The sequence below is a fragment of the Photinus pyralis genome, unplaced genomic scaffold (genome assembly GCF_008802855.1).
Source record: "Photinus pyralis isolate 1611_PpyrPB1 unplaced genomic scaffold, Ppyr1.3 Ppyr1.4_LG5, whole genome shotgun sequence".
Classification (NCBI taxonomy): Eukaryota; Metazoa; Arthropoda; class Insecta; order Coleoptera; family Lampyridae; genus Photinus; species Photinus pyralis.
Genome location: NW_022170596.1, coordinates 12158731 through 12230819, shown reverse-complemented (window position 1 = coordinate 12230819; position 72089 = coordinate 12158731). Strand labels below are relative to the sequence as shown.

General features: G+C 36.3%; 1 protein-coding gene across 1 annotated transcript; it reads left to right on the top strand.

The window, feature by feature from the left end:
- The first annotated feature begins 25315 nt into the window (after positions 1–25315).
- LOC116170179 lies at positions 25316–57104 on the top strand. Its single transcript, XM_031486406.1, has 2 exons — positions 25316–25332; positions 56479–57104. The coding sequence occupies exon 2, from the start codon at positions 56535–56537 to the stop codon at positions 57102–57104; it is 570 nt and encodes a 189-aa protein (XP_031342266.1). The 5' UTR covers positions 25316–25332; positions 56479–56534.
- Positions 57105–72089: the final 14985 nt, after the last annotated feature.

Here is a 72089-nt window from a genome sequence, read left to right as displayed (position 1 = left end):
CGCGAAACATTCTTACAAAAAATTACAGTTTTGTAATAAGTTCTTCAATTTTTCGCAGAGTAATTAAAAATGCCGTTTGAGAACTTAGAGCGAGAAAAACAATTAAAAATTTAAATTAATTCTCTTTTAAAGTAGTTTCCTTTGTTGCAAATTATAATTTGCATATTACAAAGCGCACAAACTTTAAACGAAAAAGAGACGAAACAGAGCACAATGCATTAGTGTGCTGTTGAAACGTAAAATCATTCACTTGTTCCTCTGAAAGTGGATTTTGTAACCAAATACTAAAATTCAAAGCATGGCAGTATCCACAAATCCTTAGATACTTGGGTGGAGGTAGATGTGTCTGGTTCCAAATAGCGTCAGGGCTTTTAGGTAGACACTCATTAATCGCTAAAGGGAAAACAAAAACCACATAAATTAATTGGACGCGCAGGGAAATTGTTATCGGAGGGCTACGGTGGCTTATCTAAAATTGCTACTACCTCAAGAAATTGCGAAATTTTCCCTTTTCCCGTTTGGATGTTTACTTATCAATTTAATTATATTTTGCTGGTGCGATAAGGTGCTTTTGTGAAAAATGGGATACAAAGAACATGCGAACTTGGATCACATGATACAATGTATAAGAGGATTTGATAAACAGCCCTTAGGGTTTCTATATAATGTACTGTCATTCATTATAAGACTGGCAATGAAAATCATCTTAATTATTAGGGGATTACGTTTGGCTTACGAAATTGTGAACACCTAATCCTATTAATTATGTCAACCACTATTACCGCATGTACATATTTAGTTGGGACGCAGTAACTAAAGGAGACGTAGGCAATAATTAAAGTGGCTAGCAAGGGGCATAATTGTTGGGGTTAAATATTACATTGCTGTGCGCTTTATATTAACGCTTTTACATATTATGTAGTCGCCACAACGACCTCGAGCACGACGCATACATGTAATTTATATTAACTTTCAAAGGAGTTTTATCTATTTGTATATGTGATGGCGATGATTCATCCGCCAATGTTTTAGGCGGCACGTGTAATCAAATTTTAAATTTATGGACAAGATTCAGAAATTTGCCTCGTCTCCAATAAATATATACATCATATCACACGTGTGATTTTTTGTTCGGTACCATTTACTTCATCGGTAATCCCTGCCTGTCGTAAAAGACGACTAAAAGGAACCCTGTACAGGTTCACTAATGTTGTCGCGAGACGATACTCTCGAAGGTCTCGTCTCGTCTCGTGACCTCGAGTCGAGACCAACTCAAAGTCTCGTCTCGCCCTGGTTCAGTCTCGTCTCGTCTCGTCTCGTCTGGTCTCGTTTGGTTTCGCGTGGTCTCTCCATACTATCAAAAAATGGTGTAGAGCATATAAAAGGCACAACGAAGGCATGACAAATAATAATGACCTTTCTTATCTATCTGCTAATCACGAAACATAATTATGCGTATTTTAAGGATTTTATTTACCATTCTGTAGCTAAAAATATGTCATATGTCCACAATATACATTTTTAAAAAAGTGTAAACTCATACTAAAGCACCTGTAGTATTTTAGCCCCAATATGGCGACCAGAACGAACTGTCAATCAAAAGCTGTCGAAGGCTTCCTGGAAGTAAGAAAAATTACACTTGTATAACACCTATAATAATTAAGTCCTAAATCAGTAAGTTCAGGAACGGTTTATGGAAACAATTGGAATTCGTGCCACTTCAATGGATTTTCTTGATTAAAATTTAAAAAAAACAGTACAAATAAATACAAAAAAAAACTTCGAGACCAAACGAGAGTCTCGCCGAGACTGATGGTTAGTCTCGTCTCGTCGAGTCGAGACGAGACGACACTGAACCTTAGTCTCGTCTCGAAAATACGAGACGAGACGAGACGGTCTCGTCTCGGCGGCATCACTAAGGTTCACAGCACATGCACACATATTTCTTATCTCAAAGGAACAAAAATAAATAATGGGTAGTACAACCAAAACGGTTTTTGCACCCCATTAGGATCAGCTCTAAATCACGCCCCGGTTATGATAATAAGATAATCTTATAATTAGAGAAAAAATTTAAAAAGGACACACCGTTAAGTCATTGTTATATCCGTAGAAAGTTCGTGAAAAACCGACTAAGAATATTGTTTTTTTACGGAGTTATCAAATGTTCGCGATTTTTTTAAATATTTTTTTAAGAGCTATTAGCAACGTTTTCATTTGGTACATAAAATCCATTTGGTGTAAAAATGCAGAATAAGAAAGAGATGACTATTTCAATTTAAATTTACTGTAAAGGTTTATAATAAAAAAGTATACGTATTTGTAAAAATTCATTGTGGAAATATTTGAACTTTGAATTATTTTCAATGTACATTTACATGGCCATTTAGTGTTGCGCTGGCCAGGTGGGAAAGATTTAAAACATTTTGTAGTAAAACTTAGAGAACTATTGAAAAAGATAAAAAATTAGTAAAGATTTACGCTAGCCGATGGCAAATCACAATTCAATTGATTTTTGTATAAGTTTTAGTTCAAAATTTCAAACCTTTGTTAAACAAAGGGGAGTTTCGACCTTTTAGCCCATTACAAGTTACAACAACCATCTCTTATTTGGAATATACAACGAAAAATACCCAGTGTAGTAATTTCCCAAAATTCCACCAGGAACATGGATTGCAACCATAATATTTTGTCACGTGTTAATCAGTTTGCTGTACGACATCATGAAATATGCAGATGGTTGGTATACAAAAAATGGATAAATTCGTTTGTATTTATCTAATTAGTTATGTTTAGTGGAAAATGTGGAATGGAAATATTGTCCCAGAGTGCTTTTTTATGCACATCAACAATTGATCATCGAATAAAAACAATTACTGATATTGTTTATAAAACAGTTTCCATTCAAATTGAAGACTGAATGTACGTCTTGCATTCTACACATATTAACAAAATGAATTTGGTTTGCGTCTCTCGTATATCGTTTCGCGTAAGACTTTGGGGTAAATTATAATTTAATTTTTTAGAACATTCTGAAATTGTGTATTGATTTAAAATAGATTTTGCAGTTACGAAACTTACGTGCAATTGCTTATATTGTTTATATTGTAACTTATAACGTTTGCATCATACATAAATCAGACGATGCATTTGATAGTATTTATTGATTTAAAAGAATAATTCAGGTAACGTGACGATTTTGTACTTGATGGGACATCAAATTTCGCGCTTTGTCTAAGCACAATGTTCCCAAATTCGTCATAAATTTACCTAAATTAAGTTTTGGAAATACGTCGTGAAATATTACAAAAGTTCAATGACAATCTAGCTATTAGTGCCAGGAGAACAATCAATCCGTAAAGTTATTTCTCGGTATTATTTACTGTAGTAATAGTTATTTACATAAAAGTCAGGAAAATAACATATTGGCGAGGAAACACTGAAGTACGAGGCGCCTTTGGGGCCGAGTATTTTAATATAACATTTCAATTTTTATATAGAACTTTTGATTAATGTCAATCTGTCAGTGATGACAGGAGTCATTGTTAACATTTAGCAATGTCACAAATGCAACCAGTAAAGTGACGGTGCGACCAGTAAAGTGACAAGCGGCAGGAAACGTAGTCTGCTCTGCCTCCGTCATGGAAATTAAAATTTCCTGACAGAAAGTAGACATGAAAATGAATGTTTCAGAACGATTTTGAGTAAAAAATTAGCTACTCATTTGTAACAGGTGAAAAACTATTTGTTTCCCCAAAAAATCGCTCTACTTCAAGAGATTACTTGAGTTACTTCCTTGTAGCTACATAAATCATGAAGGTACGATCATATGTCCAAAATCATAAATGGTTGAGGACCAAATTAAGAGCCCTCAATTTGGTGAGTAAGATTGACTAGACAGAAAATATTTCCTTTTTTGCAATAGAAATCAAACTGAAATAGTGCTTAATTATTCTATAAAACAAACTAATTAGCTGCATGTCACAGGAATGGGGAAGAAACCTTAGATGAAGGTAGCATTTCCAGCAATGCTTATGGCAGAATGTATACAAAAACGGGGTGGTTTTTGGTATCAATTACATCGAGATTGTCACTTCGAAGATTATGTTTCAGGTAGTGTAACGGGAGCCCGCTATGGATTAAAATTGTTCTCAGTTTTAGATTTTGAACATTCGAGAGATACAAGGTGGTACCATTGGCGGGCTGTTAATTACATTTTATTGTTTTCAAATTTTTAAAGTCCATGGACTCTTTTCTTAACGAATTTGGCGATATAGGCGAGGATGTAGGTATATTTTGTTAGTCAATGATTACCGGACCGATTAACCGCATGGAAAAGTGCTTGGCAACCATCTGGCGGTTGTTAACGTTAACTAAATTAAAAGCATTTATGTGTCGTTTTCTGATGATGTGAATTTGCTCATACCCAAATCGTTCGAACCGCTGAGTTTGCACTTCGCTACTGCCGAAGCTTCTAGTAGATAATGATTTATGGAATGGGAAAAAGTTGATTGGGTAAATGATTAAAGATGGCAGGGGTAACTTATTAGCACCATTTTGTGGTAGGTTTTTGTAAAATTGAAAAAAGTAGGAACTGAGTGGAAATAGTCTGTTTTTCGGGCATTAAGCGTGAAACGAGGAAGTCAGGTTTTATTTTTGTTGTAATTAATCGCGAACCTGGAATTTTTATGCGGGTGAAGTATTACGTTTAAAAAAAAGGTCAACACTAAGTTAACCGAGAGCGAATTTATAAACGGATTAATTGGGAATTAATCACGGGCGCAGGCGGTCAGGATGCACGTTATGGATTACGTAAAATTTGTGTTCAAGCGCAAAACTATGTATATTCAACTTTCATGAGCTTCACTACAAGAGGTATTAATCAAATTTCAAATTCGCATTGCATGTTGAATCTGGGCTGCGATAATTCGTGTATTTCACCTCCCAAATTCAACAACAGAAAAACGTTATCCTTGATTCGTTTAACAACTGTAATACTTATTTTCCAAACTCTGCACACATTTCATATGTCACAGCACAACCAAAATTGTATGTTGCACTATCCTCTGTTAACTTATTAAATTGAACGGGACGTGTACTGTTAACGGTAGGTTTTATCCTTAGAAATCGATGGTTTTGTGGATTGCACTGGCTGTACAATTTGCGTTGAATGCAACCGCTAAGCAATCATTAAAAATTTAATCCAACTTTTGGACAAGTTTTACAACAAAAGTAAACCGCGACATTCTTTTAATAATTTAACTGACAAACAATCCAAAACTTTTTTCATAAAGTTTAAACGAAATTGGTATTATTGAAATTGAAATTGCGTAAATGTTGGTCGATTCTCCCCCACAATAAAAACGAAGTTTTTCACGGATGAAAAACCGTATCCATCTGTTGAATCTACTGCTTCTAATTTAATTGCTAGAATTTATCTGTTAGCTCTTTCCTAATTAATCCCATTTACGCTTGGTTGGTTTTATACGCGTCCGTCAAACAATAACACTTTTCACCCACTGTATGATACCTTTTTTCTCTTTCTATTGCGAATACAAGTTCAGCAATCCCATTTTCTCGAGAAACCTATTCCGTTTTCGCTTGTTTGTAAAATGCAGCGCATTTTCACCAATTTATTTTTGTTGTCGCTCGCCTACATACGAACTTTTAGTTCTTTATCACCTTCGAAGCGACATACAGTGACAACAGTAACACCTGCCTTTTATTTTTATAGACAGCGTCAACGCACTACCCCCTACCCCAGAAATCTCAGTCGACCTATTGTCACCACTTGATTTTGTCACTCAGCTACTACGTTTAATTTCATGAACTGCTCGTTCTAGTAAAGCATATTGTAATAGACTCCTAATCGGGGTTGCTCATTTTTTGACTATCAATTCCAGGGGATGTTTTAATTATTAGACGATTTCAGCAGTTTATAACCTATCCAGAAGACCAAGTATTATTGTCAGTCACCAGAATGGCTACCTATAACTTTTTATGTAATTCCATAGCAGTAAGGTTATATGGTACGGCAGTATCCCCGGCAGCTATTTACTATCGTTAATTCCGAAATAAACTACTAAAGAAACTCTTTAGGGTGGCGAATTATGCCCGCATCCACCATCAAATATTGTGGCCGACCACTGCACGTGTTAGAAATGCGGTTGTGCCTGTGAAGTTACGTTGAACGTCTACTTAACATGTAAATTATAAGGGTGAAAATTTATCTGCGGAACCGACTTGACGATCCTCCGCTTCCGTGACCGGTGCATTAACAGTTACAACAGGGATAAATAAAATTTCACAATACTTTCAAAGGGCGCCTTTGGGATTCGGCGACTCATGCGCCCCTTTCAAGTTCAAGTGATCCAAAGGAGCACATGATTATCGCAAAAGGGTAGTTTGCTCTTGTAGCATTGTAGTTAAATTATTTACGTGAACTAATTTATTTATGTATTTATTTTTCCTCTCTGGTTCTGGACCCGATCGAATCCATATCTGCAGGTATTGTTTTCTTCACAACGGAAAACAAGAGAATAGGTGATACTGGCATCCGAAAAGAACAAAAAGGTACGGACCTTTATCTTTATTCCTTTCATCATATTCGAGTTAAATTTATTCAATTAATGATTTGAGTTTGTTTATTTAGATTAATTGTTACATTGTTTACTACGATAGGTTAAATTATCTGGCCAGTAGGAATATTTTTACTTCAGTTTAGGAATTAGGTTTTTGTAATTTTTGAGTGCCTGTAGAAATTTGTATAATTTTCGTGATTCCTCATAATAAAGGTATTCTTTATTATCTTTTGATATTCTAAGACTAAAACGACAAATAAACTGGTGGATAAAAGTTCCAGAAGTACATTAAATGTTAAATTTTGACATCTACATAAAGCACATTAGGTACATCAAGTTTTTTTTAAACAGACCTCGTATTAACCGTCTAATCCAATACTTTGACTAATGTACCAATTCTATTTGTGAATTGCAGCATGAACACAAATGCAGCGCTGTGGAAATTGTAATGGAATATTCATCCAAGGAATGTGTTTCCGCAATAAGCTTTTAGTAATTTATAAACGGTGTTATTAATTTTAATGTACCCTAGTAAAGTTATGTCCCCATTAACAAAAATATCTCCCTGGGGAGGAATAAATTGGTTTCCCTAGAAACATTGGGCATCCGTAATATAAAAGAGGAAAGACCTACTTTCTGTTAGAACATTGAAAAATGACTCGCCGAGGTGTCAAAAGTGAATTTCGTCTCTATAAATGGCCATGAAATATTTTAAACGTTAAACTCAGTGTTCGAGTACCTACCCTTGCCATTCTCATCCATTGAAGTAAATGCGCATGAATACACTTTCCACGCCTATGCAATTTTTAGGTAATGAACGTTATTTTGCATCAGCATATCAAAGCATTTTTCATTTTATACGTTACGTGAGTACATTTTTTTCCATCTAGGTAAAAATTCCATTTTTGCATCATGGGGATCAAATATGACGAGAATATAAATGAGATAAGGGATGAAAAGCATCGAAGCTAATTTTTGTGTTTGAAATAAATTTCTTAGGTGCGCCAGCGTGGCAAGTATAACAGAACGAAACTGTCTCTAAACTTAATATAAACGAATGGCCTGGAGGATGTTTAAAGTAAATTCGTCGCTTTCCTCCAACTGTTTCTGTCTTTAATATTTAATGATAGATTACTATTGACTCGTGTTTATTTGAGAACAAAGCTCGCTTTATTGTCAATTTAACGTCCTATTTAACTTTAATATCGCCGTTAGAGTTGTAATCTTCGACATTTATATGAAGTTGGGCTAACAGCATTTAAAATTGGCTTTGCAGTACCTATGCGGCAAATGTATAAAAAGCTTTACTATATCACTAGGAACAAAGTAATCATAGCAACAAAAGTGCCAATGAGTGTTTCCTAATAACAAAAATGAATGACCGGCGGGACCACCTCTTGTGCCTAAATCACTTTGGGCTGCTTGGCAATTTCCTCCGATTCTCATATATTTACGTGTTCCAAACATTTATTTTAGTACAGCCTTGGGAATACCTAAAAGCGAATTGTGCTGCATGTGGTAAATATTAAGGTAATACGCTTTTCGTTAAGGTTAAGGCCACACGTCAATCTTAAAATTGTAAATAAATAACAATTTTATCAGTTTTTCTGTGAATTTATTTATTTAGTTATTTATTACCCTATCTTGTTCTGGGCCCTCAACAGGCTTGCCCAATTACAGAGTAACCCGCATAATGCTTTAGAGGTACCTCTGCTTCTGCAGAAGGTCTTATACGTTGTTCTAGACAACTCCGGTATTTACCTTACTGCAGGAAAACCTAATTCGGAGTAGCCGGCAGGTTGCTCGAAACTGGTATAAAGAAATTCCCAATTCCCATATCTGTCACAGATGAAAAATTCTTACCTCAGCCCAGATTCGAACACCCGACCTCCGGCTTTATAGCCCAACGCTCTACCATTGAACCACAAAGTCGGTAAAAAGGTGAAGAGGTCTTAAAACGGCCCTACATTATCAGTTCCGGCCAGCTCCGCAACTGTCAAGTGAACTGCCATACCTGAACTGAGAGTAACGTCTACCCCATACACTAATCAAAAAACATCATTGTACGCGCCAAGCCATTTCTTCTTGTTAATGTACATTAATGTACATGTGGAAATGGGACCTCTGGGAATTAAACAACTAAAATAACAAACAAGATCACGACTGACAGTTTGGATTGTTTTACCCTATTATTAACGCCTTCAATGGTGCTATCTTTATTTTGGCGCGGCTCGACGAGTGGAGACGCACTACAGATATACACTATACAGTTATATGCTTATAACATTTTTTGCGCGATCGAAATTAAAATTATGCAACCAATATAGGTAAATATGCACTAAGAAATTAACGAGCAGAATAAACCGAAATGATCGAAGTGGTATGGTGTACATCACTAGGTAACAAGTTTATTTGTCAAAATTGAAATTAATAATTTCATAAAAATGTGCATGTGTCTGATGTAGTTTACTAGCTTTGCACTTCCTTTATGACTTTATGAGTGTCTTGCTATAGGAAACAACAGCACAAATTGTACGTTTAATGTACCTAACAATAATAGATTAAATGTAATGTAAGACTGTTGATTTTTAAAAAGGCGTCGGTAAGTATTTTTGCTGTTCTGTTTTTAGATCGGTAAGTAATTTTGACGTCGTCGTAATCATAGCAACTGGTAAATTCTACGTACTGTCATGGAAACACCCATGGTAAATAGTCAGAAATGACCGATCGCGCAAAAAGGTTATAACAGCAAAATCGCTAAAGTGACGGGTATAATATTTTACATTAAAAAAATAAGTAGGTACTTTTCGAGTACGTTCGCCAGATATGCAATGAAATATGGTGTGCTGCAATAAAAAAAAGTAAATTTGATACGCACTGGAATACAGCACGCCACTAGTGATCAGAACTATTTTAGAAACATGGTAATATAGTGCACAATTTTCCTCCAAGAGTTTTTCGCTATCTTACATGATTATTTGCTTATGCGCAAGTATCGCTAATTAATTAGCTCACCTGAGGGCGTTACGCTCTTATAGATGTGGGGAGATTGCGTGTCAACATGCGCAATAGTCAGATTATGAATGTCGCCATCTTCTAAGTATATGCTACGGGGGCTAGTTAAAAACTGCATACAATGTGCTTTCAAAAAGTTCCTGTGCGGTTCCTTACACGTTGAACAAGTATATTGTGTTGCCTATCTCACAATGCATCGATACATTCCCTAGTTGTGAAACTACGTACAATGCTAATAATTAGCCCAAGAACTGAAGCGTCAAGACCACAAACAACGTCATACGTTCGCTAATTGGGTTCTTGAGAAGTTGGAAACTGGTTTAAATTTTAGCGATAAAACAATTTTCATTGACAACACATTTTTGGCCCAACGGCTTCGTAAAGGAGCACAATTGTCGAATTTGGAACGAGAATTATCCATGAGTCCGCATTCCAGCCAGAGAACTCACCATTTGATGTGGGTTTTTGTCGGGAGGTGAGAATAGTCAGAAGGTGACTGTCAATGGCAAGCAGTATTGGGTAACGGTTTTTTTTGTGGTCTGAATTACATATGGACCTTGATGAAATGGATTGGTCGCAAAGGTCTTGCAATTTTACGCCCCTACTTTTTTTACTGGGGGTACGTCAAATCGAAAGTTTACTGCAATAAGCCAACAATTGCTCAATTAGAGACTCGAACCATAAACAAAAATCCAGAGTAACTTGTGTCGAGTTATGCAAAACTGGATCTCAAGGATTGAGCCCTGTAGGAGTGGTAGAGGCCATTTGAATGATGTTATTTTCTAAGCTGCAATAAATATTTTTCTTCACACGGCTTCTTATTTTTATTTTAAAGGATCAAACACTTAATGAAAGACCGACCCTTTGAAAATTATACTTTATTGGTGGTTAAACAGTATCAATTTGTTTAGTTCTCTTCGAACTGCAGAACCTTGTATTTTAAATTCTGTGTACTTTTTCGCCAAATTAAAAAACCTTATTCTACAATATGAAAAAATAATATTTTTGATAAGCAAAAACCCGTGATTCTCGTCACAAATATTAAATTCTAAAAAATGCTCATGCAAACTAGGAAATAACATGTACAGTTCTTGGTAAAATTTTTGTGCAATGGCGGTGACAAAATATTCCATGAAACCTTTTTCATTTGGAATTTTGTTTCCAGTTGAATGCATGATATTTCTAATTGCCACCTCTACTTTTGTGCAAATTTTCACCACTGCAATTGATGGTACATATAAGCCTCCTGCAATTTAAAGAAATATTAGTTAAATTAGGGCTTTTCAAACATCTGACTATACCTCTGTTTTTAAAGGAAATTAAAGAATAGGAACCTTCTCTAATGTCTTCCTGCGATTCACATGCCAGCACACATTCTTCACATTTATGTCGACTTTGTAACATCTTACCCACTTGACAAGCAATGTTAAAAAAACGTTTGGTACGTTAAACGAATGTTGCATTTTGAAACAACTCAATTAAACAAAACATCAACGTTATACCAACGATACTTGAATGGCTTTTCTTTCTACGACGTTTTTGTAATGTTAAAAATTGTAACCTTTTGGACTTGCGTCGCTGGAACGGGACATTATTACGTTAAAATAACATTCAGAAGGCTAACGTTATACCAATATTACTTTGACAACGTTTTTATGCAAAACCTTGTTGCGATGTCATTATAATGTTAAGTAATGTGATGTTATTAGCGTATGTTGACGGAACCATACATAACTACGTTAGTTCAACTTTTAAAAGCTTAACATTACAACAACGACATTTTGGTACTGTTAAGTTGCACAGTTACAGTAACGTTCTTGTGATATTAAAAATGTGCCTTTGGGCATTGCGCAACGAAAAAATAGCTGGTCGGTGACTCATCAGTCAGTTGATCTTCATTTGCAGTTTAACATGTTTGTTGAATGTTGGTTTTCTGTGAATTGAGTGATGTGATTCAAAATAAGTGGATGATAGTTTGAATTAAGTGCTTAAAAATTGTGGAGTTTTTTGGGTTAGACATTGGCGATTGTGGTTTTTTCATCAAGGATGAACGACAATGACTTCAACAAATAAACTGAATAAGCTATCCATTTACGGCGATTTTTACGTGTTGAATTTCTCTTTGTATTTTCCACCTTGTACGCTCATCTTTTTATTTTAAATCAAACAGTTCTACCAGGGTTCCTCCTAGGCGTTAGCAGTATGGAAAAGTAAGTAAAAGACGTAAATTATTTTATGGATGTATAACCTTACTTTTTTAGAATCTTCCACAATGTCATTTTCACCAAAACATGACGCGTTCGTCTTAAAGGAACATTATCGAAGTGCAAGTCTACAAGATGGAACATGGACGTATTCCATTCAGTCCTGTCGCCAGCAATTCTATCAAGAATTTCCTGATATCCAACGTTTTCCTACAAGGTATTTTCCATTTACAAATACTCCATGATGCCGAACAACAGTTTTACGATGATCGATTAATTAGCAAAGGATTGTAGTCACCACGTTCTCCAGATGTAAGCCCGTTAGATTTTTTTTCTGATTTTGAAATACAATATTTTTCGAAATCGTCTGCACATCACTGAGGAACTTCAAAATGCAATCGAAGAGGAACTAATTATGAACATTACACCAGTAATGGTAGAATGAGTTTTCGATGATATGAATATATGTGTGTAACTGTGCATTCTTTATAATGGTGGAACATTTTTAACAATTTTGTGAAGTGATTGATGTGAATGAAATAATTTTTTATACATTAAATTTCTGGTAAAAAATTATTTGAATTATTTTGAATTTGAATTTTTTACATTGTGCACTTTAGTATCAAAGTGCAAAAATGTTTATTAACGTACACAATCTGTGACAATACTAAATTACGTTTGTCATCCTTGTACATTGACGGCCGGTATTATAAAGCCAGACTTAACTTTGTTGTCAGCTAACGGTGTTGTTAAGACATTCCTTAACAACACTGTTAGCTTACAACATAGTAAATATGACTTTAATAATACCAACCGTCAATGTATAAGGATGATATAAACGTAATTTAGTATTGTTTACTAAACATTTTTGTACCACGTTTATACAACATAAGAGAGTTACATCGCATTGGCGTTTGTTTCAAACGTTCAATTAACGTTAAATGCTGATGTTATAAAGTGTTATATGATGTAACGTTTGCTAAACGTAGGTATTTAGACGTTACAGAGAAACGTTCTTGAAGGCGGACATTAGCAGTCGCGGTGACGTTAATAGTAAGTTAATGGTACTTATACGCTAACGTTACAAGTCACCATTAAACGTTTATTAAACGCTAATGTTGCACAATTTTGTCATGTGGGTAAATACATATCCACTTATATAAGTTACAACATTTGATATGATTTCACTTAATTCAATTGTTTCACTGCACACATCGGAAATGGTCAACATCAATTTATTTTTTAATGTGAATAATCTGAAAATATTTGTTACTTCAAATTAAGATACCGCAATTAGTTTGTTCTAAAATAACATTAAAAAAATATTACATGCATTTTTAAACAATAGTTAGGTATTTACATGAAAGTCAAGAAAATGATACATTACTGTCGAGGAAGTATTGAAGTGCGAGGTCCCTTTGGGGCCGAGTACTTTAATTTCCGAGTCAGGTAATGTCATTCTACTGACGAGGTTTGTATTAAATTTTACCCGAAATCGTATTTTAATATCAAATTTCAATTTTTATATAGAACTTTTAATTAATGTCAATCTCAGTGATGACAGGAGTGTTTATAGACATTTGGAAATGTCACAAATGCGCCGGTAATTGGTAAAGTGACGGTGCGGCCGGTAAAGTGACAAACGGCAGGAAACGTAGTCTGCTCTACCTCTGTCATGGAAACTAAGATTTCCTGACAGAAAGTAAGCATGAAAATGAAGGTTCAGGACGCTTTTTTAGGTAATAGAAAACTATTTAAAATACGTTTTTTAGCTGTACCTATACAAGGACTTAATATTTGACACAAATTAAAAAAGGGTGGAATTTACGTTTCACTGAGACTCATTGGGTTTTGTTTAGAGAAAATGCAATAGTGTACCTTAAAGTTAAAAAAAACACTCACTATACAACAATATTAGCATTGCAACACCGCGCCGCCGGGCCCACCTCGACGGAACCCGCCACGACTGGGTACGCATTCTGCATTACACCGGCTGAATCTCGCAGGCTCTTCAACAAAGTAAGTACTATTTCATATCATTTTAAAGGTAATAATGGGAGCTACAACTTTTGTAGGGAACATTTTTTGATAAAATGTCGGCGTGAAAATTTCTGCGACAAAAAGTAAAATTACGTGCCGAAAAATATACCACTTTTTACGTTTTCATACGAATTACAAACAAATGGTAAAAGTTCCGACGAAAGTCAACTGAAACTTATTTGTAGACAATGTTATAGCAAAGAGAATAAAAGAAATTGCAATCCGATATGTTGTTTAGTAATCGAGAGAGACGCGATTTACGAAACCCCTACACTTTTCATGTTTAGGGTGGTACAGTGGGGGAAGCACGGGGGGTAGGGGCGAGGACTTTTGGCTAAACACTTGTCTAAATGGTAGTAGTCGATGGAGAAAAAATTAGCTTTATACTATTTTTTTCCTTCAACTGGTGTTTTACGACACAGGTTGGCTGGACTATTAGTAATAAATCGATTTACACACTCATTCAATATAAGTTAAAGATGTAAGTATATTTATACCGTCAAAATATGCCTAACTCGTACTAGAAATGAAACTTTAACCGTTCATAGGTTTAGCAGAGACCGCATTTTAATTAACTCGGAAGTAAATGAGGATACAATTGTGGTAAAAGCAAACGTGGCCCGAGAAATTACAAAAGACTTGCCTTTAACTTAAAGCAAACAGATAACGGCCGCTTAATTATAATTAAGCAAGCCATGTAAGTTCCTTTTAGAGGCAGCCGCTTTCCTTTCTTCTATAAAAATATTTACCTTTCCAAAACTCACATAAAACTACATAAAACTTTCAACCGAATTCACGGAATTCGAGCAAACGTGGTGTTTTGCGGGATTTTTGGAACCTGTTGACTACCTTTATATAGCAATCGTCTCCTTTGCGAAATAAATGTTGGAATAGGTGATGGTAACACCGAAAATGTTCGAATCTGTTTAATTCTTTACCCTGCGTGATTCTAAAGAATAGTCTCGAATGACAACGATTATAGTTACTGCTGATTTGTGTGCTAAATTCCACGTTTTGTGCACAAAAATGCATTTTTACGCTAACAACGAAGGTTTGCATCGCGACCAAAAATTAGCAAACCGAATTATGCGTGTCTTTTGCTGATTTGTACGTCAATTTTCACATTTTAATCCATCAATAGGTATTAAAGGAGTTACGACATTCTCCTGGTTTTGTGTGCGATTGGTGCGGAGTACAGAATTTTAAGTGTGGCGTTGCATTTCCATTCTAAGAACAAACATTTCCAATTGCCTCCAAATTTGGCACCCGAAATCTATTTTTTAATGCACTACATTGAGGGATTAAAGATTTTAGATCCAATTTTGGGGAACTTTGGTCGTTCTGGTCTCGCTGATATCGTTCTTTCAGAAAATGGAGTCCTGTGGGTGGGGGCTTTGGTTACCTACATTAATTGTTAAGCATGCACAACGTGTACTAGAAAATGCTGTACTTTGTTTTTAAACAGGACGCAAACGGTCCACACATTCTAGTGTCATTAGACCACATCAGTGTGCGGTTATTTGCAAACAACGGCACTACATACCTCAATTCAAACGAAGATTAAAACGCTACTGCGGTGCGTATATGAGTTCTTGCTTTAGCTTCCAAATGGCAAAGTCTCTGGAACAAAAAGGTAGTTACCAAACAGTAGTACGTCATTTATTACCTAACAATTGCTTTTAATGAAGATTGAAATGGGGATAAAGTGCAAGCATACATAAAATAATTAACAAACCGTCGGAGTATCAATTTAGGTTTCAGAATCCGCGGGATATACGCCTGGATTTACAATAGACCTGGATAATGGAGTATTTCGAGTAGACAATTAATGAGTTCCTATTCAGAGAAGACGACCAACGGTATTAGTGAATGTTAAACAACTAATTCCTGTTAGGCTGATGAATCTGAACTCATTCCCGACCAAGTTAAAGAAGGGTACTGATTTTGATTCGTGTGCCCCGTATTATTTTTTGGGAGTTATTACTAAGATATAAACTAGATGGAGTAAGTGTGGCTTTATTAATGTTAATACAATTTGAATGCGAAGAGTGGGGCAAAAAAGGAAAAATTTCCCACATTCGAAAGGCTGCATCGAATCGTGTTTGTTTTGTGAAGTTTGAAAATCAATCCATTTTTTTGTTTTTTTTTGTAAACTCGGTAGTACTTGTAACCCTTGATCTCCTTATTCCCCCCCCCCCCCCCTCCGTGCATTGTAAGTGGGCGCCCAGCACCGACTGAATTGTAAGTAGATTTATATTTTTTCCATATATTTTGTGCTTTGAATTTATCAAAAAAATAAACATTGGTCCAAATCAAGCCGGATTATGCACGCTTGTTATAGTACATAAATAATAGAGTTATAGATAACACGTTTCGGTGCAGGTTGATAAGCGCTTTTATAGTATAGAATTCAAGTTGTAGATATCAAAACTTTGATAAAACCGCCACACATATTCCATTATTGTCAATTTAGCGCGATATTTAGCGGTTCTGAACGATGGACACAAAAGCGGAACATCGTCTTAAGATTTTAAACGCCAAAAAAGAACAATATTTTGCTAACATTCAACGGGTATATGATTTTAGTAGGGATGTTTCAACCCCAGAGAAATTGAGTTATTTTAAGATGAGGTACACTAATTACGAGGCAACCAAAGTTAAATTGGTAGAACCAATAGAAGATATAAACTTATTAGAGTGCGAATTAGACGAACACTTTGTTCCAAGCTTTAAAATCATCGAGACGATTGAGGAAATAGTATGTTACATTGAACATGTTGCTCAAAAGATTAAAATTCATAGTAGTTCTATTAGTAGTAAGTTATAAATTCAATGGTAGTAGTAGTAGTATAGTAGTGTCCCCTCTACAAGAAGTGAAGAGCGGACTAACAGGATTCGCAAACTACCGGATATTCCACTCCCAAAATTCAGTGGAGATTTAAAAGAGTGGCCTTTATTTATTTAATGCTTCAATAGTCTGATTCACAACAACCCTGAATTAAACGACGTTAATCGGGCGCATTATTTACTCGGCTGTTTAAGTGATACTGCACTATCGGTATGTTCTGGAATAGCTCCTACAGGAGACAGTTACAGAATCATTCTTGCTGCGCTTGTTGACAAATATGAGGACAAACGTGCCATACTAATTCCTTATTAGAACAATTGTTTATGTTTAAACAAAGTCCAACTGAAAATGTTCATACGTTAATCGCGTTCGTAGATAAATTCGATCCTGCCGTTACAGCTTTGCGAAAATTAGATATACCAGATTTAGCCGACTACATTTTAGCATACTTAGCTTTTCAAAAACTAAATCCCGAGACTCAACGTCTATTCGAAAACACTAGGAGAAAAACGGATATGCCTTCCTATAAGGACATCATTACTTTCATAAAAGAACAAGCCAAAATTTGTGCACGCACTAGCACCGTAGTAAATAAATTGGCAAGTAGTAGTAGTTCAAAAAGTTATCCCGTTCCAAGTAGTAACAGTAATAGCAAATTAGTACTAGCGGTATAACGGAAATTCTTGAAAGATACTGCATTTTTTTATACCAAGGTGCCACTTGGTACAGTTGTTCCTCAGACCCATTTAAACGATTTGACCCGAAGAACACTTGACATTTTCCGTGTGGGTAGATTTAAGAGGGGTAGGGGGTGATTTATTGTAACATTTTTAAAAAAACTAAATATGGCCTAGAGACGAGATCTGGGTGTCGATTTCGTATAATTTTAACCCGATTAATCCAATGGTAGCGCCAGAAATGTAATCCGGATACCGGAAGTCCGTGAAAAGCCGCCATTTTTAGAAAATGACAGACTTTTGATCGAATTATATTTTAAAGGCACACCGGGTCGTGTAAGGTGTCTAGACTTATGTTTTTGGGGTCAGGGAATTCATTTATGATAACAAATATAACCTACTGTCATCGGAACTGCATGAGAGGCTTCCCTACTGCACTTTTTGAAGACGTCGCACGCGATGAAACCCAAGATATTCCAAAGTTTTAATATATAAACATATTATTTTATTTAATAAAAATACACATTAACAAAACATAAGATATATTAAAACATGGGGTAAAAAATGTATAAGCCTATGAAGAATCACCAAGTACATCGCTGACCTCCTCTGAGATTGCGTTATCACCACTGAAAAGGAATTTTACATATAAATATTAAAGGTTCGGTAGTAAATTATATTTAAAGTATACAATATCCTTACCCTTTGTTTGAGCAATCTCCCATACATTTTTGGCATGCAGGGGAACATGGCAATCCGTGTCGCCGCAGCAAGAGGTGGAGGAGCACATAAGGAGGGCGGCGTATGTCGCTGGCCATATCTGGGGATGTGCAAACCACGTGATGAGAAGCTCTACAAGTCCAGAGGGATGGGGATGGACTCTTGAAGCCAAAGGCTGGAAGATTCTGTAGTCCAAGCTGCCACAAGTATGGAAGGCAGTCCGTGCTCTGGACAGGTGTAGCTGCGAGACCCTTCAGTGCAACTGCCGGCGACACCGATTGCCATGTTCCCCTGCATGCCAAAAATGTATGGGAGATTGCTCAAACAAAGGGGAATATTGTATACTTTCGGATATACCTAATTTACTACCGAACCTTTAATATTTATACCGGGTGAATCTTCCCAAAACGAACATAGGGAATTAACATGGGAAAAGGGGGTTTTGTAGATAGTTGCTCCCCATGTTAACTTAGAGGGTTGATCATGACACCAATCGAAAGAAGATTTTTTCCTCGTCTAATGATATACGAATTAGTTCATTTTCAGGTGTATTTCTCACTGTATTATCAAAAACTCGAGAAATCCACTTACCAAAATCATGTTTAGCCATGACTAAGACGAAAAGCAGATTCAAACGTCGAAATCAATATCAGTTTATGACACCTGGCATTAATTTTTTTGTAAAATGCGGTTCACTGAGGAAAAAGTATTTATAATAAACAACGTTTACAGCGGAAATATTTACTCTAGTACGCGATATTTGTTTTCCGTGCATGTGAAAACCTATTTCAATTCGTTAGAAAATTTCCATGGTTTAACATGATTTTGCTAATTGGATTTATTGCCGAATTTTTGATAAAATAATGAGAAATACACCTGAAAATAAGCTAATTCGTATATCATTAGATGAGAAAAAAAATCTTCTTTTGATTGGTGTCATTACAAACCCTCTAAGTTAACATGGGGAGCAACGATCGGCAAAAAACGTTTTTCGCATGTTAATTTCCTACGTTCGGTTTTAACAATATTCGCCCGGTATGTGAAATTCCTTTTCAGTGGTGATAACGCAATCTCAGAGGAGGTCAGCGATGTACTTGGTGATCCTTCATAGGCTTATAAATTTTTTACCCCATGTTTTAATATATTTTATGTTTTGTTAATGTGTATTTTTATTAAATAAAATATTACAAATTTGTATAGGTATTAAAACTTTGGAATATCTTGGGTTTCACCGCGTGCGACGTCTTCAAAAAGGGCAGTAGAGAAGCCTCTCATGCAGTTCCGATGCCAGTAGGTTATTTTTGTTATCATAAATGAATTCCCTGACCCCAAAAACATAACTCTAGACACCTTACACGACCCGGTGTGCCTTAGAAATATAATTCGATCAAAAGTCTGTCATTTTCTAAAAATGGCGGCTTTTCACGGACTTCCTGTATCCGGATTACATTTCTGGCGCTACCATTGGATTCCTCGGGTTAAAATCATACGAAATCGACACCCAGATCTCGTCTCTAGGCCATATTTAGTTTTTAAAAAAATGTTACAATAAATCACCCCCACCCCCTCTAAAATCTACCCACACGGAAAATGTCAAGTGTTCTTCGGGCCAAATCGTCTAAATGGCTCTAAGGAACAACTGTACCAAGTGGCACCTTGGTATAAGAAAATGCAGTATCTTTTGGTATACCGCTAGTACTAAATCAAAATCTACCCATGTGTTTCTTGCGCAGAAGCCTACACCGGCTAAATGTGCATGTTGTAAAGGTACTCATTACATTTCCGCTTGCCCGCAGTTTTTGGAGATTACGGTACCAAATCGTGCGCGCAAACAGTAAGAGCATGTGTTACGTAGCGGAAACATTAAAAACCGGCGTTGAAATGGTCAAATGCCCGTCGCTGTAGACAGGGTATTTTTCAAGATACGTAGCTCAAATTTGGAATAGAGTACCTTCAAATCTTGAGGTACAATATGTCTGAATTAGAATATTAAAAATCGCGAGCGTTTTAGTCAATGTTTGACATATTTTTAGAGGGTTAGAATAATAAAAGTGGAAAAACAATTCAGTCATAATGGAGTTTAAACTGTTATTTACCTTTAAAAAGAAATTGCGAGTCATTACAGTTGATAATAAAATAGTTCTGGGATCGGGTAAAAAGTATGTTTTCGTCATAATTTTCCCGTGATCCAGTATTAGTTTCTCCCACCTTACATTTGCAACAGATTGGTGTGTAATCATTCGGTTATACCCGCGATCGTACGGTTATTATGGGCAGTTATAATTACCTAATATTAAAAGCGACACAACGACTGACAATCCAAAAAGGTAGGAAATATCACGAAGGATTTAGTGTACTACTGTACTGTAATTATTCTTCATCTTATTACTTATTATCATTACATTTTTGCGTTACGAGGTACGTACGGGGCGGTGACTTGACGAAAGCGCCATAGGAATTTCAATAGTAATTTGTTAATTTCCGAATTTGCTTCCCTAATTATTTTAGAAATAAAGTCTATTTAGGTTTTTTGTAGAGAAAAAAATTACGAATCCGTACATACAATTGTTTCCTATTTTATAAATTCAGAATCAGTAAAAATTTAAAAATCAAAAACCCTCGCGTTTATAAAGTCGGTAATGCCAATGGAATTATGAAATCAAACAAAAACACCTGCACTTGCCATTAGTTATTGTGTTTACGGAAAAATATAAAAAAAGGAATCCCGAAAATTAACAATCTGTTTTTAGTAGCAAAATTCATCTGATCATTTGAAAATCCGTATTTGGTCACTTCTTTTGATGACAAAACAATAAGACAAACCCGATCACCGTAGGTACCATAGTCACTGATTATTAACGAGGTCCTAGTGAGTTTATAATTTTGCGGTGTCTGTCCGTCTGTCCGTCCGTTAGCACGATTTCTCGATAACGAATGGACCGATTACAATGAAATTTTGTAGGTAGATTCTTTATCAAATTTGTAGATCGGAGTTTGTGAATTGGTAATGTAGGTAAAAAAATAAGGAAGTCCCTTTTGATATCACTGTTAGTTATGAACCGAATTGCATGAAATTTAATATGGACATGGCTCTTACATACAATACGCAATTTCAAAAGTTGAGTCTCTTCGATTCAACATTCAAAGTTCCCTTTTCATATCTCGACCATTTATGAAACGAATTGCAAACTTTTTTATTTATGAAGGTATTTATGTATATGGAATTTGATACATATAGGCACTCGGAATAAAAGCAAATCTAACGCCGGTTTCAAAATTCGGTTTTACGCATGCGCAGTGCCAATTCTCTTATTTATCAAAGCATTTAAATGAAGTGTGATACTTGACACTTGGAATAAAAGGAAATGTAGCTCCAACACTTTAAAAATTTGGTTTTGCGCATGCTTATAGTCCTACCCAGGAGCTCGTTTGCTATATGTATTTGTTTACACGTTTATTTAAATAAACAAATTAAAACAACGATGCTTTGTCTTTCACACTGGGCGACTCTCAAAGCGTTCTCAATTTTTTTACAGTAAGTGAACCTCAAAACCTCAATCGACGGAGTGTGGAATTTTTTTTCAGAATCCGAAGAATGTTGTTAAATGGAATAATTTCGAAAATACTACACGAAATGTAAATCTTAAGCGAATGGAAAGCTCTCGGAGAGCTACATTTAAAAAAATTACGGCCAAATCCGATTATAGTTAACAAGAAATCAGATTTTGATTTTGGGCTTGTTTTCGAGACAACCAAAAATGATTTTTTCTATTTCGGTGTCACAATGATGATTTTGTACAACTGTTTTCGGCCGAAAACAGTTGTACAAAGGCAGTGATTATAGTCATTTTTTTTTGGTAACTCATCTCTTAAGTTGGCAGTTACTAGTTAATACAAGTAGGTACTTCGTTGGGTACTTCCATGTTTGAACTTCAAAATGTCAGTCTTACTACGCTGCCAACCTAAAACTTAACGGAATAAAAAGTGTTCCCAACATAAAACATGTTAGTTGTAATGTTCCCTATAGTTTCTGATAATGATTTTTTTAATTAATTTAAAGCACCGAAATAGAAAAAATAGTATGAAAAACGCGTGTTACAATGCTTTATTGTAATACTCCTATCTTGCGGACCCTCGTGGCTACGCTTCGCGTCGCCACTCGTGCCACAAGATAGTCGTATTACAATAGGTCGCATTGTAACACTTGTCTTTCAATATACTATTTTCTATTTCGGTGTCACAATGATGATTTTGTACAACTGTTTTCGGCCGAAAACAGTTGTACAAAGACAGTGATTATAGTCGTTTTTTTTTGGTAACTCATATCTTAAGTTGGCAGTTACTAGTTAGTACAGGTAGGTACTTCGTTGGGCACTTCCATGATTGAACTTCAAAATGTCAGTATTACTACGCTGCCAACCTAAAACTTAACGGCATAAAAAGTGTTCCCAACATAAAACATGTTAGTTCTAATGTTCCCTATAATTTCTGATAATGATTTTTTTAAATTAAATTAAAGCACCGAAATAGAAAAAATAGTATGAAAAACGCGTGTTACAATGCTTTATTGTAATACTTCTATCTTGCGGACACTCGTGGCTACGCTTCGCGTCGCCACTCGTGCCACAAGATAGTCGTATTACAATAGGTCGCATTGTAACACTTGTCTTTCAATATACTATTTTCTATTTCGGTGTTACAATGATGATTTTGTACAACTGTTTTCGGCCGAAAACAGTTGCACAAAGACAGTGATTATAGTCGTTTTTTTTTGGTAACTCATCTCTTAAGTTGGCAGTTACTAGTTAGTACAAGTAGGTACTTCGTTGGGTACTTCCATGTTTGAACTTCAAAATGTCAGTCTTACTACGCTGCCAACCTAAAACTTAACGGCATAAAAAGTGTTCCCAACATAAAACATGTTAGTTCTAATGTTCCCTATAGTTTCTGATAATGATTTTTTTAATTAAATTAAAGCACCGAAATAGAAAAAATAGTATGAAAAACGCGTGTTACAATGCTTTATTGTAATACTCCTATCTTGCGGACACTCGTGGCTACGCTTCGCGTCGCCACTCGTGCCACAAGATAGTCGTATTACAATAGGTCGCATTGTAACACTTGTCTTTCAATATACTATTGTAAATCGGGTTGCATCAAGCGATTCTTTAAAGCGTGAACTTTTGTCATTCTTCTATTGGAGCAAAATGTATGATTTGTATTAACGAGAGTGCCAAGGGCCTATTATAGAGTTACCGTTCTTGTTATATTTTTAAAAAATTCCACAGCCTGTCGATTTGCAAGAATCATCGGGACAACTTTTGTAAATGGTTGTTTTAGGGTTCCACCATCTGTAACTTCATTTTAGGCCCGGTTGCATAAAAGTACGGTTGAACCGCCGGTTAGTGAAACTCCGGTTTGGGGTCAACCGTCGGTTGGAATGAAACGCGTTGCATAAACACTAATTCTCTGTCGGTTGAGGAACCAACGGTTGGTTTTAGATTTCTACGGTTGACTACACTGACGATTCGGTACTAGCCAATCCGCTATTTTTTATCATCTCCAGTTTGAGTGGACGTTTTGAAATTTGGCGTACTGGTACTTTGGACATTAAAGTAAGAGCTAAGTTAAGATTAACAAAATTTGAATAAATAAAAAATCATGGCACTTTTTCCTGAGCGCTGTGTAAGTAAAACGGGTTTACTTTAATACGAATTATTATCTTATGTGATTGTAGCTTGATTTGAATTTTTCACAGAGAAAAGTAAATCAGATATTCCCCATACAAATATTGATCTTGGTTTGATGTAAAAGAATTATTTGGGTGATTTCAGCGAAGAAATAATTGTACGATTTTTTTATCTGTGAAAGGCTTTGTTCGTTGATCTGCTCAGGAAGTTCCAGAGCTATAAAGTTTGGATTTTGTGTCAAGTTTCATCTTTTTAAGGTGCAACGTACGGTTTCTTTTCTGAGCGAGTGATGGTTTAAAAAGCGGCAAGCTCAGCAGGCACAAAGAAGGCGTGGGAATGATTAACGATCCTATCTAAAATCTGATTGGCGGGGAAGAGTCTGAATTAACAACTAAAGAATGCAAAGTCCATTTCGTCTAATTTTTGGGAGTGTTTAATTAATCACAATCATGTCTGGAGAAGTTTTTTTTAGAGAAAAATTGGACTTTTAGGATTTCAAGTCAACTTTTGGTCCTTGGGGTGAATTATTATTATTATTCACGATGATCGTTTTAAAATCCCATTTCAAAATGTTAAATCATCTTGGGTAGGAATAGTAATTTCTGATAGTGGTGATAGAGAAGAATAGAGAAGAAACCAGTGCACAATAAAAACGTAGCATCGATCTAACCATACCAAATTAATTAGAAATCTCGTCCCACCACAATTACTGATAATCCGCAGTTGTACAGTTCTGTGCAATTAATAATTATCATTCGTTTCGAATTTCTGTTATTGTTACTTATATGGAAATCTATATTCCCTGGAAAACGTTCAAATCAGTTCTTTAGTACACTTAAAAAGGGGATTGTACAAATTAGATTTTAGATTAAAAGAATTAAGATAGCTTTTCAAGTAGGTATATAGCTGGCAAATTTAAATTCGCTTTTAACCCTTTTTCCAGCGCAAAGAAGTAATTAGGTTTTTCCATTCATGCCATAAATTAAGAGATATCGTTTGCGTGGAGCGAAAAATTGGAATCCGGTACTCTATTTGCATTGGGCGTAACGAGTTAATTATTAATACATGCAAGGTAAAATTATCGCACCCGTCAAATTATAATGGATCCAATGTAATTTTGATGAAGGTATTTACGCTTTAATGCGAAAACAATTAAGCAATGAATTTGTTATGAACCAAATCGTAAATCCATTAAAACCCAGACCATGCTTAAGTGCTATTATTAGTACCTCTTTATGTATTATGGATGAGCCTAAATTTAAACCCATTACACTTAGTTGCAATTTCTACACGCGCAGAAAATCGCGATAGACACCTATATTGTATGGCAGATTCAGTGTCATCATTGATACTATAACTTCGTTATAAAGGTAATCGACTGCTAGAAAGTACTGGTTCCGTTCAATTTATCGCTACTACCATAGAGCTTTACATGCTGACGATGGTGCATTAATTGTAATTTGTACACATGGCACTGTTAACCATTATAACAGCATTTTTAACTTTCAGTAGCAACTCGATTCCCGGACTCGAAACCCGAAATCCAACGTGGTACAGGTATGGAGGTTTTCCACTGTTACATCACCTCCTTATGATCTGAATCAAATTTGGTACGAAGGATTTTTTAAATAAAATTTGCAGGTGTTCATTTGGATAAAATTAAGTAGCCAACCTTTCATAACTGAACTGTTCACAATTTGTGTGGTATGTCATAAAAAAATAATTCATAACTCTTTCCAATTTGCATCTAACCTATTTTATTTAAATTTTTTTGCGCTATTCTTTTTCCACCAAGGAGGTGCAACGAACCTACAAAATAACTACAGTGATCAACCAAAAATAAACAGCGTTGAGTTCTCTACACCAGTTAGTAAGCGAAGCTTCAATCCATCTTCTTGCACAAGTAATACAAGTTTTCGACTAAGGCGGTGAAGGGTAAACAATGAACTTTTAATAGACGTCAATATATTTCTTTGTCATATCGTATTTAAACACAAGCCAAATTTTTGAAAACAGTAACACGGGTTGTTCGAATTGTTTACATTAGATACTGTTTACTTTGAAATAACAAGGAATCGATTGCACAGAAGGTGCGTCCATTACTGTTTTCGTACTAAATTTCACATCATTATTTCGAAAATGAATACGTACAATGTGCAAAAACTACACGTCTACCTAATTAAAATAGGTATTGTCTAACTGATAACGAGGATTCGTTGTGGCAGGCCATCAAATTATTACCGCTGTAAGTGAAACGAGGAAATGTACCGCCGTTCTGATGTATAAATATTTTATCGCCCTTCCATCTGGAAACAACAATACAGATTTTCAGGGAAGGCAAACAGTGCTTTTGAGTTTAATTGATACATGAAATGGGTGTACATCCTTGACTGCGTCTCCTTTTGAGCAATATACGTCAATCACTGCCACATTTAGCATTTTGTGATAAGATAGCGTTTCGCTTTGGCATGTAAAGGAAATTCATTTTAGTTCACCAAACGTTCTCTATCTAGGTAAATAAGAAATAGAGATCCGTGGTGGCGCACGTGTTAGGGAATCGAATTAAATAGTAAAACGTCATCATCTATACGCATATGTTAATTGATTTAAAAGGGGGGACAAGAGCATTCTGCTTGTATCCAATGTATCCTCAACTAGAAGCACACAGAGCACGAACGGAGAATTGCAAGAGATGAGGAATGAAATTTAAAGAGATTTACGAGCCAAAAACAAGTACAGAAAATGGAGCGAGCACCAGGGAAAAACTTTCAACGTTTGGTCGGTCAAAATGGTAAGCTCCATGAATAAAACTAATTTCAAAGTGCAGATTGGAGTGTAGTGGTGAAGGAATTAGTGGCAAACCAAAGACCAAAGAAATGACAAAAAACATGTAGGCTGCTAAGACAAGATTTAAGTAAGAAACGTGACAAGATCGAAGTGGAAAAAGAGGAAACCAAACCTATCACGCCAGTGAAGGACCATAAAGTGAGATGTATAGAGCAGCCAGTTCTAGGAGGTTCGGTCTGCAGTCTGCGGCGCATAGGCACCATACACCCAAAAGAATGCCAATTAATAAAGAAGAGGTTGGAGTTTTAGAAGGAGGTCTACATTATTACCTGTCATGAGTCGTTCTATATTGATCAATGAAAAAAATAATAGCGTTTGGCTCAAAAGATTGCGAAGAGCTCGGCGAAGAGTATCCAAAAACTAATTAGAAAAACGTGAACCAGAGTAGAAATGGATCTATCCAAGTGAGTGAAGGAGATGCAGGAAGTTATGGAAAAGAAAACGATAGACGATGAAGAAAAGCGGATGAAGTTACTGTACGAAGAAGTACAACGGTCGGAGGAATGTAGGGGGAATTATCAAAAAGCAAAACCGTTGAAGATGCTAGTGCTTCATCAGATAATAAAACAACAAATGGTCGAATAATTGAAATGAATTGAAAAAGAACCATAGATTAGTACCGTAATGGGAGCACTTTTAAGGGTTAGAAATTGTTTACTACTTTCATTTCAAGGTACGCGAAAATGTTACAAGGATATTAGAAGGAAGGAATTCGTTGACGTCTATGTCGACGTATTTCACAGGGGAATTCGTGGCTTACCATGGAATAGTAAAAAGGGCATAATTCAAAATTAAGCCAGAGGGGTTACTTTGCAAAACGGCAGAGAGTTAGCTACCGCCAGAACGTGGATTATGCAATCTAATAAAAGAAAGAGTACGGTAGTCTCGAGCGCCACCCAGGAATTTCTTCCTGGATTTCAAACGGTTACCGGAGATAAATCAATCAGTGATACGATCACTCCAGTGATCATACAGGTAAATGGCAGTCGGTCACTGATAAATAGTATAAAACACAACTGAGACAAACGGAAACACTATCAATTTCCCAAAACGAGAACGACACCAAAATAAAATTAATCATCGGTATCTACTGGGAAGCAAAACAAAGGAAAGCGAATAGGTACCCCCATTATAACTAACGGAATGGAAAATGTTACACTTACTTTGAAAATCAAACGCTGCGGTAGATAAAGATTAAATTTGACCTAAAAATGTATACACGATGCAATACGATGTATTATTAAAAGATCTCCTCGAAACCAAGCTCTTACCTTTTCTAAAATTCTCGAAATGTGGAAAGGGAAGGCTGGAAAATCCAGCTCACCCAACAAACTACTATGAAAGCGCTCTAAAATTACAACTTCTTTAGTTAATGCGTGATAAAAAATTAGCGTACATCCAATGGCTAAATACAACCCAATCAGACGCTGTTCGCTGCAACATATCTAATTAGTTACTCATTACCTACACCCGTGCGTAATCAAAAAATTAGAATAGATCATATACGTTTGAAAATGATAATTATCTACAAATGTCAAAACTGTAAACAGACGTCGTTTTGAGTTTCGCCTTATTTTCATTTCGAAATTCACGGAGCTCGTAGAAAAAGTATCGTACGTAATTCGGTTATAATTTACGTTTGATAGATTCGTAACCTGTAATACGCACCATTACAACCTTATGACTATTTTTCTCGTCTTCCAAATGACGAGAGCTTTTTGATGCTGCAAAAATAATTTCAATATCCCCACTGTCCCTATTGTCACCTCCTTGAATATAAATAATTAGGTCTAGAAGTTATGGTTTTTAGCAATGAAGCGCCCGGTTGATTTCATCTCCATACCGTACGTTAATTTATTACAGTACAGGAGCATGATAATAATTCAATTACCTTGTACTTTGTACTTCGGTCTCGGTACTAGAGAGAGGATCACGGGAAACGGCATCAGCAACCTGGCTTTGATTTTGAAGTCATATTGTTGCAGCAAAACACTCCATCTTGCTAATGGTCGGTCGGACACTTGATCAAATGCATCCAACGCAGAGAATGATGATCGAACAGTACAGGGTGGTTCAAATTAGTGGCTCGGTACTGGGATCTCCGCATCGATGAAAGTTGCACCTTTCTGTAACTAAAAAACGCATTTGAAATTTTTGAATAATCTTTTTTTCAGAGAATCTGAATCTGTTTACAGTTTTTCCATATCACGGTAGATGTAGAAGCGGATCCCGGAGTCCGATTTCATGTTCAATTAAATCGGTGCATTCATTGAGATTTTCAAACGTTTGTTAACTCGCTATGGAGACAAGGAATAGATTGCTGAGAAGCATGACTAACACTATGAACAAGGAAATTGCATATTAAAATGCAGGTTGTTTCGGTAAAAAAAACCTATGCCAAGAAGTACTTCGTAACGGAGACTGGGGCCATGATGCACCAGGTGAATTTCAGTTTACAGAATGATGATCGGTGCCATATACGCACAAGTAGCTGCATATTAATAAATTGATGCGAACCGTGATAAACGGACGCGGGTTTGTACTTCGTATTGAAACAGCACAGGGAGAAATCAGCCTTACGGAAGGAACGCTTAGGCTTTGATTACACTCTCGAGACATTTCTCCTCGTCTAACACAACGGGAACAAAATGATGCTCGGTTGGCTGTGACCTCCAATAACCAGTACATCCACACGTCTACAAACTGAAGAATCATCGATATTATAATGTTGGTTTGTTGCAGGCGGTATGAGAGATGCGCTCACATGTACATAGTGGGGTTTCGAGGGGGAAACGATGTGGGTTGCTTAGAGGAACTGCGAGATGGAGTCCAATTGCGGCTATTAGGATTTGGTTGCATAGAAATAGTCTGTAGTGTATTCCAATGCCTTCATTGTTTGGGTGGCGATAGGTTCGGGGCTCTAATGGTCCTATTGGGATGGTGTGCGGATTTGGTCACGATGCGGTTGCTCATAATTACAAAACGGAACGGCGAACTGCGACGGTAGAGCCTGACGGGCTTCTCGGTACAAATTCTGGCAGTTTTAATGGCTTGAATGAACTCAGTTACGGAACGGTCATAGGTATTGGGGTAGCAAGCTATGGTTAACGAATAAAGCTCTTGGTCTTGGTCGGATATACGAATTACGACCATGTCAGCGGATTAAACTTTGTAATTCGGTAATATAATGAATTATTGTGGATTCATTGACCCTTTGGACACGGCGGCTAATCTATGCTGCAAGGTTAATATGATAGTCAAGGGAAAAATAAACGTTTTGCAAATCGGTGACAAAATCCTTTCAAGTCTGCCTTTTTAGGAGCCAAGTCAGTAAACAGCCCTGGTGACACTATAAATCTGACTATATATCCAGCGGTCGTTGAAATGTTTCGGCAGTGGTTGGCCTCTTCAGAGGATGAACGGTGGTGAACCCTTCAAGATCCCTGCTCGGGCGCCAAATTTAGGGCGAAGAACTTGAGTAGTAGTCGTAGTAGTAGGCTTGCTTTAAAGGCCAAGGCCAAAGTTATTAGTAGTAGCCGAATTTTGTCATACACAAGGCGATCATTAATGAATTCGCCGCTTCAATGAATCATGACATTAGTAATCATTTGCCGCAACAAGCGTTATAGAGCCTGGACTGCGCGTGTCAATGATAAGCGCGGATACTGCAGGTGAGAGAGAAGGAAAAACTAAGAGGGCAAGCTGTCTCTTATGGTTACGCATCTGATTGGTTCTTTCAAGTTAATTTGAATGCGATGGCGATTTCGTATTCTTTTTATTCCTTGAGGAGAAGAAATTTCAATAAGAGCTAGCCTGGGTATCCAAATACATGAATCAAACCCATGAAATATAAAAAGCAATTACCGTTGAGGGGCGACTCCAAGGATGAGTATTGTATGGAACCACTTTATCTTAATAGTGATATTCGAATGAAGCGAAATTGAATGAGCTGAGGGCGTATGTTTTAACCTACTTCTCAAATGTAAAACATCAATATTCAATATTAAAAAACGTATTCATCTTGCTATGTAAGAACTTCGACTACATTAATCCGATTTACGTCAATACTTACCAATTAAGTGCCTGTGCCATTAGTGTCTGTAACAGTAAGGCTCACATTACGTCATAGACACTTCAGTATATACTGTACGAACTTTGTCAAAGGAAACGCAATTTATAAATACGTACTAATAACATAGAATTACAGCTACAAATTTCTCATAAATTTGTTTACTGTAAACTGCATATTTATAAGACCTTATTTACTTTGTACGTTTATCATTTCAAAATGAAATGATTCTCATTAAGCTTTTTATAGCTTTTACACATAAACCACGATCATACACAAACTCCGTTACATTTCGCTTTAATTAAGACCCCATTCAAAAAATTAGGTCGAAAAATCATCATATTATATACCATTAACATACAGTTAAAAAAATTACACTACAAAATGATCGATTTCTTTGCAAAGAGGAAGACACCAAATTGCTGAGCTCTAGAACTTTACAATTTCAGATTTCGTCCTTTCTCCTTTTTCTGATATTGATAATTGAATTACGATCTTGATGGAGGTTCCGTTAACTTTTATTGATGCGAGTTCAGAACTCCTTGATGGGTGTCAATTACAGCTCTTTAATCACAACTTTTAGCGCCATTCCGATAGAACTTGACGTCGCGAAGGGTAAAATCTTTCGTGGGTTACACGGCGACGAGGCAACACATTTTGTGTTACGTGGTTGAAACAGAAATCGGTTTCTAAGTTGATTTAGCGAATGGAATTAGGGAAACATTGTGTTTTATTTGGTGAAGGCGTGGATGGAATTTACAATGCCGACATTTTGCAGCTTTCAATGGAAACGTGTTCCAAAAAAGTAATGTTTGTATTATTTGGCGAAAGTTTCTTACAGAAGTGATTTTGTTGGTTGTATTTGCTACGACGACCTCTACGGCTTTTGCAAGGTTAAAAGAAATAACGGATTTAGACGCATCTATAACCACTCTAAAAAGTAAAATTCGTTTATGTTTATAATCAAACGATTTGGTATCATAAGAAATTAATACAAGTAAAACGTTTATTTTTTTGTAATGCAGAAACATATCGATATATAATATAATAATATAAATAATTCTGAAAAATATCTAAACACGCTTTGACAGAAAAAATATTAGATACCTCATACTTTCTTTCCCTCTTCTTGCACGAACAAATTCTATACATTTAAATGCTTATACATAATATAAGGATAAACAGAAGATCACCCTTGACCTTACAAATGGCATTTTTATCCAAGTAATATGTACTAAATGGTTAAATATTTATTGTTTTACATTATAGCAGTTTCTAACCGCCTTATGATGAAATTTTAAATTTACTTGGAATCCTGAGGGCTCTGTAGCGTAATCAAAAGAGAAGCTAGTTTATAATAATCTGGACCTAATTATTTTGAAATTTTAATAATCTTACTCCTACGGCGCTAATACATTGGCTAACTTAAATGGGAATATGTTGATAAACTGCAACTCGAATCTGATAATAATAAATAATTCGATCAATTGAAAAACTAAAGAACTTGACCTAATTAAGCTTCGTTAAAATACACATATGAAATGGGAATCTTAATTATTACTACTTGAAATTTTCTACACATCACCGTAATCATTTACGGTTTTTTGAGTACACAAAAAATCACAATAGCTTTTGCGCCCGAATTATTTGGTAATGTCGTAGAGATTCGCAACTTCCGTCGCAGTGGAAGATTCCTTTGGTGTAAGGTCAGCGTTCTTTGGTGGTTATTTAAAATTTTACTATTAGTGGTACAAGAGATCAACAGATCATAAAGTTATCGAGTAGATTTGACAAAATGCATAAATACGACTAACCTTTTTATTTACAACCTTTTTTCGACGTGGAAGATTTGGAATTCTTGCGGCTAACTTTTTGACTCGTTTATATGGAGTAGATATCAAATGGTTTAAAAGGGCTGCATTTGAGGATTGATGGTGCAATACAGGTTCGCTCTCAATGTTGATTCTTTTGCTAGTCAGTATAATCTACTCTCAAACGATTTTTTCTAAGCTTGGTTAATCCAAACGCTAATCTTCTGGACCATACTCTGACCCAACGCTAATCTCCAAACTTTTTCGCATTGACTCCCAAAGCACCAATGCTTAATTTCGTGCAAAACTAATCCCCTCTCTGAACTCTAGGTAATTTTTTAACGTCTACGTAATGGCGGCGATTGTTACACGTGTTGCCGGCTCCCATTGCCGATACGGAACAAACGCAATTTTGTCCTCACCTCCACTATCGCAAAACCCCCGCATTCTAAACGCTCCTGTTTATCACTAATAAACCAACTCGCGCCTTCGATTCGTGAAGCGATACATATGATATTTTACACATATATAAAATTAGAAAATTTTAAACTGCTTTGGAGGGCTCCCGTTACATAGTGTAATAACACCTTTTTCATATAAATTTTGTGTCGAAATTCTCTAGAAAGAACGCGGCTTGTTTTGCCGGCGAGTTTGATCTAATGGTTAGAGCATATTGCAATATTATAATGTCCCAAGTTGGTAATGGAAAGAATATTTAATCATCCCTTGAGAAATCTATCAAAATATCTCAATTTTTTTGAGAACTTCCAAGACCCACTTGCTCTAAAAAACATTGTGAATCGCCTAAACTACATGTGAGGGATTTCTGCAGAACCTCCCAGGAATTCCTCCAGTAAACTGCAATTAGACTTTCAAGAGTATCTGAAAAATGTTTGAGGAAAGCCCAAAACAAATGTGATGAATGAGATTCGTTAGAAGAATGTTTGTAGAATCTGTTAAGCATCCCCAAAAATCTGTCTGTCATTTTCGGAAGCAAATCGCTGAAGAAGAAGATCGTTACAGAATATTGCAAAAACCTTCACAGAATCTTTGAAAAATATCATCAAGAGCATATACAGAATCTCTGAAAAACCCTTCTAGAGTCGCTCTCTGAGAAAAAGTATCCAGACTCTCCGCAGAATTCTTCAATAAATTCACTTTATTTTTTAAAAAATCAAGTTTTATTATTATATTGTTGTGTGAACTACCTTAGGCGGACGTTTTATTGGACTTAGGCATCTGCAGTAAAGATGAGTTACCCTGTATGTTTAATTTCAATTTTTATTAGCGCTAGATGTGGTCATGGGTTGGACGCAATGTCGGTCGTGTCGTTTGAATTTGAGGTCTATTTTGTATCACAATTATTAGTTGTTGATTTTCTTTAAATAATTACTTTATTTAGTTTGTTTATTTTTTTGCAAGTTATTTTGTTTTACTAGGATGAGTGACATTTGGAAATTGTTTGCATAGTTTTTCCAAAACTTTCTCTCCGGTCTGCGATAAGAACTGTTATCGCTGCGTACGCTAATTAGTTTTCGAGATAAGGACGTGTTATCACGGTTTAAAAACGAAGGTGCAGTTTGTTTTTTTGAAGGTTATAAATTTATAACATGATTGTATACTAACCATACTTTGGCTATCAGGAAGTTTATATTGTTACATGCGTAATATCGAACGACGGCAATATGAATTTTTCACATCTGAAAAACTAAATAAACTGCACCAATATAGACAACGAGCGACAAGGTCAGTTCCGATTGTCGAGTATTGACCAAAACTTAATCAGTTAGTTAGTGCGTTAACCATTGTCTACCTAATACTGAAAACAGAATTGGAAAATTCGAAACCGTTCGTGAGTTATCATGTATACAGGCGGATGGAAGGACGGGCGGACAGACGGACGGACATAATGTCCAAAATCGTAAGCTATTTTTTCGTCACTTGTTAATAAATAGTTGGAGCTCTATTATTAAAAAAGTTAAAGAACTTATACGCATAAGAGCACTAAATGTTGTGTAAATAACCACAGGGAGTTTCATAAACAAAAAAATTAAATGTCTAAGAATCACGTAGAATTCAGAATAACAAATGAAGCAAATGGAATTGTCACCACATTTTTCGGTCCTAAAATGAAATCAAGGGACAAGACAAACACATAATTTACTTGTTTTACTTCACATAATTTTATTACATTGCCGGTTCCGCCCATACAATCGTGAACCTAAAACTACCCCTGCTATAATTTACATCAACACGTGCTGCACGTACACTAAATTATTATCTATTGTTTGTTTATCAAGTGAAGAAAAACCTATGCAAAATATCGAAGCTTGTTGTTCTGTATTTATTTGTTTTAATTAAAATTAAATAAAAGGCAAAACTATCCGTAGCTCAAATTCTCCCATTTAGTGCAAACAGTAAATTCTGCGCATCTCTCATAGCATTTTACTCCTTCACGTTTTATATAACAAATGTTGGCTTAAAACAAACAATTTTTATTTAAAATTATGATACCTTTGAGAAAACTCCCCCAATTCGATGAATTATTCATCATCATAATACTAATATAATAGGTATTTCAACTCTCCCCTTGTTTTGTCTGAATCTTTCACATTCAACTCGTACGTAGCCCCAAACCTTACCTTTACTATTAAAATAAATTCCAATGTGCCCATATTTTAAAGGAAAAAATCTGATAATGCCGCGTTTACACGAGGCTCCAGTGAATGGACTCCATTAAGTGTAAACACCAGTGGAGGTCAGGTAAGGGTCAGTCCAGTCGACAAATGTCACACCAGTCCACTGGCTTCGGGCCAGTCGCAGACACCCCCACCACTCAAAGGAGGATTGACGGCAGGCGAATGCGTCGTGTAAACTGAACTTGCCCGTACTCGGCGCGATTCTACCAGTTGGATGCCGGGTGATAAGCTAATCCAGCTTCACTTTAGAGGAAATTTGTTCTCTCATAACCTCTCATATTCAGATCCCATATACTAAACCGATGAAGAGTGAATTAGAGGGCTGTCATTCTCGTATTGCTTACACACCGTTCGGTAGCGGGCACGAGATAAGAGAGCAACATATACAGCGAAGAATCTGACTGTATGGGGTATACTCCCTTCACCGAAGAAATGATTAGTTGAATCGTACAGAGGAATATCACACTGATAATAACACTTCCACATAAATGTATGATTCACGTGACTCAAAACAAAAGCTTGGAGCACGCCGCGCTCTCAATAAACAGATAAGGTGTGTTTCCTAACTGTAACGGTATGTCACCTCACCACACTACTGAATTACTGTCCTTATTTACATTCCCGCATCTCCCATACTATTGTTCCCTACTTCCACAAGCTCGCAGATACGAATAAACATAACTAAAATGGCGCCCAGTTTATTGAAAATCCTGGAGTAGCCTCTTTCTTTAATACTTGTGTCACGTCTTTTAAGTGCTAACTTTTATTCCCCGCCCCATAATTGAGTTCTTATCTTACCCTCTGTTATCTTGATTATTTCTTTCATAGAGGTTTTACCTACCCATCTCGTGTATGTAACGAAAGCTACAATTATTGATAAATACTTCAGGTTCGTGGTTCCATTCATCAAATTCTTTTGAAACTCTTCAATGCTGAATCCCTCGTCGACTCGGATTTTAGGTGCTGGTTATCTACGACTTGCAAATCAGGTTCTTTAGTGGTCACAATTTTTTGGCGACTGTGACAGGACTATTTTTGATGGTGTTTTCCAAACTAACTGTAGGAAAAGAAAAAGTGCTATTGAGCTTATGGGCGGATAGAATATCGATTTTTTTATTGTTATAGTTGGATACCCTGAAAAAGAAACGCGGATTCTACGTGAAAGTTTTACCAGATTTGCAAATTATCTGGAAAACCAGTCGAGGTGGATCTCCAAACGGTAAACGTAGTTTCGAAGATGTTGCAACAGAAGATGGAAACATTGGAGACAGCTGACCTTCGACTGTAGGATATTGCAGTTACAGAAGAGAAACTTTCCGACTGAAAAGGAGATCATCGACGAGTATTGTAAACGGTTCACCAGGGTGAGGTTGATGTGTGAAGGCGGTTGAGAGACTACAGAAGTAAGGTCACTACATGCAGTTAGTCAAGGAGAAAGGAACCATGTTCGGTTGTGGGTAGCAGTCAGGCAAGTAAGTGAAAATTTAAACTTCCCCGACTCTATAGGAAGCAATTTAGTGGGGACATTCTGATTTTCAAGAATTAGCGTCGCGCCGAGGATTGATATCTCGGTTTTCTATGATCAGCAGCTTTAGAAACATTAGGAATTACTTCCGATAAATGTTCCGCGATGTTGACTCTAATCGAGTCATGTCTGCCAGAAGGTTTGCTACGAGTTTGGAAAAGATCGGTTGAATTTACGTGCGGGCAAGGTTCGACAGAGACCACGGATGACACAGCGATTGAAATGGTTGATGCGCTTTTTAAATAACGAAGCAGAGAATGAGCAGCGCATTAGCTTGGACTCGGAAGCTTTAGGTTGGTTTCTATAAATTCGAATGCGATTAGAAGACAAACGAAAGACATTGATCGACAAGGGCGCTGCTTTAGGTGCTTGAAAACGGGACATCAGACGCGTAAATGTCGTTTTCAAGTACGATGCACCACTTGCAATAAAGGAATCAAGGAACAGACATTAACCTTGAGGCTGCTAATATTGACAAAGCTGTCACGCAATATTAACGCACGTGTTTTTCTGCAAACGATCTACGTGAACTTGATGAATGGCACCGAGACCAACAGAGGTTGTGTGTGCTGATTGATAGTGGGCCAGAGACTCTGTTGCAGTCTTTCGTACAATTTCCGTTTTATCACTTAAACTTGTCATGAATCCTATGTTTTTTCTTAATTTTGCCACACACTCTTGCTTGCAGCCACACTGTAAGTTGTAATTTCTAGGAATACGTCCTTCATTTGCCCCAACCCGTACTTACCTTTGAAATCTTGTAATGTTATTTTCTTACCGATTGATATTCTTAATTTAGTATCCTTTGATTTGTGATCTCTTGAATGTTTAGGTATTTCATTATTCTTACGCCATTTATGTATGTCCTTTGTAATCCACTAGTTTAGGTGTAAGTAGTTCCTGTAGTAAATTTCTTCGAAGTATTATAGATTTCTTATTATAATAGTTCTTTATTTTCGCGTTATAGGTTTCTTTCACCTAGTTCTTTGTGTCGCCGACGGAGGTCTAGTAGAGTTTGCTTTAATTTCTTTTGGCGCACGCACTTCTTTCTACAAAACTTGATTCAGCCATTAGTTGTAGAACATACACGCCATTATTGTTACCCGACAATTGTTGTCTGCCTTTTGGGATTTATTGGTGCTATATAAGTTTAGTGTTATTTTGCTTTCAACACTTCGCTGACACGTTTGCTGATATATTTCTTCTTCTTCTTCTAAGTCCGTTTTCGGTATGTACCATAAATTACGCATAACCTTTTGACTTTGAATAATCATTTTTTGCGTTTCTTACTCCTTACTTCTGGCTTACTGTTTTCTTCATTATTACCAACTTTATTGTTGGTTTCTACGTCGATATTAATTAAAATTAAAATGACTGCTTTGCCAATTGTGATTTGAATGTACCCGCGACTCCGCTGAATTGTGGATTAAATGGCAAAGTTAGCCACCACTGGGTGGTAACCCGTAGGTCCAAATCTAATATACTGTGCTTGACGGCAGATAGTAAACGTAGACGGTCCCGTGTCCGAGGAATTACACCAGCAAAAGATGCCTGAATACGAGATCCCGGTTTCGTTACCTATTGTCTAATTTAAAGGTACCTTCTCTACAAGAAGCGATTTATATTATAGGCAAACTATCGGTTCTAGTGAACGCTACATTTAAGGTACTGTAATTTTTTCGTGATTTGTATAAAAATAACAATCGGTTCTCTTTAAGAACGTGTGTAAAAAATATCATTGAAAATGGCAATAAAAAAAATCTTAAAGGTTTCGTAAATTTTCGTAAATTTTCTGTTTGGAGACGCCCTGTATTTTATAAAATTATTACTGTGAACTTAAGAAAAATGTAAGTAAGTTAGAATTTGGATCGATTTTATTCAATTTGATAATTGCAGAAGAATTCATTTCAGAGCTAGCAGTTGGTATCATTGAAAAAGTTGAGTTTTGCAGTAGAAAGTTCGTTTTAACTAGCCCGACTAACTCCAACCCCTAAATGCAACAAATAGTTACAAAGTTCGCCTTCAGCCAACTTATTGTTTTAAACTTCTTTCACAAATATAAATTTGAAACACTAAAATTTAGTTGTTGATACACAGTTCTAACTCCGGGTTAAAAACTCTATGCCTCTCTATATAAAACGTATGAGTTGACGCACTTATTAGCTCAAACCAGACAAAAATTAATATGTTTTTTCGATTTTTGAATGTGCGGGAAGAAGTTCTTCCCTGTATACGCTTTTTGCATTACGTTGAATCATAACTTCATCGAAGAAAAATTGTTGAGTAGTAGTACTGCTAAAAAAAGGTACATTGAGATTTTAATAAATTGACTTGCTTTGAACAGAAACGAAAGCGTAATAGCTTTGAACTCTCACAGCCTAAACCGCCTTCGCACCCCCTTTGTTGGTCGTTTTATGTGCGTTTGATTTTTAACGAAACTTGCCAACGCATTCAACATTTGAGTACCTCCTTGTGCCCTTATCCTTTCACAAGCTTAATTACAAGAAAGACCATGGTATTTTCTCAAACCTTTGAATTCGATTGAAGTCGATTTTTCCATTTAAAATAATTAACCCTCAAAAATGAGGCACGGGTATTCGTCAAAAGCGTCACTGGAAATTACGACGTTTAATCTAAATATCCAAAGTTTTAAAACTCGCTTTCGTTCTTAATTTAAATTTCCTTTGTTGTGAAAAATGAAAATCTTTGCAGTAGTTATAAGAATTACGAAATTCAACGGGAAAAAAGCGTTTGATTAATTCCCATTACAAGTTTAAATTTAAAGCAAACGTTTTGACGAGTCAAGTTCGGTTTTATGATAAAATGTGAACCGAGGCGCTTAATGGGATGCCACTGAAACTGTCTGGCACATCAAGCACGGGCTTTGTATAGTGCTCTCTGAATTAGAAAATGTTCCAGTCTCATGTAGCGGTATTGTAATGTACTACATTCGAAGGATGTCTCGTTCGAATTTGGATTAAAAAGGCAGTTGAACGGTTTTGTTAGTATTAAATCTCATGAAATCGTAGGCGTATCTATACACCGGCAATAAATGTTGGATTTTACTGTGCCTCTGATGAGCGTATTTTATTTCACATTTCACCACTTTTTTGCGTTGCTAATGTTTAACTACAACTAAGTAGGAGTGTAGCGTTTTCGTACTAAATTAGTATATACAATGGGACTCAGCCAAAAGTAACCGAAGGCGGATTTGATGAATATGTAATCATGGACATTATGGAACTAGAAATTTATATTAAATACAGATTTCAAGTGAACGCATGAATTACTACTAAAATTACAGCAACGTTTTCAAAAGAGTGGGTTTCCATTTACAATTGAAATGTATTGTGTCTTTCATTTTTGTGGGTAGAAAAGTAACGGAAAAAGTAGACGAATACAAAGCGGCAACTTTACTCCCAAAACGCAAAATATGTGGAAATTGTGTATTACAAGGAAGTTTGAATATTTATTTTCGAGTAAACTTTGTTTGGAATTTAAGCTTTGGGCTGCTGTGGCCAAACAATATTTTTATATCTGTTAAACATCAAAGGTTATACCTAACGAGGACCATTGTAACAGCAAAATGTTTCGTGGTACATACAGAGGTTACATTATTGCAAACGGCTTGTTCACATTTATCTCTGGCATTCCATTATCTGCCCCAAATCCAATGACACATGCAGGTTAAAGTTCACATAAGAAGCGTGGAATGACGGATAGAACGAGTGGGTTTTTGTTTTTACCTACATAGAAGGAAACTATCCAACTACGTTGGTTTTTCGAATTTGTTTTCATGTTCCCTCGTTGGTACGTTTGGACCTACCTTCCGTACCTTCACATTGACCGAACTGACTTCCCCGTACTTCAATTCTACTTCTTGACCCATTTCATAGAAAAATGACCGCTTGTTATCAGCAGGTGGAAAGATAAGCCAAGGGCCTCGACACCCGCAGACAAGGGTGAGCTTAATTTAAGGTTACAAAACTTGTACGTCGAGAATCGTATGTAATGTAAAACGTATCCGGCATATCCTCACCATGAGTACATGTGAAATCTGCCTAAACTAATTACTACGGAATCTCCAAACTGTGAATCCGATCGCCGGAGAACAATATATATAGTCCAGTCAAATAAGAAAAAATAAAAACATTAATCGGTAAAGATCTGAATTTTGGTACACATGTTCATTAGTGTTCCCTATTGGACATACTAAAAGTCCCCGTCAAAATCTGTTGCGCTCGAGGCGCCATCCTGGAAAAGAGGAGCACTTCTTCAGTTTATTGCCTATATATCGGCAACAATTATTGATACGGAAAAATAGTTCAGATAAAAAATATAGTTTATTAAATTGCCCATAAAAAAGCATATTAACATTTTTTTGTATGTCCAATACTTTAGCTATAATCCGATATCGAATAGGGAATCAAGTAGCCTGAGCTCTCGAAACAGTCGCGCAGATATTTTTTTACAACTTTTTACAAATCATTAAATTCATTGAAAATTCTACCCGTATTTCTTATATATGCGAAGTCGTCGCACCCAAGCTTGGTATGAGACACGTTTAATAAGGTTTCTCATAAAACTCTCTCTCAATAGAACTTCATCTTCAATGTGAGCACTGAGTGTGGACTGGGAGCCTTCAGTGTCCGAACAGAGTTAAGGTAATTCTGAAGGTCTGATAACGATGTCGGTTTTAATATCTCTTACTAGCAGGCACGTTATACTTATGCAGATAAGGGCGTTCTTCAGCTTCAGAAATCATTTCGTTGCTCCAACACTTTTACACATTTTCGCTTATCTTTTTGAAAAAAAATGTTATGTCATTGCTAGAATGCTGTATCGCACGACGATTCTGTTCATTATTTGGCTCTGTTACAGCTATCGGTGTAGTCATAAAAAAGACGGCCTCCTTCTAAAACTACGATACGGGGCCTAAACGCGTTCTGACATATTCAACGTGAGATTACAGCTAATGTACTGGAGATACAAAAAAATGTAAATACTCTTTTTTATAGGGAATTTAGTAAACTATATTTTTCATGTAAACTATTTATTCGTATCAGTAATAATTGCCGAGACATGGGCAAAAAACTGGAAAAGTGTACTGTTTTTCCAAGATGGCGTCTCGAGCGCAACAGATTTTGACAGGGACTTTTAGTATGTTCAATAGAAAGTCCCAATAAATGTGTATACCAAAATTCAGATCTTTACCAATTAATGTTTTTATTTGTCCAAAATTGCACTAATTTTACTGGACTAATACGGAAGATGGCAATTAAAATTCCATGCGTTCTACCTTACGCTTTCAGCTGTTTTATTAAGCGACTGGTGGTACCTCAATACGGCGTATGAAGGAAAGAAAGGTGACAATCGACAACCACTGTTCGGTAAAATTACGTTGTTAAATCCCAACAATATGTGAAGCCATCTAGCAACATCGCTTCTTTTAACAAGTAGTAAACCGTACACATATAATAATGCTTTGTAATGGAGAAAATAAATCGTTACAAGATAGGTATCCTGTACGTTAAGTTTTACGCTTTTGACGCATCACAGGGCTGAATGTGTCAAATAACGGACGCGGTTAAATAGCTTTCACTCCATCCTTGAGTTTAAAAGTGCTTCCAAAAAAACAGAGAGAATAGAAGGGACCATCTGATCTGTTCCAATTAGAAACCATCACTTGCGAGGTAGCGACTAGTGTTGTAAGCTTGACCCGGTATGTCTTTTTTTTTATTATAGTACCTATACCAGCTGCAGGTGTAACAACCCTCAACCTCTCAACTTCTTCAGTCCTACCTCTCGAACGGGAATCAAACCACAATGCGTTCAAAAAGTTGCGATCCATTTCTTGAAAGCAAAGCACAGTCTTGCGCTGTGGGGGCAGCAGGTTCATCATAAACAACCACTATATGTCTCCTTTGGTTTATATTTGACTGTTCTTATCGATGTTTTACATTTTACTTTGGGGAAAAGTAACAAAATTACCTTGAGATAAGTACATGGTAAGTTCAGGCAAAGTAGAGGTCGGTCGAGGGGTTCTGGTACACTAGCAAAAATAAATAAAAGTAAAGTAAAATTGCGGGGTCATTGACGTACTGTGTAGGTAGTAAATAATCTCCAGGTAGATCATAACGTAAAAGGTAATCCATAAGAAAAACGATGAGAAAACTATTTTGAGGGAAGCTCTAAAAAATATACATATTTAAAAAAACGCTGCGTAATCATCTAACATACCTCGTACTGTTTATATGCAAATACACATCCGTAAAACGTTTCAATGGAGCCCACAAACATCAAAGAAAAAAAAAGTGAAAACACTCCATAGATATATCGTGACAGCCAAAACAATACTCCCTTATGCAGGTAGAACAAAGTCAGTAAAAGCAATGGCGTACCGAAGAAAAATTTACATGTGAACAACACGAAGGCAGAAACTTGACTGAGCGGAAAAGGAATACAGCTTATACGCAAGAAAAAAAACAAGTGATAGCAACGACCTCCGTCGGCGAAACAGGGAACTATAGTAATAAGAAATCAAATAGTTAAAATAAATTTTTTATCAACACAACGTTTGAACATTAGTTCAAAAAGGCGTTTTGAAAATTAGATTTTCTAAATGAAAACCCGTGTTTTCTAATCGCGAATAAATTCTGCACAAAAATGCGGGCACTTTGTAATTTCTCTACATCTAAAATGAGTGGCCTTTGTACAGAGCGGAACGAAACGAAAATTTGTGCGACTATTATAACCAATTTAATTAGTTGTTGAATTTGATTTAATAAAATCATCGTATACCGCTAGATATTGATTTCAGAGCGCTTAGGTTGTCGTATCTCCGTCCATCTAACCACCTGTTTGTACTTTAGTATGTAATAGATTGCACCCCTTGCATTATAAATCTACTTTTTCCTACTCAATCGTTTGGGTTTTGTAAATTTGTTAATATTTTGACCATGCCTAAAACGTTATACTTATTTGTGTTTTGGTTTTTGACACAATAGCACTATCAGTTTACATTTCTCACATTACTCCTTCAATTCTGCTGGCATCGCATACGTTTTTGTTTTCATGTGCGAAGGATTTAATTCTCTGCATATTTTAATAAAAAAAATGTAGGTATAGGCTTTGTTTTTAAAAGGATGTTTGATTAGGAATAAAGTAGCAGTAGAAACCTCGGATTCTCTGTATTGCTCACTTCAGTTCAGTAAACATGCCATATTGTTCATTGTGGGATATTAACGTGATTTAGCAGAGATGCTGGTAAGTAATGATTAATGAATGGTGCTGAAAAGCTCCAATTATATGTAAAGCTTATTCAAGCGTTAGTAAAGCTTGTGCGCCAGTGACGAAAGCACAAAACGTATAAGTACCACAGTTCATTTCATGTGTACACAAGGATTAGCGGTGTTTGAAACATAAATAAAAGCATGTTTTATTTTTAAATTTGGAGTTTAATGTACATTAGTGTCGCTTCCATTTGTTAAACTCTACAGTTTGCTGTCCCATGGCAGACAGATATAAATAGTTTTGGTGTTATACTGCTCTTACAGGCTTTTTCTTGAGATTTATTAGTGGTAAAGTTCTGTTTATTATATTATTATTATATTTTTATTATAATAATTAGTAGGTAACGTAATTGTGGAAATTCTTAGTTAGAATTTTTAATCAATAAACACGTTAATCACTAGTGCCGATATTATTTTAACATCCCTCTTACATAAAGCACAGCAAGCATTCGTATAGTTCATAATAAATCTGGTACAGAGTCACAAATTCAAAAGTTTATAGAAAACCACATTATAAGAAGCACAAAGGAATAATTTGACCTTATTAACCTATACATTTGATTACTTTCATCATGAAGAACCATGTTACTTATAACTAGTAAGTTTACATATGTACGGTCGAATTTTTGAAATTTTATCAAAAATTTTTGTTTTACGGGACTTAGTACTGTTTACCTCTTATGAATTATTTCGAATGATGGACTTATATTGTTATGTGTAAACCAATTTTAATACATTTCTGCTCGAAAAGGGGAAGCAAGCATGTTTCATCATGTACAGGGCGTGGAGAATTTTTTTCCTGTATGAAATCACAACTCAGATTAGAAAAAAAAATCTATTTATTTGATAAACAACTTATAATTCAATAATTTTACTGAAATTAAAAAATTTATCAATACTGTTCAACTATTAATCTTCTTCGTTGTTGTAAGAAAGAAATGGTAATCATTTTGTAGAAAATTTCCTCCATAAACGATAAGTATAAATTTTTTGAGGATTAAAGCAGATTTTTATGACACTTAAATTGAAAAATGACAGCCATAAATGGGATATTATAAAAATAATAAATAAACAAGTATAAATTGTGCACAACTCTTGTGAAGATAAAGCGCATTTTTTTAACCGAAATATCTTTTGTTTTGACATCGCCAATGGATATATTTCTTGCAGTTCCAATCGCCCTTTGCGAGTCCCCTCTACCGATAATCCGTCCTGGAGATATAAGGGAATATATCCGAACACGATAAGAAGTCGAGGAGGAGGACTATGGTTGATAGAAATTAATTCCTTTCGTCGAGACCTTTCATTTGGGCACCATGAAAGATAAAACCAGTTCCCCTCCCATCCCATCCTTTTTCCTTTTTTTTCGTGTTGTAATTGGATGTGTTATAAGAAAACGAGTAAATAAAGTTTATTATTATAATTATTATTATTATTATCTCAGGAAATAATTGATGGGGGGGGGGGTCCCTCTTTAAGACAGCGAAATTTGATGACCATTTGGAACACTTTCAAGGTATATAGCTACCTACTACAACAATTCCTGGACTCTAGAAGTAGTTCGAAACGGCAGAAGTGGGTCCGGACGGACGGACGGACAGACGGACAAAACGCAAACAATAGCACATTTTTTTTTATTCTTAAAAAATGCGCTAAAAACCTGAAACATATTCCTTATAATGTACTAAGTCCATCAAAACAATACAACTATAGATACTAAGTCCACTTATAGCCCAGTCAAATGGTGATTTTTCCAAAACAAAATTGCGGAAGTTTTTTTCTCAACGGTTTTATATGTTTTCGAGGGTGCTGAATCTAGATTTATGGTTTGCTGCCTTATAGGAGATCGGCTTCATAGCCAAAAACGCAAAAATCGGAATTTTTCAGCACTTTTTTTAGTTGTTTGCTTATATCTTAAAAACTACACGTTTTTTGAAGATGTGCGTTCTACACAAAATTAAAGCAAACAACATTTCCTACAAAATGCACTAGTGCACTTTGATTTTGTGTTAAGCGGTCTTCGCCCTAGAGCTCAGTGAAAGGAAATGATTGTACACAGGATCATCATTCCTTTGAGTGGCCTGACGTCATAGTCATAGCCACAGTTAATTTGTACGTTTCCGTTTTGTTTTGCGTCGTCCACTAGAACGCCCAGGTAAAGGGTCTTGGGCAATCGAAAGTCCATCAAAGAGTCAGGACCTGTGGAAGGTCTAGGCTGAATACTAATTTGTGACTGTTCAATGTTACATTGAAAAGTGTAACACTAGAAAAAACTAAGTAAAAATGCATAATAATGATGCAAAATCATATATAAATTGATACCTTCTGTCTCTTCAGCCGCTTCAGGCGGTAAGACTGGAATCGGCTCATCCAGATCGCCTTCGCATTCTGCATCGTATCTATCGTCGATGTTGGAGCACGACCCTTCACACTGCTGGCACAGTTTTGTTCAAAAATTAGGTTTTTTGTTGATTACTTGTTTATTCCTCGACTTGAAAAAAGTGGTAGGTACTGGGCGCTTTTGTGAAAATTCAAAAAATCGTGGTTTTTTAGCGAACTCTAGCGCGGGTACCGCTTATCGCAAATTAAAAGCTAAATAATGTATTTTGTAGAAAATTTTATTTACTTTAATTTTGTATAGGGCGCCCATCTTCAAAAAAACGTATGTTTTTGAGATATAAGCAAAAAACTGAAAAAAGTACTGAAAAATTCCAATTTTTTTGCGTATTTCGGTATGAAGCCGACTTCCTAGAAGGCAGCAAACAATAAATTCGGATGCAGCACATTCGATAACATACAGGGTGGCCATTTGAAAACGAAACAGAGCCTATTTTGTGGACCTCAAAACATTTACGAAAAAATCCTCGGACCCGTCAATTTTTGATCCAAGGGGGAACCATTTTTTTGCTAGTTTCGCCCCCTTGGGGGCAAAGCCATAGCGGGGGTGACAAGTGCCCCCAAAATTTTAAATCGAATGGGGGGTCGAGTGATACCTTATTTTGAAGGTATTTTTATGTAGATTATAACTCTTAAGATTTAAATCAGTTTTATTATAAGTGCTCAAAGCTAAAATCAATCAAGCAAATGTTGGCCTTCGACTTCCATACAATAATACAGGTCTTGTTCAAACCTTTCCCGTACATTTTGCAAAACTTCTGGGGTGATTTGACGACATTCATCAATTATTCTTTGTCGCAAGTTCTCTAGCGATGTTCGCTGACTAGCATAAATTTTAATTTTTAAATGTCCCCATAAAAAAAATCTAACGGACTTAAGTCCGGGAAACGAGGATGCCATTCAATAGCTCCTCTTCTTCCAATCCATTGTCCTGGAAACGTTTGGTCCAAATATTGACGAACCCTAGCAGCATAGTGGGGTGGCGCACCATCTTGCTGAAATACTAGACGATTTTCCAAGTACTCGTTGTTATTTTCTAGTATCTCCACTAATGCTGGATGAATCGTATTTTCTAATAACTCCAGGTACATCTCTCCTGTTAGATTGCCAGGTAAAAAGAAGGGCCCCCTACGATATGGTTACCAAAAATGCCAGCCCAAACATTCAATTTTTCGGGGCGTTGTGTATGCGCCTCACGAAATATTCTGGGATTTGAATCAGCCCAATAGCGACAGTTGTGACGATTCACAGTACCGTTTAGGAAAAAGGAGCATTCGTCAGAAAAACAGTGTGGGATCTTGCACAATATGGCCTACAATAGCCACTTCTGAAGTTTCATTTACTATTCGATTTTCCATTTCACGTTTTTTATTAGCCACAGACCCAGTTTCCCTAAATTTTTGAACCAATTCCAAGATGTACTTCCGATGGACCTGTCGATTCTGGTGGTGTAGATTAAAGAGCTGGGCAGTTCTATTAGCATTTTCATTGTTCGCAAAAAAAAGAGAAACTCTTTCAGCAAGTGAATAAACCATTATCACTGTTCAATGTACCGATTTTGCAACAACAATTGACAAGCGCTATTAAACTTCAAAATGTTGCTATAGTAACGCTCTTAACAATAACCAAGATTTCCGTTGCAGAATTGACATAGCCACCTACAGGTATTAAAAAGAAAAAAAAACAACAAGTACGGTTCAGAATGTAGGAGAACAACTTTTTTTGTATTTATTGTTGTATTAATTTTTGTTATTTAACCAATTCATTTACAAGCATTATTTTTCATAAGAAAATGTTGACACGTTTTTTTTACTTTTATTAGCCCCTGTATCGGCTAGGCAAATTAGTAGCGATTTAAAACTTAAGGGTTATAATCCACAATAAAAATACCTTCAAAATAAGGTATCACTCGACCCCCCATTCGATTTAAAATTTTGGGGGCGGTCGCCGCCCCCGCTAGAGCTTTGCCCTTAGGGGGGCGAAACTAGCAAAAAAATGGTTCCCCCTTTAATCAAAAATTGACGGGTCCGAGGATTTTTTCGTAAATGTTTTGAGGTTCCCAAAATAGACTCTGTTTCGTTTTCAAATGGCCACCCTGTATAAAACCGTTGATAAAAAAACTTCCGCAATTTTGTTCCGAAAACGGTAGTTTTAAACACGCATTTACTGGACTATTACTACAGTTTACTGCGACTTAGTACTGTTTAAAATTCGCTAACTCTGTTGTTTATCATCAAACACTACTAAATCCATATATTTCGTATAGAACAACAAAACTTATGTGACTTAGTACAAAAAAGCAATTTTTGGGGAAAAATGGACAGTTTACCTCTGAGGTACAGAAATGAAGAAACAAAAATTGGATCTCCTGATGAAATATTGGTGAAGTTTTCCGGATATCATTTACAACTCCATTGTCGAATGGAAATGATCGGTCAATGAACTTGCGATTTATACCGACTGAATTCAAACTATAGCTTCCCGATTTCGCAATATAAGTTATTATTAGCGCACTTTAAAAGAGGCCAAACAAATTGTTACAACCCGAAACTTTGGAATTACTATTTTAACGCTCGCTTTTCCTATTAGAATTTTTGATTATCTATCCGTCACTTGAACTATGATTTATCCGCCGGGAACGTCCGTTTGTAATTTTTGCAATGTTGCCATAGTTTTCAATACGAATTTGCACGTATACTTACTTGACGAAGACTGACACATCCACGTTGACTGGAAGTATTGCCAACCTTGTTGAGTCTATACCGACATGTTTAACATTGTAAGGCGTTTCCTGTGAACATGAGCTAATCGCGCTTCAAATCAGTGACCATAATGATAACATTGGAATGAATGCGGATACATGACAAAATTTGAGTGGTATGGTGGAAAAAATGTTTCACTCAGAGGATTACATATTTCAATATCCAAGTTTATAGATCTTCATTAGGGAACTCATTTGATTAGTCTTCATTTCGATGTATATTCACAAAATTAAGTTGGTCGTTATACCTACCCAACGATATTTGAATAAGTACCTTATATGCGGGAAAACTCTCTCGCTTTCTCTTTGGCATTAGGCTGCGACTGTACATACTTCTAAATTATCAAATGCTTTTGAAGTTTCATATCTACCTACAATCAAATATAGCAAAGAAGCAGCGCATAAGAGCTTTCAGTGACAAAGCTTTTCGAAACACATACACGTACGTCTTCATTTAAGAAATGAAAACGACGAACGACCCGTTATATGTACAGGAATTTTCTTAAAGCATGATAAATATTTAGAACGTGAGTAATTAGATTAGAAGTTAGGATAAAGTGAAAATGTTGATGTACGTAGAGAATTTTAATGAAAAATTTAGTCGTTTAATCCCGTTGAAGTAAGGGCTTAAGTAAACAGAATCTAGGCGAATTCTCCGGTAAACGCCGTTACGGTGTTTACATATGTCTAATGCCTCTTATATACTTCTCCAAAAAGAAACTTTACATACAAAGACCGCGTTCCTGAAAGGAGATTTTCATTATTAATAACCTTATTCGTACTAGAGTGTCACTTTACTTTTTTTATGTAAACGTTCTTCACGTTTAATCTTTATGAATAGCACGCCGAGAATCACATTCCCGGCCATTGAAAATGTGTACCTTCTTTGATAAGCTTAAACTGTTAACCCTTTCAGTTTACGTCTTACCTTAATTTTGAAGTTAGCCTTTTAATGGCGATAAATACTTGTACAACTCGAATATTTACCTACTCATTCTAAAAATGCAGAATATGTCGTTTATTAATCATTTGGTTACACAAATGCAATTGTTGTTAATCTACACCTTTTGGCTGAAAGAAAACATCCGATTGCTGACCACCCTACATTGTGTTGTCTTACCAACCACTCTTATAGGGTTATTGAAATTGAAATGAAACTGCAGATGTCTCCCTTTTTCTCTCTCTGAAAATTAACTGCAAAATTTCTAAACCCTTTTCCACTTACCAGCAGAAGAACAACACTAAATGGGCATATAAATGTGTTGTAAGTAATTTAATTTTTAAATAGTTTTCACGTGCACCTTCCTTTGTTCTTACGAACACGTATATTCTTTGGTTAAACTTTTACAGTAATTTAAAATGAAATTGCCATCTCATTCTGCATTTTAAACATCTTAAATTCTCTGATTCTATGATTTGAATAACACATAAGTATATAGTTTTTATATAAAAGAAAAAAGTAGCAACATTAAATGAATCCTTGAATTTGGCTGATTGATTACTTAAGAACATTTAAATTCGTGAACCAAACCTAAATCTTGAAATTCAAACTAAATTCAATAAGTTCTTTAGCCTTACACATTACTATTTATATTAGAAATTCAAAATTGGTTGAATACCCTAAGAACAATTAACCAAAGCTTTACGTGAAATTTTACACAAATTCCGTTTACTTTGACGGCTTAGACCGAAGTAAATAGAACTAACCTTGGACTACGTCTTCTTGTTCATGGAATGGCTTTAAACCCTTAGCATCTAGTTACAGCTTTTTTAGGAAAATGCATTTGAAAACCGATCGAAAATGAATTTCTCTCTAGATTTCTCTGGTAGTGGTTATTATTGTTATTTTTTCTTAAGTACTTCAGTAAGCAATTGCACAAGTTTGGGATAATAATTACGTCTCTAGCAAATAAAGTCCACAAACCCACAAATGGAAAATTATTACCTTCGAAATGGCGATATTTAAATTTTCTATTGGTTAATATACGTTGTACTACCAATCACAGATGGTTCGAAAGGCCGTTAATAATTAAAGAAAGCAGTTTTTACTATGACTTTAGCTCATGCTCATTCAGAAATGAAATTCAGTATAGCCCATTAAGGATGTGAAACCAGAGACAATTTGCGGAATGGAAGGCGGCAGGCTATTAAAGAACGAAAGCCCATACAAATTGAATACGTAGATGTGACGCTTATTTTATTGACTGCAATTATGCAGATAAATTCATCATTAAGACCAAATTAATTGTTGAGGAGACATTTATTGTTAGGTTTCCTATCATTCATTCTTCGTGTTCTTTTTGAGGTCCACACCCTAGTATCAGCATTAAAAACGGGAATTAGTGCAGTAGACCTACAAGGCTTCTTTAAATCTCCACCCTCAAACAAGGCAAATACCTAGTCTGAAAGTCGATGAGGATCATTGTTTGGGACAGTGTGAGTGTCTTGCTTTTTGATTACATGGCAACAGGGATCTTAAAACCAAACTGATGGCGAACAAAAACGACACTGTTGCCATTATCGCAAACCGTTACTTCACAGAATTACTGTGTCCATCCTACAGACCAGATTTAGGGGAGGCTAGTCCCTAAGAGGCAAATGATTCCATTTAATTTTTTTAATAGCGGTAGTGTAATCTTACAACAGATTAGTGAAATACCTTCATCCGAAACGTACTTGTCTAGAGCCTAAATGAATTGAACGGAAAAATTAACGTATAGTAACGTAAATTTAATTACATGATTTATTTATTTATACTGAATAATGAGTAACAATCAATTTGTAACAGTCTTAAATGGATTAATTTGTAACAGTAATTATTATATATCACTCACTATTTATAACATAGCACAAGCGCATCGATGTTGACAATATTCTGAAACGGAATTGGATTTGCTTATGTAACTGACTCGAATGTTCTTGAATGTTCTAGAGCAAAACATATCATATTTCCCGGAACGATTCCGTCACATCCGTCTTCGTTTTTTATCGCCCATGGCAAATTTTTCATGACGCCTCGATGTCTATCGGGATTTCTGGAATGTTCGCTACACTGCCCCCTCTTAAGACTGTTGTATCTCCTAATAGAGACGACCGGAGACACAATCCCAAGCAACTCTTGCTCTATAGCTCAAATTTGATGGTGGTACTTGCACGACGACCCCCTCGTGCATCTTCCATTCTTGAAAAAAAAGCAATCCACCGTCTTACAAACCGGTTGTGGGGTTCCTCTGGAGCAAACAGGTCAATATTATCACCCTGTGCCCTGGAATACTACCCTCACCATATTACGCACGATGCGTTAGTCCAACTAATCAAGGTCACATGCGATCTTTGGAATTGGTAACGCCATGAATTTGTAGTTGTCGTTTCAGGCGGCATTCGAAAAATCTTCGTAACTAGGCCAGTCCTTTGTCACGAGATAATAAAGAACTCGTCTGTGGTCCCGTAGGAGTCAACCTCGGGACGGTGAAAGTAGATTTCTCTGAAGCGCCCAAACTGGAACTTGAATTCTACGACAGTACCTCGGGACATCTTGACATCCTTGGCTACCCCGTCAGCCAAAAGGTTTTCGTCACTCCTAGATATACCATCGTGCATATGTCGCACTACTTTTCGTAAATGTTCTGTTCGTCGGTACCACTAGCTGCACAGTTGTGGTCGTGCCATCATTTGCTAGAACCCTCTTACGGAAGACCATACTCTAGCCGTAACGAGGCCCACTGAGACCAAAACGCTTTTAAAACTGGGCCGTATCAAGATACCTCTTTCCAGGTTGCCATTCTCTCGCCTATTTTCTAGTTTTTAATGTGACGATCACTTTCATGAGCTGTCCGGAGTTCATCATACTTCAATTATGTGACTTGGATGTCTTCGGAGCACAACTTAGGCAGATTAATGTGCCCATAATGTCTCTAAAACGTCGGGAAAGGGGAATAAACACCATTGCCACAGATACTTTAAAAGTACTAGGACGTAAAGTGGGTGTGTCTTCAGCTGAAAAAGAAGAGCTAGTGAATTACATGGTTGATTCTTAAATCAGAATGTACGGAATGATTACACGAGGTCTTCGAAGTCTGGGAGATCAGTTGGTCGAAATAAACAAGCTACCGCATAAGTTTTCACATCAATCCCAAGCAGCTGGAAAAGATTGGCTGTACGGCATCCAGAAAAGGCATTCGGATATCTCTCTTAGATGTCCTGAACCAACATCAGCCGCCCGTGCTAGAGCATTCAATAGACTTGCTGTAAAAGATTTTTTAATCAACCCAAAGGAATTATATATATCACTGAAATTAGATGCAAAGTCAATCAATGGAACAAAGCAACCCGAACCCTTTGGTTGGATTTGGTTTTTATCAATAACAAAATACAAAATATGTTTCATGCAAGTACTTCTCATAGGTCGACTTCTTTAGGAATATCAAAATTACATCAAACAAATTTATTGTGCAAATTCCTAAAAGTAATCGACCACTACTTTATAGAAATCAAAAATTTAATAGTTATTTATATAACAAGAGCGCGAAGTTCAATTTCGCGCATTGAGACTGAAGGTATTTTGACGAGGCGAAGCAGAGTTAAAATATCAGTCAAATGCGCGAAATAACTTCGCGCTAGCGTTATATACAACATTTTTTTCTACAACTGAACCGATTGTTAATTAAATTTGCTGTTTAAGTTCAACTTTGTCACGTGCGCGAAATACTTTTTTCTATTTCGATTTTTAAATGTTCTTATTAACGCACTGTTTTCCGCTCAAAACAGTGCGTTAATGAGACCTATTAACGCACCGTTTTTAAGTTGGTATTAAAGAGGAAAACCTAAATTCACTACCCTATTTGACATTCGATTGTATTTATTTACAAATTAGGGTTATGTTTTGATATACAGAAAGACAAGATTCCCTTTCTATTTGATTAAAGGCGAGACATGTAAGGCTGATAAAGTGTTAATCAAATTACAAGAAGAACAATATATCACAATTACTTTCTCCAAAAACTGAAAAGGGAATTAAGTATTACGGTATGTAGCGTAAGAACCGAGATATCAACAATGTGGGGCTTTGAGGTACATTTTTACATTAATGATTAATGCCTCTTTTTGTAGCACGTTTAACATCTACGTGCAATCTGTGACCATTGATTACTAGTACGAATAGTGTACCTATCTTCCAAAAAAGACCTACAGGTTATAAAGGAGATTTCGAAAGGGGAAAGGATGACAACGAGGATACCTTCGGAACACATTAAACAATATTTTAAAGAAGCAGCTTATTGCTTTTAGCACTTGTTCTGTGTTATTAATATCGTGAGCCTGATTTGTGTAGTATCGTTATGCTCCTAAGAGGAAGTGACAAGCCGAACCCGTCCTAATGAGTGACACCTATCACGTAACAACAACCCACTAAGAACCGATCCGTTAGTGACCGTTAATGGCAAATCGCGAAAAGAAACCTTTGTTTTTCTTTTTATGTCAGTCACCAATATAAGTAGAAGCAGTGTCATATGGGCGAAATCTGTTAGCTATTAGCTTTTTCGTTAATCGACAGTGACACGACTGAATTTCACATAACTTATATAAAAGGACGAAGGACTGTATTTTGCCTTTATGAATTGTTCCACAGTTAATGTACTAATTTCTGAAGTTTATTAATTAAAACAAAATTGATGAGAGTGTATTTAAATAAGTTAATGAAATATTTGGGACGTCGTACTGCCAACTTAATACAACCTGCACTAATACAACTTCTATATCAAAATTCCCTAGTTACAAAAAGTTACTATAACATCATTTTGATAAAAATTTCTCGAAAATATCTTCTCAATAGAAAAAATAGTATAAGAAACATGTTTCATAAGACGCCCCATCGCACTCGTTCATTAGAAAACTCGCCGCGAGCGGCTCGTTTTCTAAACTTGAACTCGTGCGTTAAACGCGTCACTTATGAAACTTGTTTCTTAATATACTAATTTTTCACTGTTGACGATTTCGCGCACGTTGTCAAGGGCAACCTTACTTATTAATTAACCGTTTAAAAATCTAGTACTTCGCGCTTCGAAATTCGTCAGAAAATGACAGGTTTTTTTGACAGTTGTAGAAAAAAATATTTTAGATGTAAAAAAAACTATAAACTTGAGCTTGTTATTCCCCATTAGATGATAAAACACTTATTGTTGTTGTTTTTTAACCATACTCGCACTTCCAAATTCTAAAACAACCACCCGTTACAGTATTACAAGTCAAATCCAAGTAAACCCTGCAGAGGATTTTAATGGCAAAGGTGGTACCGAATGTTTCGAAAAATTTGAGACTGGGAGCACTAGGTCCCATCATTTATACACTTTCAGGTGAAGGTTCAAATTATAGTGATGCAAAAGTAGCTAACAAAGGCAAGACCTTACATATGACAGTATTAAACAAAAAAAACACATTTTCCCTCTAATTTTCGGAATTTTCCCCAATCTCAATTTCTGCCTAATCATTGTCCTAGTAATAAAAGATGAGAATTTACATAGGGAAATACGGAGATACAAAAGTCCACTTTAAATAAATAAATGTAATGATTTATGTCTCAATCAAATCCGAATTGGTATTGATAAAACAATTCAGATTGGATAACTAGGTACTACGGATTTTAATGCGGATAGAAAATTGAACCATTGAAAGGGAGGAGGAATTAGGAAGTCACATTGAATCAACCCACTCAATTTTTCAGAAGTTAGAACAAAACACCGAATTGAAATATCATCAATAATCAATTCTGCCAAATTTATAACAGTAAGTAACTATTCAACAGAAAACTGTTCGTTTAAATTTCAACCCCCAAAATTCAATTGTAACAATTATTTCAGTTATGATTATGATTGAGAGTTTAATGGTAGCGATAATCATAATCGCTTACCGCTCCTCATTTTTTGGTATCACAGTTGCATAAAACCTTCTTACGTGGCACACGAGTTACTATTTGCTGATACTAACTTGAAGTAATGGACTTGAAATTTAAACATGGGTGGGAACCAGACAAACACAAAACGAAAATGTTTTATTTTCATGATAGTAAATCCTAGATCGTTTGTATCCTGGCATCTACAATTTATGTACGTACCTACGTCTGTACCTACGTAATAAAGCTTTGTTTTCTCGTTTTCTTTCACCAAGTATCTTAAAATATTAGACAAAAGCTTCTTATTCGAGAAAACAGTATTTACAGTAAATTAGACCGTTCAGCAGTAACTCTTTCGTGTTTCATTATTATATTTCCTTCTCCTGCTAGTTGTGTAATCGTTTCTTTTGTTGCAGATACCAAAGAAACTTCATGCTCGAACTGAAAATGTCTTCAAACTAATAATGACGGTATGAAGACGGCTGCAGCACTGCTCTTCCTATTAATAACCGCTTCTGTTTCCAAAATCGCGTTATCCTTGCACAGTGGAACTAATTGTGAAACAAGAACGTTTCCGGAACCCCGCATCGCTTCCGACTTGAGTTTCGATATCTCCTTCGAAGTGAACAAGATCGTCGCGGAAATATCGCGTAATAACAGTAATTTTTCCGACATATCCCAGCAGGTTTTATCCCTTCACCCGGAAATTACGGGAATAATTCTCTCGTCTTCGGTTCGTCTACCAATATTAAGTCTGAATATTCGCGAAAGATTAAAGATTTTTCCCAATCGCACGATTGAGACGGATGTATTTTGGCGAACGTTCGAGACTACGAACAATGGGTGGGGTGCACCATTTCTCGACTGCAATTTTTTGCAGGGTGTGTGGTTTTACGCGTACGTGTTAAAATCGGCCGACGTCGGATTAGGACTTTTCGTACCGATCAAATTAAACCAGTGCGACTATGAACTAGCGGATATATTTGGAGGACCGCATCAGTGCGACGAGGACACGACCAAAGTAAGTATCTACTTTGATTAGCTGTGTTTCCGGATGAAATCACTTCAGAGAAAAGGTAATCAAACCACACGCATAAATTGCATTACTTTTCCAAGTGCTTTCAATTCTTGAGTCAACTGCACCTTACAGGGGTTTAGAGCTAAATCCCCTCATTTGGCGTTACGTTGTGTACCGAACCGGTTAATTTAACTCTAAAAACACCAAATTTTTCAATGAATTCTAGGTTAGCTGTTATTTACTAACTGTAACTTAATCTAATCTTGAAGGACAGAAAGGTAAATATATTAATTATATAACTTAATGACCTCTAGTTAGCATAACGACAAAGGCTAAGATAAAAAAGAAGTTAATTATACTTCAGCAACTTCTGTATTCAGGATATAAATTGCTGGAAAATCCGTGACGACAATGGCAAAGATAAACAGAAAGACAAACTAACGACAAAAGCAAAGCAGGTTACCTTCAACCCTGTATTTCAGATACACATTTGCGTAGCAATTTTTCGATTTCAGATACAGGGTGTTAGATCAATCCCATCTAACAGAAAGTACGATTTGAAAGTGAGTACTGGCATTTCATTCAAAAGACGGTACTTCTTTAATATGACAACACCAATGCTCGTAACATACACTAAAACATACATTAAAAAAAACTACAATAACAATATCAGACCAAAATCAAATTTATTCAAACTTACGTGCTCATTGATAAATGAGTTTCGGAATGCGATATAGGTAGAAGAAAGATAGATAATTAAATTAGAACTGAAAAGAAACGTGATAATCAAATAAGGAATCTTATAAAAATTATTTTACCTCGAAAAGATATAACAAAAGCCATTCACGTAAATACGTTTAGATAAATATTTTAGACAATTCTAGCTTGATAGCTCTGGATTTTCAATATGAAATTTCTACATCTTTCGCAAAATAAGAACCCGTCATTTCAACGACAAAAGCACAAGTCATATTCCTCCAATCCCAATTGTACCCACTACGCCTAACACACTAAAAGCGCATTCTTAGTCAGTTACTCAAACTAAGAGTACATTCAAAAAAACAAATCGATTTCTACGAGTTCAAGGATCAGTGGTATTGAATATGAGCCCGATTAAAAGTCGTGCTTCTGAATACGGGATGAGTGTAAAAAAAATTCCACTACTGAAACTCGTATACGACCTTAGTAACTTGTTATTTTTTAAAATCGATTAACGACCAAGAAGCAGAGCTTTACAGTTTGAAAATTAATCAGCAGAACGAGGGTTAATCCAGCGAATACATTGCTCTTAAGTTTATTCTCAATATGCATATTGCACAGTGTAATTAATATACAGGGTGCTCCTAAATATGATGTGAATACGGAAGGCGCTAATTTATTCTTTGACTTATTTTAGGACTAAAAGTTAATATAAACATAATCCGTTACAAAAAAGGTCTCATTGCATATTGTTTTATACCTTGAACCAAAAGAGGACTATTCGGTACTTACTAAACAGATAAGAAGTTAATTAGAGAGCCCGCGTTCTCGTATTGCTAAGACAGAAGAGCCGCAGCCAGCACGCGATGAGAAAATAACATGACACAGCGAAGAACTAGAAATGTATGAAGACTTCCTCAACGGAATAAATGGTAAGTCGACACATACAGGACAATATCATATTGGGAATATACTTCTACGTGAATTTATATATAAATACTTAATAAAACAACATAAAGGCGTAACCACAATAAAATGATACTACCTGTCACCACACGAGTGAGGGAAAAATATAAATATATTCCAGGCCATGAACATTCGTCATTTCGTGGCAAAAATCCGATTAATTACTTCTACCACCTCCCCGTTCACTAGCATCAGGAAAACGAATTGTTTTTGTGTAAAAGTTCGCCTAATTCCAAAAGCGCAACACTTGCCCAAAATATATTGCGCACTAAATTAACATCTGACGCTAATAAAGTTCAATAAAAGGCAATAAAGTATGTTTTTCGACAAAGCTATAAATTTTCCTGCTTTGATGTAGACGCTCAAAAAGTAAATCGATAAGTAATAAAATGTTCGTTGTGGAGTTAAGTTTCTAACTGTGCGAAAGGCTGCACTGCTCCACGTTTTTCGCCAAATACGAAGCTACTTAAAAGCAAATCCCATTTTAGGTCAAAAGAAAACTTAATTCATCGCACAGCTTTATTTCCCTGGAATAAATTGTAAAGGATAATTTTGGAATAAATTGACCCTACTTTACGCTTTTGAATGTGAAAGCAAGATACATGACTGATTTTTCTAATTTCCAAGATATGTTTTCCTTTTTTTTTTTCTGACAAAAGTGGGTACTTTTAGCTGCAAGCTGCAAAGGTAATATTAATCACCAAAAGTCTTAGTGCATCACTAACATCTCTCCTATTTTCTGATACCACACTCGACGAGTATTACGCAAATATGATAATAATGAAGTAATCAAATTATCCCTGGTATGAAAAGAAAACAGCAACCTATTATATCGTATTAAACTAGCAGTGGGGGGCCATCAGTCTCAGGACGGGATTTGACCTCTGTCCCTGCTATCGGGAGTTGGTCCCTGTGTTAGTGTTCTACACTCGCTTGGAATTAGTTTTAGCTTGTTACTAATCCATATACCAAGTTTCATTTGTACGCTTTGTGAATTATAACTTACGGCATTAGACACATAAACGAACTCCAACTGTGTATTTTATGTGTATGGTAGTGCAGGATACGGAGAAAGCAAGCTGTAGTAGCAAATATAGAAAAAACTGTGGTTGGAGCTACTACTCGTCTAAAAGCTGTTTATAATAAACCCCGGCAGTTAGTAGAATTCATTACACTTGTTATTGCAACGTAACGGACCAGACTGTTTACGAGCACGTATTCCCTATGGCGCAAACTTCACTGGTTTGCGACGTTCAGAATCGTTTTAGTTCCCAACAGAATATGCCGCTCACATAACCTGCCGTTTTCAATTCAATATTTGTGTCAAAGTGCTGGCAATAAGACAGGAATTGGCAGTAGGTATCTGATTATATTATACGAAAAGCTCAACTGAATAGCTTATATCTACGAATATAGGAGAGCTTTTCCGATGTTGGAATTTTTCCAAAGTTCGTAGGTAATTGCTTTTGTTAACGAGATGATGGAACTTTGTATGTAGTTACTGTAAGACATTAAACTAAAAAGACGGTTTAACAAGATGCTGTTTCTCGTGAAACAGGAGAGGTACTCATTAGAGTCTTGTGTAAAATGTCTAGCATGGAAACAGTTTGTTTGTTGCGGTGGGAAAGTAATAATAAAGTCTACTCCAATTTCACATTCATTTGTGCAGATGAAGTAAGGGATTTCTTTTTCTATTCAACTCTCATAATGGACACACTACAGCAAAGTAACGGTATGTACTAATCGCGGTATACAACACTGGGTAATCATGACTCACAGGGATTTCTTGAAAAATTCACTGCTGACAGCCAATAAGAAACTAGTACTCAAACATAATTCATCCCCTAATTAGTACTTCAAATTCTAAACTCGTCCAACTAAATTAAATGAGAAGGTAAAATGCACAATAGCGTAACGGGTGCTCCGTTTTTTCAATTTAAAATCGAATTGCTTTTTTACTCTTAATTTAGAGGACATTTATCTATATATAAAAAATCCTATTGTATCGTTGACGTGTTAATTTATCACTTTATACTATGTCGACAGACGCACCGTTATTTTTATCATGCGATAGTGAGTAAGACTACTTATATAAAATGCGGGGAGATTCATTCGAGGTCTGGCTCACAGAGAGTGAGTTTAAGCGCGAAGACCACATGCATTTTGTAGCCGGGGTAGCATTGTTGTAAGAGGCTCGTGCTTCATATTGTAAAAAAAACGAAATTCGGAACGTAAAAATTGTATATCTAAAAACCCATTAAGTGTTGTAAAATTCCTCCGTTAAATGTCGCCTAGAAATTAGTGACAGAAAGAGGGCGCAGTTCGCTCTTAAAACCAATCCAGAATGGGTTACTTCGTTTTTCGAGAAAACTTCGCACACTTTCTCTCACTAATTCTATTCCTAATGAGCTCAAGAATAAGACCCTGCTGTCGTCAACCATTCTTTGAAATCACTGTCCCTAAAAAAGCGTGATTTTGTATTTCACCAGGAAACCTATCCCGATACATCTACCAGAGCTCACTAACCGACCAGAACTAATTCAGTACCGTATTCCGTGTATTCCAGATCCGATCATTTATTAATTATCCCTATATATTCTCCACCAGATACCAGAATTACTGTCCTGTTTATTATCCAGTCTCCAGATATCTTTCCGCTTAATTCATTACTAATTTCTCACTAGACCGTTAATTTTTATTTACTTTTAATTTCACTACTCCAGCTTAGTTACTTTGCTAGCGGTTACAATTCGGGTAGGAAAATAGTTTGCCAACTTCCGTTATCTAGTGCTGCAGTAATCTCCTGAGTTTGTGCTTTTGGTCGATAGACCTGATTCGAACACTGCTGAACAGTGCTGATTTGACCGGAACCACCAAGTTTCACCATAAATCGAAAACGTTCAGTCTACCAATGGACATCCAAATAAAGATGTAAAGACTGTTTCGTGAGCTAGCGAGCTGTTTTAATTAACGCTTGCGCTTGTTAACAAGAAAAGGCAAAAATTGGGGCTAAGATCGATTCGTTTGAACTAATAAGCGGCGCAGGACATCGACCCGCGAAAACCATCTACAAGCGTTGTTAATTTCCAAGCAGTTGAAACCTGATCCACAATATAATAACATCCCACGACATCCAAGGCAAGTAGGTACGGACTTACGGAGTTTTATCTCTACCATTTCCATTTTGTGCAAATTATCGGTAAATTATACTAAATCTTCGTGCGTAGTAATGAACGTTTTATTTAATATTTTAGATTTGTCTATTTAGAATTAATCGTTACACTGTTTACTTAAATAATTTTAATTATTTAGGAAATAGGGATATTTCTTTGCGTTTAGTGACAGATACTTTTGTCGACGAGCTGTTGGGCAAGTGTAGGAGTAGATCGGTGTATGATTTTCCTAATAGTATAGATTTTGGTCATTGTTTCGGGATTGTTTCGTTAAAAATATCTGTGTAGATGCGTAGATGGCGACGTGATTGTAGCACGTTAGAAAATTGTATGCTGATGAAAAATTGGTTTTCATCGCCGAGTCCGTTTGGTTTGGTTTGCGGAAAATAATTGGGAGGTTGCTTTGATGCGCCTCGGCGGGATTTAATCCATTGCTATTTCAGCAATATACGTGGATTGGTGCCACTCGGTACGTTTGACCGGAGAAATTGCATATTGTCGTGTTCATCGTTCTTAATTTGAGTAATCCGCTTGTTCAAAGGTGAGTCCATTTCTGATATTTTGTTGTTTATGTTGATATGTTACACCTTGGGGTGTATTTTGTGACGAAGAACACTGGAAGGAAATAAGAAACCCAGCACTACGGCTCTAGCTGCTCTCGGTGGTAGGGGTGGTTCGACGATCCTGAAAGAAATAGCTATAAATTTAGGCGCCACTAATTTTTCGATAGTTCCGAGCCGTACAGGAAAAAAATTAGAAACCTGCTCCTGTTGGTCTGGAAATGCAGGGGTAAAACTATAAAAAAAAGAAATAGAGAAAGATAGCGGGAAAGAATAGTTATTTGTGTACCAAGGCCGTAAAAGTGATCTTTTTTGGCCGAAGCTGCTGTTTGTGGCCGAGGCGGTAGCCGAGGCCGCAATTCAGATGAGGCCTAACAAATCACTTTTGGCCAAGGTGCACACAACATTTTTTAGGCGACCATCAAAAAAGAATTAAAAAATTTGCTCATAAAAGGTATTTATTCTTCAAGGAAATCAAGAATTTCACACAGATATTGTAGGGCGAATGATGATAATTGATAATGGCACGGAATGATAACAGGAAAATAACGGTAAAAAAAAAGGAAACGGTACGAGATCTCGTCTCACAGTAAAACAATAAAATTTGACTAAATTACTTATTATGATGTAGGGTGGCTGAATTAATGTGATGGGTTTTTTTTTTAAATTAACGGTTTTTTTTAAGGTAAATAGGTAACTTGAACTTATAGCTGTTCTGGCTCCTGAAATTGTCCAGCAGTTGTTCGGCGGACTTGGCGGTGGTAGACCAGTGGCTAAATACGGGGCAGATTAAGGATAGGGATGCGGGTAGAAGGGAACAAGGAAAAAGAAATTTGAGGGTATCGAAAGAAGATTGAAGACTGAAGACGGACGACTGAAGACTGGAGATGGACGAAGACGAAGATTTCTTAGTAGTAGATAGGTACGTATAACAAGTATAGACAAGAAATAACTAAAACTACAAGGCCCTAGAACAAAAACCCAACAATACAAGCTAAAACTTCATCACAAAAAGGCTACTTACGAGATGGTGTGGGCCTTAACGTAGAGACAATATATATAAATGTATGGTCAATTAAATTGGTGGACGGTGAAATAACGCTCGGATTCTAAGAGACAACGAAGAAATAGAAAAGGATACAGACAACAAAAATACTTACACAAGGGTTGAAATCCGGCGAGCAAGGGTGACATATATATATTGGTTGTAGGTAAGTTCACAAATACAAATGCGCTTCCTCTTCCACTCGTAATCCCCAAAATAGGGTTTCCAAAGAAGAAATACCAATTCCTTGTAATGAATGGAGACTATATGACGAGGGTAGGAATCCCAAAATTGTCGGATAAAAGCGGCTGCAAAAATTCCGCACCTCACAAGCACACCATACAATAAATTGACAATTGACCAAAACGGAAACGAAAACGTAGAAGATTTTGAAAAAAACGAACAGTAATACCAATAATTAAGGAACATAAAAAGTTAGCGGGAAAAGAAAAATAGTACACATAAGCTTCGAAAATTAGAATAATGAAAACAGTAAGGAAAGAAAAAGCGTTTAAAGCGTGAAAAGGTAAATACAATTGTAAGAAGAGAGCAAGAATCCAAAGAAGCGAAGAAATCGAAAGAAGAAATTTAAGAAAATAGGCACCCCTATGTGATGAAAATCAAAACAAAATAAACAAATTCCTAACCTAAAAATCAAAATAACTAAAGCAAAACTAAACTAAAAATGGACCTGTAACAATTTTAGTGGAAAGCCCGTTGGGGCGGAGAAAAACCGTCGGGAGGTAGTGAACTAATCTTGGTGTCATCTATGTATTGTAACGAGTGGTTTTATTTCGCGCCAAATTTCATAAAAAATTTCGAATGTCTTGTCATGATAGTGCAGGTCACCCTGTATATTTCATTATTTGTTCCGGTTAGAAATTTTGTGTTTGGGCATTTCGGTTCGCTCAAGACTATGGTCCGATAGATTTAATTTCGCTCAGATTTAATTTCGTCGTGGGAAGAGTGCAAAGCTGATTGACGTCATCATGAGTAATGCGAGTTGTTTGTCGTTAGTTTATTCAGCTTGGGCGCCGTCTGGGCCGAGAATAGGAGCGGATGTAACACCGAGCTATCAGAGATAAGGGCCCTTTCCACGTCGTTAACAGAAAACCGTGAGATCAGTTTGGTCAGCAGTTCTTGGAGGTTAATGACGAAGTTGGAGTGGGTTAAGTTTTCTTTATCTAAACCAATGGGAGAATTTCTAGCGGGAGCCATTTTTGTTTTATGGTAATTTGGGTGTGATTTTTTCATTTCAATTCTGAAGAAGGGGATCGTTTTTGAAAAGACTCGCGGTTAGTACTTCAAGCGGTCAACACGTACCTTGAGCGAAAGTTTTGGTACACTTGGCGGTTTGAGCCACCGGCTTATTTCGGTTGCTCCCAGTTGCGTGCTTTTTGCACCCGTTCCGAAGTGTTATTTTCTTTTCGTGTTGATTTTTTGGCGAAGAAGACTCGGTTCAAATCAGATGATATTTTGGCGAACCCTTGAGCGTCACCCCAGTTTACTTTGGATGCAGTGAATCGCGTTAGGATACGTTGTGATTTCTCGAGGATATATAATTCAAAGTGCTGCCCTAGTCCTCAAGGCGCAGAATTTCGGGATCCGCCCCAGGTGGAATTTCCTACTAGTGCCGTAAGGTCATTTGTCGAAGGAGCGCTGCGTTTCGGAGAGATATTTGCCCCAAGAAGAGCTGGTGAAATAATACTTTGAACCGTCACGGTTTACCGTCGGATACTGATCATAAAAGTTTGTGTTCTGCCGTACCGCTAACTCAAAAAATCCGTCTCCCGCCGGCGATTAAAGCTAATAAACTGATAAAATAAAATTAAATACACTGTGCTGTGTAGAAACTTTGGCAACTAGCCGTCTCCCACTCGCCACGCGAAGGATTTCCGGGACTAAGTTTCCGTTCAAACACTAAACTTTGCTTTCGTTCCGAGGAAGGATAGGCACCGTGGATTTTTGTTTCCGTGTGTTAAATTCAAGCCACCCCTAACAAAGTCACAGAGACCTAAGTGTCAGATCACATCCACCCTGTACCAGAGGAAAGAGCAGTTCACAAGATCGGCTGTACAAATGTTGTAAAGGTTAGTCTAATTAAATTTGTAACATTCTGTAAAATTCCACTTTTTGGTAATTAAGCTATAATAAAAAAATTTGATTTGATTGTTTATTAAAGTCCAATGAACGATTACCAAAGAGTAGGATAAATTTTTGTGTTTATTTAAATAAGTTCCAGCCCACGCTGGATTAAAAACTGATTACCTGTTGTTACATTTTTTTCAAACTGTAGAGGATGGCCACCCCTTGAGTAAATTAGTTTCACCTGTTAGGATTTTTTAGTTATCATTGTTAAGCTAGTGTTTTTATAAGGAGAAGAGAAGAACTGCTAGATCCCTGTAAATTGTTTGTATCGCTAATTTCATTTCAATATATTATCTATTTGGTTTCAAAGTGCCTGTCTTTAACAAAGAACGAGGGGAAGGAAAGGGAGAAGTAGGAGTTGAGGCAGGAGACTGGTAGGCGGCAGGTTAAGGTTGGTTACACAGTTTTAAAAAAGAGTTAAAAGCCCACCGATTTGAGTTAGCCGGATCATTTATTTTTATCGATTGAGCAGCCTGAGAAGAATACGGTTTGCCTTGCCGGGCGGAACCGATGGTAATTTTCAAATCCAGAAGGAACTCCCGTAGCAGTATGTATAGCTGCATTTGCGGAAAATTCATTACTAGCACACGAGATCAAGGGTACCGTGTGTCCCGCATTCATGTTACCAAAGGGAGCGGCCGATAATCAATAGCGGAACCGTTGCAAGTCGTGGAGTTGGTGTCGGCCAAATTTAATCGATTACCATTGGAGTTTGTTGGAAGGTGTCGTAGGGAGTTGGGTACCCCCTCTCCCCTCCGAACTAAGCATGTATTTAACTTTCTTGTCAGGGTTAGCTTATGGAGATGATCGGATTGACTTGGTTCGTACAATTTTGGGACGAGATAAGTTCACGAACCAGGATCGCCGTACCAATTCAACAATGTCAATCGTCATGGAACCAGTGTTGGTGATTAAAAAAAAAGGAAGAAAGTTTGTGCATACGGTTTTTGCCTTTATTTTAAATTAAAACTTTATTTTATATTTCTATCTTATGTGATTACACTGTGTATTTAAGCAACCCTTGTTATAAGGGCAGTTCCTTTATGTTTAAATATGTTTTCTTCTTCGACCGTATGTAACGAGGTAAAATGTTTTAATAAGGCGTTGTTAGCCTTCAGATAAGTCAGTGTTCAGGTTTTTCAGCGTTTGGGAACTCACCTGGACCCTGAGATTCAATTATTCTTTGAAGATCCCCAGAAATCAGTATCAGTTATATAGTTTGTGCTTGGCGAAAAAAGGTACAATGAGGATAATAATGTGAACGAAAACATTATGCTTTCTAACGTTTTGGATGCGGTAAGAAAATAATTAGGACTAATAAACCTTCTTTAAACTAATAGAATACCTTCTAGGCAAGAGGTTTCCACCACCACAGTCCCCAGCGATGGGCGTGTGTCCTCTATTAAAATCATTGAGAATTCTAATTGTATAATTAATAGTCCTAAGCTTTCGGATGATAATGTAAATAGCTATCGTCTTAAATAAATTTGACGTTTCTTCTTGTCAGAAAATTATCAGTTGCTACGCAACACTTTCCGGCCTTGTGATGTAACAGATCACTTTCCGGACTCAAATGAATGATGTAATGTACTGTATAGCGGACAGTATGAAATAAAGTAAATATAAAGCGGTTCTTAAATAGATTGATCTATTACACTGAACAATGAATATGTAAGGTCCCACAAGCCAGCAGAGCCATTTTAGAAAAATGAAGGAATATGTATCACTTACACTGCAGTCCCATTTATAACACGTACGGGTTTCATTATTTATCATCTCTAAATCAATGTTAAGACTAAGATTACACACAATTCAATTGACATACAGCACACATCAAACTTCTATAAAAACCTTGAAAATTAACGTCTCATATTTCACAGAAAGAATGAGTCGCATCTCCTTTTATTTCGTATCGCCGGTGACTAATCCTTTGTCGACTGGATGGCGCCTTGATAACGTTCTAGAGAGTTCACGATAATATTGTCTTATATAGGTCAACCAATGGTCCACATAGAATATCAAAGGCAATCTGTTGCTCCAGACAGTTTCAGCAAGGTTCTCCATCATAACCCAAATAAAAGTGAACTAATTACAAAGTGTCAAAGCGAATTAGAAACCTTCATTCAAAGGTCTCTACGGACTGCGATATAAAAACTTTCACGAAATAATAAATTAGGACCTCTGCTAAAATCTGCAGGACGTACATTTAATTTTTAGAGAGTTAACACTTTTTATTTCGCACGCAACCTTTGCAGGATACATATTTTAGCGAAACCCTTTTTTTCTTCTCGTAAGCTTTAGGAATATTTCCTTACCACAGAGGTTTTATTTTCCATTCGGGAATTCATCTAAACTTTTCGTTACACAACATTCGAAATAGGAAAGTCCCCGCATAACTTTCGCATACAAACGACGTTCGTGATGGAATAGCAAACAGAAGTACATTTTATCAAGCTGTCACATTTTCTCCTCGCAAAAACTCTTTTGTTGTGTGGATTAGAAATGGCAATTGCTGTCATCGTTCATTTAATTACCATTTATTTCTCAATGTTGAAATGTACGTTGTACGAGTTGAGTATTAAGCCATTATTGGAGGTTTAATTAATATTAGTGTGGTAACTTTTCAAAGTTAAATAATTAGGGATATTAAATTGAAGCAAATACACGTTAATTAGTTTTCATTTAGATATATGCTCATATTGCTTTTGAATTTACATTAAAGTTTAACTAGTATATTGTATTACCAGCACATTCATATGATCGGGAACCCAACATGTTGTCATTTTAAAAACTTTTTTGTACTGTCGGCGTCGAGGGGCGAGCCAAAAATGGCGGAACTTTCATCTTTATTTTTTTAAAGAAAACTGTTTATTTTAGCACATAGCACACCACAGTGTTAGATTTTTTGTTATTTGAAACGCGTAATAATCATTACGAGAGTTATTAGTATGAATTACTGAAGGTACTTTCTTGTCTTAAGTGTTAGGGTATGTTGATTATTTCTTAGGGGTGTGTATGTTTGTCATTACATGGGATAGACTAGTGAGCTGGACCACGATGGAAAATTTCCTATCTCGATAGGGGTATGTCGGGCACAGGGGCAGTTCCATGCTTGGAGCTGGTGGTGTTGGTCCGTTGTTGACTAAACCCTTCCTTAACTCGCGGGAGCTACTTTCTGCTCGGCCTACGTTGGAAAGGCTCTTTAACCCATGGAGAATGCGTTGGTCTTGTAGATGTGGATAGTCCTTTGTTTGTGCCGAGATGGGTGTTGAATTGAAAAGACCTCCCATTGTGATCTTACTTGGTGTTACGTTACGGCAGTAAGTGTCCTTTCTTTAAGGGTGCGTAAGGGCTTTCTGATCGGTGGCAGTGCTCTGTATCTCAAGATTCGTTCGACCCAGCACATCGGTGGAAGCTCTCCCCGTCTGAATCCGTCGTGGCCACCGAGAGAGCGGTGTTAGTAAAGTCATCAAAGGTACTCTTTTGGATTTTAGATCATAGATTAGAGATACCGGCTCGACGGATTTTGAATTCAGAAGGGTTCTTTTCTGCCTTACCAGTAACAGATAAAAACACAAACAAAAAAACAAGAGTGATAGTGAATAGTGCGGCACATAAATATTGCGATAGCAATGTCCAACGTTTGGCACTCGGGCACTCGAAAACTAAAAACCGTAATTAACACTCAATAATAACCATTAATTCAATTTACGTTAACTGAACAAAAGCGTTGAGTGAAAAGTAAAAAGCAAAATTTTGATCGACAACGAATCATCCGTACAAATCGGTGATATATAAAAGCACACCTTCAAGAAAACTACTTTATGATCCACACACAACTAAATTTTATACAACAACAATGATCTAATTAATTTGAAACAAGTAACGTAAATAAAAATCGTAGATATCGGTTTCGGAGTAGGTCTCGGAAATTAAAAAAACTAATTTACAAAGTACACCAAGCGCTCGTGGTATTAATCAGCGTAACTAGCACTCGTGACAGCACCTCAAAAATATTTAGAAGTACGCTATTGAGCACAAATTTAAAGTACGTAGATTGGTAACAAACCTTTTTTACATTTTGAATACTTCTTTCAGCTTCTTTAAAAAACCGGTTGTTTTTAAGATATATTGAGCTTCTATCCTCTACAATGGCATTTTTATATTGTTCCTCCATTGTATTTTGTACGCATCTCATATATGTTGTTACTTAGTGTAAATATTCAGCTATTATACTCATTTGAATGACACATTACGTCTTATTTTATTTTGTAAAATGTTGCATCTTTTATAATTAAAATAATAATAATTATTATTATTGGCTTATATATGTATTGCTGTGTGAAATGGCACGCGGGCAAAATACCACCCAGCAGGCACCGACCCTAGCTAGCTCAAATTACCATTATTTTCTTCTCTTTTTAAAAGTCTTCACAAGGCATGACTGGGTTCCAACACAATTAAAAATCTTAACATTGACTTTTATAAGCTTGAAAAATTGTCATTAGCATTAATCAAAATTAGTAAATTCTCATGGAATAAACTACCTAAATTTTGAATTGAAAATTAACAGTCAGATTGAAAGAAAGTTGTAAAATCAAACAGTGATAATTTAATTTTACCTGGATCTCCAAGAAAATAATTAAGGTTAGCCACGCCTTTTTTTATCATAAACACATTCCGTTTATAAAACGGGCAAATAAAAAAAATTGAAGAGATCTCAAGAAAAAAATAAGTACTCAGAGATTGATCTCCAAATTAACTGATCCGGGTATTGGAAAAACGGTGTATGATAAAACAGACACATAAACTGTGTAATCCAATGATTTGTTAGATGAAGTTGACCAATAATTATGATGATTTACTCGAAAATAGCATTACGGCAAATCGCGACCGGCTTAAGATAGGACCTTGCCGCCGGCACAACATGCCGCTGACTTAATTGGAGTCCACTAAGCTGGGAAGATCTGTCGGCTTGCGTCGAGCTCTTGTTTTTCATCCCAGATTGTTTGACCACGTTTATAAGGTACATGGTTCTACAAATTGTTCTCAAGAAAAAAATTAGAGGAAGCTCAGGTTTTAGGTACGGCCTAGGTTAAACAAAAATTTTCGTTGTGAAAAACAAAACTCAAATTGCGGAAAAAAGCAAACAAAATACAAATGTACCACGTAAACAACGTACCAATCGACACAAATACGCAAAACTGACAAAAAGCAAACGTTAGCACTGGTTCAGACAAAGCCTGTCCGCGTGTTTATTTCTAATTTTTCTTTGGCAAAAGCGGGCGGCAAGTACCGCCGGCCTAGCTCAGTTAGGTGGAGTCCAGATTTTAGGTTAATAGCCTTTTTATCTCGCACATGGCGTTGTTAGTAAATAAAACCATTTAATTTGTCCGATAACGCCTTTACAAAACATCTGTAGATAAAACTTTTATTTTACGTGGACATTACGATAAATAACTATTATTTATGGGATCTAAAATTTAACGAATAAACTTACATGAACATGACATAAACAATTACTAAATTTACAATTAAAAACAATAAGTAATATTACAATTACAATTTAACAAACTTTCCAATTTTATGCCTTTTTGAACAAAATTCCCTCAGGTGCTACTAAATAAATTGAAACATGTTACCTGTCTTTTCAAATGAGTTGACAACCCGTAAATTTGCACTACAGGGTGGCTCGCTCTCATCTTCGGCATTATACAACAATATATATATAAAAATCGTACCTATAAAGTTTATTGTATAGGCACATACGCACGCATATAGATTTTTCAGGTAAGCAGGACCATGCTTAAGAAATTTATGAGGTACGCAAATCCCTTCCGGAACGGAATTGCAGGTTTCGCATATGTTTCCTACACGATCAGTGCACTCGCGCCAATTCTTCGTTGGGTGAGATTTTTTTGTGAGCCAGTCCAGAAGTTGCCCTTTCCCATCTACAGTTCATGACGTCATTATATTAATACTTTCAGATTCTATGTTACTAAAAGGTCGATATTAGGATTTTTAGATTCATATGCCCTCGAACTATTCGCTCCCAGAAAATTAGTCTTAGCAAGATACTGCGCATTCACTTTTTAATTTATCCCTGCATTAAATAGAAGTATTTTGGTTCTTGGGTTGTATTGTTGAAATCACGGGAATTGCAAGTCGGCAAACAAAAGCAACTACGCTTAAATATGACCTTATGAAAAGCTAAGGAAGCTTTTAGCTTATTACTTCTCGAATTTCAATTCTTTGTATCGAAGTGAGATCTCCAACGAAATTGCTGTTTGTTTTCGTATCACTTCCCCAAATGACTTTTCTCCACACGTGGGTGTTTAAGTAAATTAGTTATTTACGCTAGCATTCCAAAAAATTGAAATCCTCGTTTTGCATATTAATATCCGAATGGAACGTATCG

Excerpts from the sequence above, each read along its gene's own strand:
- LOC116170179 (XM_031486406.1), top strand. The coding sequence starts at position 56,535 with ATGAAGACGGCTGCAGCACTGCTCTTCCTATTAATAACCGCTTCTGTT.